Source organism: Dermacentor silvarum, chromosome 9 (genome assembly GCF_013339745.2).
Source record: "Dermacentor silvarum isolate Dsil-2018 chromosome 9, BIME_Dsil_1.4, whole genome shotgun sequence".
Classification (NCBI taxonomy): Eukaryota; Metazoa; Arthropoda; class Arachnida; order Ixodida; family Ixodidae; genus Dermacentor; species Dermacentor silvarum.
In genome coordinates this window covers 28,107,264-28,161,800 of record NC_051162.1, presented here as the reverse complement: position 1 = coordinate 28,161,800, position 54,537 = coordinate 28,107,264, and the positions used below count along the sequence as shown (strand labels likewise).

The 54,537-nt window shown below is 47.4% G+C and overlaps 1 protein-coding gene across 1 annotated transcript; it reads left to right on the top strand.

The window, feature by feature from the left end:
• The first annotated feature begins 5,219 nt into the window (after positions 1-5,219).
• LOC119465186 (acetylcholinesterase) lies at positions 5,220-28,938 on the top strand. Its single transcript, XM_037725984.2, has 3 exons — positions 5,220-5,646; positions 11,306-12,528; positions 28,715-28,938. Exons 1-3 carry the CDS (start codon positions 5,368-5,370, stop codon positions 28,854-28,856), a joined length of 1,644 nt encoding a protein of 547 aa, XP_037581912.1. The 5' UTR covers positions 5,220-5,367; the 3' UTR covers positions 28,857-28,938.
• Positions 28,939-54,537: the final 25,599 nt, after the last annotated feature.

The following is a 54,537-nucleotide window of genomic DNA, read 5'->3' as shown; positions in this document are numbered from 1 at the left end:
GGCGCCCTTGTTGGGCGTTCGAATGATAGATAAAGCGCGGAGCTGTGTTTGAGTTCTGGCAACGATCGCACCCCAGCAGCTGAGCATGGCGTATGGCTGAGAAATAAGAAAATTTGCGCCCGCATTTGTCTGCAGCTCATTGTTTCCTTGTGCTTAATTTGCGGTTCACGTTGCAGTTGTTAATCGTGGTTATTATGAATGATATTGTCCCGTATGTGTACTGTGATCGAGCCGGATTGACTTCGAAGGAGGCAACGCATGGAACGGCCGATGGGCAGCTTTGTTTAACTTCAGACCATGTGCTGCTGAAAGCTGAAAGCAACAGGAGAAAAAATAAGGGTGAGCGAGGCAGTTTATGCATGGAAGCACATTACGCTGTTGCGGTTTTCGTGAAGTTGCCGCCGCGCTATCAATAAAACGTGTCCGATGTATCCAGCATGACTGGCTCCAATTGCTCATGCTGCGGGCATTAGCACCCGAAGCATACTATTCGAGGCCGCATAAGATTGCGCGAGACATTATTTTTTTTTTTTGCATTGGAGCTTGTGGGAGATCCGGCGCCACAATATGTTATCGGTTAAGCTGTTTAAAGATAAATGCACAAGGCACCGCTCCGCGCCTGTGTCCGATGATCATTCCAGTATCGCGTAAGAAATCTTTCACTAGAGAAGAAGCAGTTGTATGCATGTGGCAGAATGCATATGGTTGAGTGCGTAGCACCGGCAGTTTTAAGGAAACAACGTTTTTTCAGTCATGTACTTATTTTAGAAGCCGTGGTGGTTAGTCGGTTTGTTCAAATTGTAGCACATATCGTCAGTGAACCAGCACTGGTGCCTGCATTTCCAGTGCTGCTTCACTTCACATATACGCTACGCAATCTTTTATTCTTCCGAAAATTCAGTTCTCAGTAGTTCATTACCAGCATTAGTGTTTCTCGTCTTACCTTTTTCAATTTGCTATGTCGTAGCATCTCCTGCACGTTCCATAAACTGTGCTTTCAAGTTCACGCAACGGCTACATTTTTTTTAGTTGTGCTATGTCTTTTCAGTTGCTTTGCTGCACTGAACTTAGCGTGAGAACGCCCTATGTACATATCATTTTTGGCATTGTGCTGCAGGATGTGGGCCTTGGAAAGACCAGCTGATGGAAAAAAAATCAACGTCTGTGTTGCATGATAAGACATGTGAATGACGTGAAAGCATCGATAGATATGGTGCCTGCCTGTTGGAAATGCACCATCTCGCTTCCCTGAAATAACCTAGGTGCTGCGGAAGTACTTGACTTATCTGCCCGGTAGTTAGTCTGTGCTTATTTTTCATACTGATCATTAATAATATTGATGTTATGTCTGGTCACATTGACAAAATGGTGAAATGCATGCCGTGTTATTTAAAACCGCAAACATGAAACAGCTATGCCTTCATGAAATCAAACTCATATTTCATTCCTCTTTAACAGTCATATATAATTGTTTTGAAGAGCATAGTCATGATTATGATGTGCGAAGTCATGAGTTGCCCATAATGTGTTACAGTTGAGACGTGAGCTTTTTTACTGCCCACAATTTGTAATGCAGCACTTTGGTATTTAGTGGAATGTTGAAGCTACTTTTACATGAGCAAGTGTACATCCAAGAAATATAGCATAATTTTAAAGGTTGATCTCAGCTTTGCTGAATATATGGTAGTAATGCGCTCTATACTGTATTTTTCAGCAACGCCATTGTGACAGTCTGCATCACCATTTGGCTTGTTGTGGGATCCCACAAGACACGCTCTGTTCCTCGGTCAATTACGGAACTTCTGCAAGCCCCATGGAAGCCCACTGTGATCCGCATCGAATGGAACAAATTCATTGTTCCGGCCTTCATAATTAATCTTAAGCTGAAGTTAGAAACGAAGCTGAAACAGCGTATATTCTGGAAGGATTTACCACTGCATACCGTCGTGTGGCCACACCCAGAGATTGACACTTGGATTGAGAAGAAATAATTCAGTGATACAGACTGCTTTATTAAATATGGCTTAAGCAAAGAAACCTGGATGAAAAATACAGACTTAAGCTGCAAAGTGCCTATGAAGGCAGATTTATGCAAAATGCCTTTATTCGTGATGTTTGAGCTGTTAGGATGTCAGAAAGGAGATAGAGGTTTTAGCCAAAATAGTGCGACAACGACTGCAGTGCAGCAGGACACATTACTGGAGCTCCACTCTTCTCCGCTTGCACACCAACGCAAGCGCAGCACCCTTGAAAAGGCAGTTGCTCTGCGTGGTTGCGTTGGCAGCCTGGTTCCTGCATAAGAGAAGTGATTGGTTATAAACGTATACAATGATTTTAACGCACATAAAAACTAGCTTAGGTACAGTATTCATTTTCATCAGTTTACTTTTCGAAGTAAATACATTCGTTAAAGATTTTCATTCTGTTCAGGAAGCCGATTTTTTTTACATTGATAAGCTCGGACTGTTTTCATTCAAATTTGCAAAGATACAGTTTTAAGCTGGTCTGGCGTTTGCACAGCCAGACCGACATACAGCAATCTAACACTTACATAATGCACTCAATAATAGCTGGAATGTGCGCAACAAATATATGTGACATATATCTGCTACCATTTGCTAGCGTTTTCTGTATTAGGAGCTGGGTCAACTGCTACAGCTTTTTTTATCACAATAAAGATAATTTGATGTACAAAAACTATCCTCTCTTGTACTGTTATTCAATGTTTTGTATTGGAATAAAACAGTACATTCCTTCTGTATACGTGCAGGTATAATTATGAAAACCATTTCATGGTTGCTCACTTCCTCGTTGGGCTTGGATGTTCATAAGCATAAGCTAATTAAACTGAATATGTTGAAGCAAGGCACACGTAATTATTGCTAACGACTGTAAATAGCAGCTACTGCCACAACACGTCCCACGCAAAATTACAGTATACTTTTTGTTTTCCCTAGAGCAACTAACTGCATGAAATTATAGAGAAATAGAAACGTAAACGCACCTGGTCGTTTTTAGAGAAGCTCGCCTTGCTGTGGTGCGCTTTGCCGTCCTTGGAATAGCGTAGTAAGTGATGCACCCGAGTACAAACCGCTCAGGCGAAGCGAATTTCGGCGCTCGCGCAGCCAGACCCGCATCCAGCAATCGAGCACACAGGCAATACACGCACTGACGGCAGGAATCTTCGCAGTTGTTTTCTTTTCATAGGTTCGAAGTCCGCCGCAGTTATGTATCGTGCCGCGTTTCAAATGGTGCTGCTTTGTATGATCACCCGCGGGAAACACGGCACTGTCGCTGATAGTAGTTTCGGAGCACTCGCACGAAGAATACACGTATGCAGGTCATCAACTGGCTCATGCACGGAAGAAGACGACAGGTCACTGCACTATAGCTGGCAGTCTTCTTGACAGGACGGCCGGTCTGTCTCGGTGCCACAGTAGAATTACTCCGTTGCCGAAGCGCTCCAGAGGATTGCACCGGTCCGTAAAACGATGCCCTTGAAGATGCGCAGCATCGTTAACGAAAGAAAAGCTGCGGAGGCAACTGGCGTCTATCTGAAAAAGCCGACGAGGCGAGTGACAGATCACAACGCAGCCATGTTTGCGCACTAACTTCACTCAAGGAGCGATTCAAGGTAGCTGCGGGGCTACCTTGAGATTCTTGAGTAAAACGCTCGAGCTTTCCTTCACTCAAGACGCGTTTCGAGTGGAGGGCGATTTGTGAAATGGAAAGCCGCCCTCAAGGAGCATTTCGAGTGGAGGGTCGAGTCGAGGTGCGTTTGTGAATACGGGGGTTAGCTTCAAACCCATGCTTGACTTGATTTAAAGGACGCCTGGCGTGAACATGCCCTGGACACTCATTGCGCTTGCTTCGGCGAGTTCACAACAGGCGTCACTTAAGTCAAGCACGGACTTGAAGCGAAGTTGCATTTCTGAATACGGGGGTCAGTGGACTATCGATAAGCAGCACGAATTATCTTAAACGCTCATGCACGAGTTTAGGGCAATCCCATTAAAAAAAAAATATGGGGTTTTACATGCCAAAACCACGATTTGGTTATGAAGCACGCCGTAGTGGGGGACTGCGGAAATTTGGACCAACTGGGGTTCTTTAACGTGCACCTAAATCTTACACGGGTGTTTTCGCATTTCGCCCCCATCGAAATGCGGCCGCCGTGGCCAGGATTCGATCCCGCTACGTCGTGCTCAGCAGCCCAACGCCACAGCCACTGAGCAACAACGGCGGGTTGCAAACCCGCGTTCACTCCGTATGTTAGAACTTCTTCCCTGCCGACTGATGCGGCGGTATCCAATGTGAACAAAAGCGGTGACCAATTGCCTCGCTAGCCAGTTGCTGATTCACCAAACATCTCACTGATGGATACATTGACTTCATTAACAACAGCATCTGATCTTCGTTACCAGTGACACCAACATGAAAGTATACGCGGAAACGTCACTTTATTTCTTGTTTTGTCAATTTATTTAACGAAAGCCTGTGACTTACAGCAGATCTTGTGTACAAATACGCTGCGATATAGCTGCTGAATTCCCACTTCAAATTAAGGAATATGATTGCACTCTGCGTGATTACACTCCTCACTTTGTGAAGGGTGGCAGAAATAGCGGCACTCTCTGTAATAGTCTAAGAGGCCCGACAGTCCAAACGGCCAGACCATGCGGCAACGAGGGAAGGGATCGAATATGCAGCGATACATCTATGACAATTCATGCTGAACAGTCTAGGTTTGGTTCAACAATAGCGCACACAGCAACCAAAATTCATGCCGACTGTCTTTGCTTTTACTCTCCTGGGGTCTGGTAAATTTCATAACCAACATCGTATGAATGCTTTTTTTAGGATATATCACAAAAGAGGCTATGAGAGGCACATAACACGATGGAAGTGATTGCTTCTGGCCGCGTTTACACGTGTCATCTGTCCGCTTCTAGTCTTACAAAATAATTATACGCGTCAATGCAACTACACGACGGGATTTGGAGTACAGTGACAGTGGTGTTCATTGATTTCATCAAGACTGTTATTTACGTTAAAGACGGGCACGTATATCCGTGACCTTACGAGTGCGCAACGCCGCATGCATCCCGACTATCCTCAAACAAGTGTAAGTACTGCCCGTGCTGATGTATTTTTTTTGTTCTTCAGATTAGGCGTGAATGGAACAGCTTTAGACCTAGCGTTTGTAGGCAAGCGAACATGGTGATCGCGTTAAGTTTTGTTGGCATATAGGAGAACGTAATGTGCCACTCAGACCGATTGATTTGGCGAATAGTGAATACAGGATGATTTGTTTGATTCTCGAGTGAACGTTATTTTCTTGTTTCCGCTACTGTCCACCTCACGCAGATGGAGCTAACAGGCATGGCGGCGAAATCAGCGGTCGGCCTGCTTCTAGTCATCGCACTGACCGTTGTGGCTGATGAGGTGCACGTGGAAAGGGATACCACCGAGGGACGTGTCCGTGGCAAAGTGGTGCACGTTCTGGACAACAAGGCCGTCGAAGAGTACCGCGGCATTCCGTTTGCAGAGCCACCCGTGGGAAAGCTTCGATTCAGGCCTCCTCAGCCAAAGGCGCCTTGGCAAGACACCCTGGACGCTACCTCCGGATCTACGGCTTGCACACAGGTGAGGAACGTGCCATGGGTGCTTGCCGACGTGTGAAATACGGGCGCGCCAGTGCTTCATTGGCAATCAGCAGAAATTTATTTGTTACATTTTTACATACTGCAGGGTTAAACGGGCTACGGCAGTAGTGGTAGGCCTGGAAAATGCAGAAAGCGACCAAACAGGCACAATTACAAATATATGTGGTTTCGCGGGACATATTTCCCGTTGTCACATTGACACATGGCTATTATCAATGAAAATCAGTTAGGAGGCGTGCTTGCTCGTTCTGGTTTATAATAAACGCCTTGGTTGCACATGAAAAATGGAAGGACAATCCGCAGGCTACAAAGAACGATGTTCAATGCCACTTTGTACGATACCTTAAACCTATAACTTTAGGTTGGACTAGCACTGCTGCACGCAGCTAAATGCACCGATAAGGAATACGCTAATGCTATCACTATCTTACTCATTTTGGCTTGGTTGAACTATCTTTAGGCGTAAGTAAATGCAGATATCAGAGACAGTATCGCTCCGCAGTGAGCATAAACGGGTGATGATTCGCCTAAAGGAAGTACGACTGCAGTGGTGTAGGCTCTGGTTTTGAAATGGCTTTGCTTATGAAGATGGGCATGCGCAGTGATGCTAACGTTATCATATATCTCTAGAATGACCGCTCAGGACCTCCTAGTTTGCGATACAAGATATTTAAAAACAGGGTATCTACCAACCGGGAAAACAGAGAATTCTCAGGGATTTTGAATGTTCTGGAAATACTCGGAAAGCTCAGGGAATTTGCGCCTCTATCAGAGAAAATTAGTAGGGATGAGCGAATATACGGTATTGTCGAATATTCGATCGAATAGTTCTATATTCGTTGTTCTCTTCGATTTGAATTCAGGTATTCGATATTTTCGAATTATTCGGCGCTCCCGAATAGGCAGCCAAAAGCCACGGACGGCCGGTACTCATTTCGGAGGCTATGCTTTGCGTCATGGCTGCCATACATCAACCATAAATCTCGAAGGCTATACGTTTTTTGCATTAAAGAGCCTGAAATGTGCGACGCAGAAGAGCAGAAACGGCGCTAGCGACCGAAACGAAGCGGCGGAGTCCGCATCGCCGTTGGCAGCAGCGGAAATCGTACGTGAATGACAGCAACGACGGAACGCTTCGTGCCTATTTGTGCCTTTATTGGGTTTACCGCCACGCATAACAACGCGTTGGCCGCGGAATTTCATAGTCGCCACCCATCATCGCGTCGATAGCTGCTGCGGTTTCTTTCGCAGCGGTTGCGGCAAAATGTAGTTTCGTTTTGCCTCAATACGCACGTCGGGCGCCGCGTGCCTAAAAAGCTGCGTGGTGGCATGATCGCATAGATAGCGACCGCGATTTCGTCTGCAGTTGTTGCAGGGAACGATAGTTTCGTTCTGACGCGGTGCGTGGGTCGGCCGGGTACGGCCACGGTAGCGGCAAAAACGCGTGCGTCATGCGGCGAGCGGCAAGTTGCCGCGCGTCAGTGCCTTGCCGCGAAGTCCACCGTGGCAATCGCGTCTCGCCGCGCGGCAGCGCGATATGATCTCGCGCGCTCTCGGACCGCGGAATCACCGTGAGCGACAAGGGTGCCATCGGACAGCGTCCAGAAATCCCTCCATAGAACCGCGAGATTCGACGATCGTCGATTGATAACCCGGCGCGGAGCGGCGGAGGTCCGGTTGCCATTGGCTCCGTGATGTCACCCTCGTCGCTCTCGGCACCCTCGGCAAGCCGTAAAGGTACGTCCACACTAGCGACAAAAACGCGCGCGACACGCCGCGCGCGGCAATGCGGTGCTGTCGAGCGCGGCAAGATTCACGAAAAGCGGCAGCAACGCGCGGCAAACGCGCGAATGGGTGTGAGACCCATTTTTTCGCGGCAGCCGTAAAACGAGCACCAATAAGAAGCTAGCCGCGCTGTTGTGGCGCCACCTGTTGCACAAGCAAAGAATCATAATCTATGGTATGGCCTCAGAGATTGAACAGTGACACGCACGCCGTAAAACCTCAGAGGCCATTTCAAGCAAAGGAGGCTGTTTTTGTTAAGCCTTCCCACACCGCCACCCAGACGTCGACGAAGAATTCGCCTCGCAATGGAGGCGTTCTTGGAAACCGCTCGCGGATATGCGTGCCTTTGTGACAAATCGAACGTCGATTTTAAGGACAAGGAGCTTCGCGCCAACCGCTGGCACATGCGGGAAAGCAGAGTGTGCGCCTGGCTCTCAGTGTCCCTGTACCGCCATACAGAGCGCACCCAAAACTTTCTCGTCCGCTGTCTGGCACGTCGACGTCGCACAAGTAAAGAACAAATAAGTATTATAGTGTTCACAGTCGCCAGTACCTCCTCGTCCGTATCCGACATGGCTGAGCGTGGCCGGCAGTGGCGCAAAGAAACAGACACTTCCAATGGAACACGAAATCGGCAGAACTGAGAGCGCGTTGTCACGAGAAGTATCGAATGGAACGAAACAACGCGGCACTCCACGCGCCGTGGCCGCGCGCCGCAAAACGCGAGTGTGGACTTGCCGCGTGCGGCGTGTCGCGCGCGTTTTATTGCGATAGCAATTATATGGACACTCAAAAGCAGATTTCTGCTGTCGGCGTCGGCGTCGTCGTCGCCGTCGCCGTGAGGTTCCGTATGACGTCAATGGAGATGAAATCGTCGCCGCGCGCCGAACGCTGTATGTGCGAGTGAAAGGGCGCGAGGGACGCACGCTTTCACGGGCAGTGAACGCACGGCGGAGAACAAACGCGCGTTCTGCGCTGTGCTCCCTGATGATGATGATGATAAGTGGTTCTTGAGGGAAAGGGAAAGGTTGGCGCTATCTTCTGCAGCCCTTGAGGGAGCACGGCTGGCGCTGAGCCGTGCTCCCTCAAGGGCTGCAGAAGATAGCGCCAACCTTTCCCTTTCCCTCAAGAACCACTTACCACCGCACGGCTCAGCGCCAAACTCTCCGACGTGCGTTCGCTCCTCGTGAAAGCGCGCTTCCCTCGCGCCCTTTCACTCGCACATACAGCGTCCGGAGCGCGGCGACGATTTATTTGCCGTTGACGTCATACGGAACCTCACGACGACAGCGACGGCAGAAATCTGCTTCGGAGTGTCCATATAATTGCTATCGCAATAAAAATAACCGGGATGTGCGCGCGGTACTGCAAGGCGTGTCGCAAATGATGGCGCGCGCCGCGGTCATGCTGCGAAGGAAGTCGCAAGGCCTCGATCGCCGCTGCGAGAGGCAATCAGTCACGAGATGACGACAATTGCAGCTTCCGCACTGCTTTTGTGCAAAATATCGAAAGGATTTGCTCATTCATTACACTAACAAAATCGTGCTGACGTAGTAAGCATTTGCTTATTGTTTTCTGTATACCCTGATAATTCGGAAATTTTTTTTTCAATCCTGTGAAATGCGAATTAACTAGGTTTCACCGTAATATGTGATACATACATCCGAAGTATTCAATTCGAAATTATTCGACCAACTCACTATTCGCTTCGAATTTGCTTCGAACCTCAAGTCCACTATTCGCCCATCCCTAAAAATTACCTGTAATTTTATTGAAAGGGAACGAAAGTTGCGGTACTGGAGGGAGGGAGTGGAGGTGACGTTCAGCTGCGGCACCAAATGCGTATATATATAAAAATGTTGTGAGGCGAGAAGGTGGTAAAGACTTAGGACGCTGCTCGACGAGTGTCCCGTTTTGGTCTCGTCGAAAACCTCCAAGCCGCCTCCAGAGGCACCGGCAACAGTCACCAACGCCGTGCGCGTTCGGTGCGAACGCGGGCAAAACGCCGACAGCATCGACAACAGTTCGGCGCGTTGCTGGTGCGGCTGCATGTCCAAGTTTATACAGCTGATGAGACTACTATCCTTACTCCGTATAGCTCTCTACTAATTTGCTATCCCAATTGATGCTTCGCCTTTCGGGTGAAACTGCGACATTTTTTTAACATACTTACTAAAGAGTGACAGCATCAGGCAACATGGTGTCAGCCCGTCTTGATGTAAAAGAAAGTTCCGTTTCACTCAGGGAATTTAGCAAAATCACTCAGGGAAAACCTGGAAAACTCAGGGAATCTGAAAATGTCAACTTGGTAGACACCCTGAAAAGGCTAGCTTATTAAATTTATGAACATTTTTCACGCAGTAAATTAAGTCTGTTATAACATGTCACGCCCTAGCAACAAAACTACGGCGCGCGAAACGAGGTCAAGAGCTGGAACGAGGCAAGAGGTGGGTTCCCGATCAAGACTTGCGGATTTGCTTTCTACTTCAAGTTCTGCCCCTGTATTGTATTACTGGAACTGTCATTAGAAATAGAATACAGCATGTCCAACGTTGCATTCACGTTTGACTTTTCACATGTTCACCGAATCTCGAATTGTCATTGGGATAAAAGTTTCGCAATAGTAACTTTGCTGCGGCAATTTTACATTATCACCAGTGAAAAACACTGACATTCGTTTAGCGCCTTCCGAGCAGTAATATACCGCGATAGCGCCGCCCCCCCCTCCACCTCGGGGCGGGGATAACATTGAAAAAGTTCGGGGGATCGAGGGTGCTTGCTCGGGCCGGCTGCAAAGTTCAAGATGGCTGCCGGAAGCTTTTTTTTCTGAACAATCAAGAAAGAAAGAAAGGATGGTCATTGGCTACGCACAGAGCTATAAAAGCCTTTGTCGAATCATTAATTTAATCGCCCTCAAATGCTAAATGGGGCGTTGTCGTGTCGCAACCGCAGCTCGTTCCCGGCAGACCGGTAGGCACAAGCTCTGTACGCGTAGTGTTCAGGCGTCTTTTGGCTTTCATTGGTGGTCTGGTGCATAGAGACGCCCAAACGGTGCTTCCTCCTTCCTATGTAGCGGCTGGAGGAGAGAGTTCCCTAGCTGCAGACTTCTGGCTATGCGCACCGCCTCTTCGAGAGCAGCCTGCCCACCCTGCACTGCACTTGCGCTCAAAGAGCTCGAACAGTGCGTCGACCACTTCCCTGAACCGGAAACACCGGAACATTGCACTTGAAGAAGTTTTCTTCCACTAAGGACTCAAAGTTGCTGTCCCATTCATAGTGCCAACACTTGTATTTTGCAGGTCAGATTTAAATCTAGAAGGTATAATAGATCTTCCATAGGGAATTAGAATGTGAATAAAATTCAGTACTGAATGCCTTAATATAGTAATTGTATCGCTAGCGGGAAATCCTTCAAAAAAGGTTATATAATTACGACATACGAGGAGATCAAGTTTGTGACGTCATTCAAGCTACATTCTATAGGTTTTACATGAAAACTAGTACGTACCGCAACTGATCTGCAAGGACATTGGCAAGGAACAGAAGAAGCAGGGAAACGCAGTCGTCAGAAATAATGAATTTTAGCAAGTTACGTACTTAATGTTTATTCAGGATTAATTGTGCTAGTTTGAGTACTTCAGTGAAAGTAGGTGTAATATGTAAGTCGTGAGGAACGAATCATTTTCATTCTTAGGTTTAATGTAAATTCAACTAGATTTCTAACCTTATTGGCTTGCCTTCAATGCGCGATTAGAAATGTCGCTAACTTCATTGGTTTCATGATGCAGAGAATCCTCATGAACTTGACTCACGAGAGTCTTGCCTAATTTCCCAATGATTTTATTGTCTTCCAGGTAGAGATGCCAATGGTCCCGATGGGCAACGTTACGTTCACAGAAGACTGCCTCTACCTCAACGTTTGGGTTCCCGAGAGAGCCATGAACCCGGGCTCGAAACGACCCGTGCTAGTATGGATCCATGGAGGAGGCTTCACGTTCGGCAGTGCCAATCAGTGGGAGTATAATGGCGCAGTGCTCGCCGCGACCACGAACGTCCTCGTCGTCTCCATGAACTACCGCCTCGGCATCCTGGGCTTCCTTAGCGCCAACTCACCCGAAGCGCCGGGCAACGTTGGTCTCCTGGACCAAGTCGCAGTCCTGAAGTGGGTGCAGCGGAACATCGAGTCCTTCGGAGGCGACCCGGATCTCGTGACTCTGTTCGGAGAAAGCGCGGGTGCAATGAGCGCGCACGCACACGTCATGTCTCCGATGAGCGAGGGCCTCTTCAAGAGGGCCGTTTTGATGAGCGGCACCATGTACAACATCGACATGTGGGACATGGTCCACGAGAGTATGGTGAAGGGGAACAAGGTGGCCAACATTGTGGGCTGCTCCAAAGGCGGCAACATCGACCTCTCGTCCAACGCCGAGGACATCATTGACTGCTTCCGGAAGAAGTCCGCCGACGAGCTCGTCAAGGCGGCCGTTGAGAGCGTTGCCCCCAAAATGGTTCCTTTCCTCCCGATCTACCACGACGCCTTCCTGCCAAGGATGCCGCTGGTGGCCATGAACCGCGGTTTCTTCGCGCCGGTCGACATTCTGGCTGGCGTCACTTCGGACGAGGGGGCTTTACTTGTTCTGTTTCCGCCGCAACCAAATCTCCTGCCCGAAGACCTCGACGCGAGTGGTCCCGAGAACCTCGAGGATTCTCTTCGCGCAGTTGTGTCCACGTGGGTAAAGGAGAGCATACCGGATATAGAGGACAAATACACCGACGATGCGCCAGAAGGCGACAAAAACGCCCTCAGGCGCCAACACCTGGACTACGTGTCCGACCGGCTGTTCAACTGCCCGCTGCGGTTCACGGCGGAGAAGCACAGTGAGAGGGGCAACAGGGTGTTCGCCTACATTTTCGGGCACAAGTACGACGCTTTCAACTTGCCGGCCTGGATGGGAGTGCCTCACGCCACTGAGCTGCAGTTCGCGTTCGGCGTACCCTACGCCGCACAGTCAGACTCTCCGAATGGTCGCATGAGCGAAGCCTTCATGCGGATGTTGGCAAGCTTCGGCGAAAGCGGGTTCGTACCTTTCTCTGTCTTCATTTTAATTGCATATCAACCAGTATTTCTGCTTTGGTTAGGATAACCTTAGGCGAGAGCTAAGCCAGTTGGTTTGTACGTTATTAACAAAAAAAAACAGCGGTCAACATTGTACGCAAAGAAAGTCATAGGATAAACGATGGCACTTTAAGTATTCAACGCAAGCTATATGCCCACTATAGGCGTCTGCAAGCAATTTCGCGTCACCTCGGTCGTGCGCAGGCTAACCCTATTTGATAGCTACAAATTTACTAATTTATCCACGCCACCTATAGTTCTTTGCCATCCTCGACTGCATGCCGTTTCCTTCCCTCGGTACCCGTTCTATAACTAATAGACCACCGATTATCTTCAGTGCGCAATACATGCGCCTCCCAGTTCCGTTTCCTTCTGTTAGTATCATCGAATACAGGCTGCCTCCGTTAGTTCTCTATTCCACACCGCTGTCTTCCTCTCTCCTAAAGGTAAGCCTAAAATGTTTCCTTCCATCGCTCATTGCGCAGTGCTTAGCGTCTTCTCAAGCTTCTTCGTTAAGCTCCAAGTTTTTTACCTATTTTTACCACGGATAGAATGGAACGATTAGGCACTTTTCAAGATAGCGGTATAATAGGGGTAAGCTGCTGGCCATTACTTTATTGCCTACAGTGTGCGCTTCAACACATTTTCGTTTTTCTGTGATTTCCTTCTCATGATCAGGATACCCTGTGAGTAGGAGGTGGCGTTGATAAACGTGCTTTTGCACAAAGTCTAGAGGCTGTCTGTCAGACAGGAATTCCCGTTATTTTATGAAGCCATTCAACATTAACTTTGTGTTCGGTATAGTATACGTTGAACCTTAATTTTACACTTTGGTACTAACACCAGCAATTAAGACCCTTTGTATCGGGTCGTGTTCTCGCTACAAACAGCCGTGCAGGGCTGTTTGTTGCCTGAAGACCCACCCCGTTCCTTCCACTGTGGTTCTAGCGTGTGTCATATATTCAGCAGCGATTATCCATATATATATATATATATATATATATATATATATATACGCAACGTCGTTGTATGGGAGCTTTTAACCTTTTCATGCAATATTATTCTTAGGGTACTTGACGCATTTTCTTTCAGGGGTTCACTTTGTGTCTACCGTTTTCCCGCCAACCAGGGTCACTGATAGTCCGGGGTCGAATGCGTAAACAGCGCCTCCTCTATTTTTTTCAATGCCAGTCCAATCGCTCGCTCCGCAATGGGAGCCGTTGGTGCGCCTTCGTTGAGTGAGTTGCCGCGATGTGACGCTACCCAGAGTAGGGTACGACTGCTTGCGTCACGCGTGCGTCTGAACCACTGAGTGCGCGCCGCTGCCGTCGCGGAGGGGATGCGGTAGACGCTTCCCGCGTCTGTCAGGAATTTAGAGCACTGCACACGCCCGGCCCGGGCCCGTTTTTACATGGGGCTGCCCGCCCAAGCCCGACCAAAAGTTTTGTGGCGAAACCCGGGCATCTACGTTACCCGCCCGGCCCGGCCCGCTACCCTTTTGCCTTAGGCTCGAACCCGGCCCGAGCCCGGCTCGAAACAGACCCGAACCCGACCCGAGACCGAAAAAGAACACCGAGCGGCATTTATAAAATAAAATAAGGGAGAGAATGAAAGGAATTTATTCTTAAGGCATAAATACATGTCATATGCAATTATGAACACCATTTGAGCGGTCTGAACGCAAATACAAGTGCGCGAAGTAGTGCGAATCACCCTGCCGAGCTATATTGCCAGCAGTTTCGAACGGCGGGACCTTGATGCGGTCCAATCTACTCCTATCGCAGTGCAGCCACAGTATTTTTCCACGTCGGGCGCCTCACTGCAAAGCATGCGCCGCCCCAGCCGCTCGTCCCACTTAACCGTATTCTAGTACACTCTAGCCGAAGCGCAGCCACGACCGGTCGTGACCGCAGCGCATGGATGGAGTAACTGGAGAAAGAAAGCTTCTGGATCCTCCATGGTGCAGCGTAATGCGCTGCTGCTAGGCGGCCGGTTGAGAACATGCGTGCAGCCATGGATGGACGCAGTGCCATATTTCAACCGCGTGACGAATTATTTACCAGTCATCGTTTGACCAATTCGCCTTTGAAGAATCAGCTAGTCGCGAAAGCGCTTGCACCGCTCTGAAAGCATTAATTACATTGATTTAGGTAAGGAATACAACGGCATCCTTTGGTTTAAGGCGACTTCGGTCTTTCTGGACTTTTACATTCTGTTAAAACAGCGCAAAATACGACGGAGGAAGAAAAGCGAAGTACACAGGAGTAGCACTGCTAGCTTCCAGCTGCGCCGGGGCAACATGTTTTTCAGAGTCGAGACGCGTGAGGATAAGTCGCTGCACGTTACATGCACATCACCAGGAAGTCCGAGCCCGGCCCGGGTCCGCGTCAGAATACCCGAGCCTCACCCAGGCCCGGGTCAAAAAGCACATGCCGTGCCCGAGCCTGGCCCGAGCCCGTGAAAAACTGCCCTACCCGGCCCGGCCCGGGCCGGGCTTTCGGGTAAGCCCGAGCCCCTGCAGTGTTCTAGACCACGGCCGGGCTCGAATGGCGCGCGCGCTCGCTTCTTACGGCCTTCGCATCGGGGCTAGTTCTTTCCTATCGCCCCTGCTTGGTGGGGGACTCTGCGACCTCACCCTGCACAGCTGTTCCCGGCCCATCTGTGCAATGCGCGCAACGCTGGAAGATCGGGTCAGGCGCGCTTCTTACCTCACCGTGCATTCACGAACAAGTCGCCTAATTGTAGAGGACGCATAAATGGTTCATCGAGGCTTCTTATAAATGCATGCAGTGTAACCGTATTAATACATCAAGCTTCCTTAAATTCAGTGGGGAATATGGAGATGCATGCGCCGGTAGAACAGCTCGCCGCCTTGAAACGCATCTGCATTTTGAGGAATGGAAATAAATATTTATTGCTCATATGCACTTATACCCCTGTCACACAGCACATGTAATGTCATTTGCAGTAAATGACATTAATACCAAATGTCATTGCGGTCTTGCATTCCCAGTCTACACGGGTAAATAAAATGGCATTCACAATTAATGGCGATGTTTATTGACAGGCTGCCATGATAACGAGACCTTATAAATCGTACTTCCTTTTTACATATTTTCATTATATTGTTACCAATACAATGATAAACATTGGATGGTTATTTGAAAATATAATACGCTTCGTTTTAACTTATCGATTGTGTAATTTTTTGCCAAGCCCCTGTTGTCGAGATTACACAAGTTGCGCGTGAATGAGTTCGGGAAACTCATTCAGTTGGCGAATGCCATTAGCTGTGAATTTCATGCCCGTGTAGAAGCAACAAAAATAGCATTAACACTTAATCTCATTCGCTGCAAATCCCAGTCTAAAAAAACAACAATTGACTCCAACTAGCTTTTCCAATAGGAATCAACTGGGAGCAAAGAACCAATTAGAAAATCCTTACTTCCAACTGATTAAGATTAGGTCAGAGCAGAAACCAATTGGAGTTGCCAATTGAAATGAACTGGACCCAATTGGAACCGATTGTAAAATCCCTAGTTCCAACTGATTGTGATTGAGTCAAAGTGAAACGAATTGAGTCCGATTGGACTTGTCAATTGGAATCAACAGGGCCCATTGGGAAATCTTTACCTCCAATTGGTTACGATTGAGTCAGGGATGCAACCAATTGATTCCAATTGGACTTGCCAGTTTGAACCAGCTAGGCCCACCATTCCCAAATGAGTCTAATTGTACTACCAATTGGAATAAACTAGTTAGAACGTAACCAACTGGGAAATCATACTTTCAGTTTATAAACCCATTCGAGGAAACTAGAATGAGTTATAACTATATATGCATGCAGTACTAAGGCTATAGCAAGCCTGTTTCTGACAGCTGGAATCCTACTTAGCTTAGCTTTGTGGGGTATATATGTGTATTGGTATTCCCCATTGATGCAACTGGTCATTCCAACCAATTGGTTTCAAACCAATTGGCACCCATTGGGTATAATTGGTCACTCCAACAAAAACCAATTGGTCACGTTCCAGTTGGTTCAGTTGGTCCAGTTATGTACTAATTTACGATTGCAAATTTTCCAATTGCTACCAATTGGAAATTTCCCACTTGGAGTCAATTGCTTTTTTGACAGGGATGACGTCACACGTGCCGTGTAACAAGGGTATTACAATGGTTGCCATACTTTCAGGCGAAAACTCTTGTGGACAGAGTAGCTCACAAATGTGTCTTATTCACAATTACAATCTAAAGTGCTTCCTTGGCGGCTTGTGTACATCTGCCGAAGGCTTGTCGTTTTCGTCAGTCAGTTGGTTTGAGTGAGACACTTCGGGGCAATTAGATTTGCGGATCGTCTCGCATTGCTGTGGTCAACACCTTCAGGGCAGCTCAAGATGGGACCGCGTTGTAAATAGGGCTGGACTGCTCTTCCGGCGTGGCAGGTGTTCGCAGGCTTTCTCGAAAAGAAAAAACACTATCTTGTCCAAAAACGCTCGAAGTTCAGGCTAGAAACTCATTGCTTGGAAACTGGTGAAAAAAAAAAAAACACCCGGTATTTTCCCGGAACGGGACTTGCAATACGGATCACTGCAATACACCACAACACAGCAGTTATATATCGATGCGCAATGAACGGAGCAAGTCTTGGCTGTGGCCGCGCGTACCAAAGGCTGTACAACCGTCTTCAGGAGCCCACAAATTACTGCATACTGAACAACACTGCAGAGCACCGAATAAAATGCGCGGGAAAACGATCGTGCGAGCGTGAAGGCAAGCGCGTGCACGCGGAGCAGGGGAGGAATTGATGATGATGATGATGATTTATTGGCGTCCCCTTTGAAACGGGGCGGCGACAAATAGTCACCTAGCCTACTTGATTTATTCAGGTATACTATACAGGTTCTTTATCTAGCATTTTTGCATACCTCTCATTATTTTTCTTTTTCAAAAATTTACCTTGTACCGCTGCCTATGATTTTAAGAGATCAGGTCGTATCCATCTTTTCCCTGCTTTTTTTCCACCAGTACTCTAATCGTCTCTTGCTGATCTCTACGGCTGATCTGTTTATGTTTCCTTCCACTTTAAACCCAAGCGCTTCCGGGAGTTGCACGTTACCTACGGTTCTCGCTGGATGGATCTGGTCGCATTCCATCAGGATGTGCTGAGTGGTCTCTGGATCTTTACAGCAGCATACACACGTCTGATCTAGTTCCGAATATTTGTTCCGATATGTTTTTGTCCTTAGGCAACCGGCTCGAGCCTCAAATAGCAAGGGACTGCCTTTTGTGTTATCGTACAAATTTTCCCTTCTAATTTCTTTCTTCTCATTCTTGTAAATCTCCATTGTCTTTTTTGTTTCCATTCTTTGCATCCAATTCACGGTCTCTATTTCTCTCACTTTCTTTCTGATGACCCCTCGTTGTCTTTTTACAGTTTCAATTATCCTGTACTTGGTTGCCAACTTCCTTGACCTCTTCCTCCATTCTGTGTCCACGCTTTTCATGTAGAGATACTCGTGCACTTTAGCCGCCCATTTATTTTCATCCATGTTCATGAGCCTTTCTTCAAAACTAATTTTGCTTTGTGCTTCTCTGACTTCAAAAGAGGCCCAACCCATGTCACCATGCACTGCCTCATTTGTCGTATTACCGCCTGCTCCCAAAGCCAACCGGCCTACTGATCTTTGGTTAACTTCCAAACCCGCCAATATATCTGATTTTAAGCATATAATGGCATTTGCGAATGTTAGCGCGGGCACCATTACTCCTTTCCAGATTCCACGCACCACCTCATACTTATTGTGGCCCCATAGTGCTCTGTGTTTCATTATTGCTGCATTCCGCTTCCCCTTTATTTTCAGATTATCTTGGTGGTTGCTTGAGTAATTCTTTCCTTCGTTTATGTGTACGCCGAGGTACTTATATTGCTTCACTATGGGTATTACTTGCTGTTGAATTGACACCACGAAGTTACTCGTGTGTTCATTAAAGATCATAATCCCTGATTTCTCTGTGCTAAACTTAAGGCCTAGATTTGTCGCTGCGTTCCCACATATATTCGCAAGTGTCTGTAAATCTTTTTTATTGTCCGCTAGTAGCACAATTTAGTCTGCCTACATCAGTCCAGGGAACTTCTGTTGCACCATTTGTCCATTACGCATGTAGGATAAATCAAAACCTAATTCGCTGTTTTCCAGTCGTCTTTCTATGCCCTTGACGTAAAGCGTGAACAACAATGGTGACGGAGGGCATCCTTGCTTCAATCCTTGGTGAACTCCCACCATTTCAATTCCTTTTCGGCCTTCCCATACCACTTGTACTTAGTTGTCTCGATATATCTCCCTCAGCAGCTCCACGAAATCGTCATCTATGCCTTCGTATTGAAGAATATCCCACAACAATTCCCTGTCTACGTTGTCATAAGCTCCTTTAATATCTAGAAATGCTATCCATAAAGGTCTTTTCTGAGCTACTGAAATCTCTATGCACTGAGTTAGTACAAACATATTGTGACGTCACAGTAAGGTCGGACCTTTATTGAGCCCGAGAGACGACACGGCGAAGAAGGGCGGCGTCCACAACCAGCCTGAACAGCCTTCGACAGTCCACACTGATGATGATGCGCCCGCACGCGCGATGAAGATGAGGGGCACACGCATGATGATGATAATGTACAGATGATGAAGAAGTGCACAATAAATGCCCACACTAATTTCCCTCGCGTGAAAGCGGCCATCCTGGCCGCTGCCTAAAGGTACGGGGAACGCTGCGTGAAGGGCTTGATACGAGAAACGTGGACCACTTCGGTAGAGCGGCAACGGTGGTCAGTTGAGGAAACAACAGGGGTCACGCGATAATTAACTGGCGAAGTAATTTCCAGGACCGTGTAGGGGCCAATAAACTGACACTGAAACTTCTCGCACAACCCAGGAGTGCGAACTGGTGTCCAGAGCAGCACTTCATCGCCGGGCTGGTAGAATACTACGCGATGATATGCGTCATAATGATCCTTGCGGTCCCGCTGCCAGGCTGCAGTGTTGACGCGGGCATGCTGGCGACAATGGACGAGGCGGGAAACATATTCTTCGCAGGAAGATCGAGATGGACTGACAGGGGCAGAGAAGAAAGAAACATCGAGAAAGGAACTGGGTGAACGGCCATAAACAAGGTAGAATGGCGAGTAACCGGTTGTGCGTTGAACGGCGGTGTTATACGCGAAAGTGACGAATGGCAAAATTGTGTCCCAGTTTCTGTGATCGGGTTGAATATAGGCGGCTATCATGTCAGAGAGCGTACGATGAAACCGCTCAGTCAGGCCGTTCGTCTGAGGATGATAACTTGATGTAGTCTTGTGAGTGGTGCCAGAGGCTTTGAGCACTTCGCCTACTAGTTGGGAAGGAAATGTCTTTCCGCGTTCGCTCAGAAGGACACGAGGGGCGCCATGGCGCAGAATGATGGATTGAAGAATGAAGACAGCGACTTCGGAAGCCGATGTTGAACTTACACAGGCTGTTTCGGCATAGCGCGTCAGGTGGTCGACGGCGGTCACTATCCATCGACTACCGGCGGGAGTCATGGGAAGTGGCCCATATAGATCGATGCCAACAACCTCAAATGGTTCCGCAGGACATGAGACTGGTAGTAGTTGTCCGGCAGGAGCTGATGTTGGACGTTTGAGACGCTGACAAATGGCGCAGGAAGTGACGTATCTCGCCACACTGGTAGACAGGCCAGGCCAGTAGAAGCGACTTCTTATGCGGTCGTAAGTTTTCTGGATGCCAAGGTGGCCAGTAGTCAAATCGTCATGAAAGGTCTGAAGGACACGTGCACGAAGGCAACGAGGTAGCACGGGCAACCAGCGTCGTCCATCAGGATGGTGGATACGGCGGTACAGCACGGAGTTTTAAAGCTTAAATTGTGTCAGCTGTCGACGAAGCCGGGCGTTAGGCGGGCGCGAAGCTCCACGAAGGTGGTCTATAATACGGCGACAGTACGAGTCAGCGAGTTGTTGAGACGAAAATGATGCATGGTCGTGCGAAGTGAGATGATCAAGAGTGGCGAAGGACAAAACCGCCGTAGAAGAGGCGTCAGTGTGTGCGTCACTGGAGGCGGTGGCGGAACCATTGATGAGTGCGGCTGGAGGAAGCGGGCAGCGAGAAAGAGCGTCTGCGTCTTGGTGCTTCTTACCAGACTTGTAGATGATGTCAAAATCATATTCTTGGAGACGAAGAATCCAGCGACCAAGACGTCCTGACAAGTTCTTGAGTGTGGAAAGCCAGCATAAGGCGTGGTGATCCATCACGATGGTAAAATGGCGACCGTGGAGATAAGGGCGAAATTTCTGGACGGACCAAACGACAGCGAGGCACTCCTGCTCGGTGATGGTACAGTTCTTCTCGGCAGGTGTGAGCACGCGGCTGGCATACGCAACGACTCTCTCACGCGAAGAGTTGTCTCGCTGGAGGAGCACAGCACCGATTCCATGGCCGCTGGCATCCGTGTGCAAGAGTGTGGGAGCAGTCTCATCAAAATGACACAGGACAGGTTCAGATGTGAGGGCGCCCTTTAGCTGGTCAAAGATTCACATTCAGGTGACCACACGAAGGGAGCACCACAACGAAGTAAGTGGTGTAAAGGTGCAGCTAGAGAGGCGAAATCGCGAATAAATCGGCGAAAATAGGAAGCGATGCCGAGGAAACTGCGTAGGTCCTTGGTCTTTTCTGGACGAGCAAAGTGAAGCACCGCCGAAATCTTGTCAGGATCAGGTCGAATACTTTCCTTGCTTACAATATGACCTAAGACCTTGATCATCTTGCTTGGAAAATGACACTTTTTGGTGTTGAGCTGAAGACCAGCACTGGCTATGCACGTGAGAACCTCGTCGAGACGTTGCAGGTGCTGTGCAAATGTCGACGAGAAAATAACGATATCATCCAGATAGCACAAGCAGGTCTTCCACTTCAGGCCACGCAGAACGGTGTCGATCATGCGCTCAAAAGTTGCGGGAGCATTGCAGAGGCCGAAGGGCATGACGTTGAACTCGTAAAGACCATCTGGGGTTGCAAACGCTGTTTTTTCTTTGTCGGCTTCGTGCATCGGTATTTGCCAGTAACCTGAACGCAGATCAAGACTGGAGAAGTACTCAGCACCTTGCAGGGAATCGAGGGCATCGTCAATGCGAGGCATGGGGTACACATCCTTGCGTGTGATCTTGTTGAGCGCTCGATAATCTACACAGAAACGCACGGAGCCATCTTTTTTTCGGACCAAAACAATGGGAGACGACCAAGGGCTAGCAGAGGGGCGAATTATCTCACGTTGCAGCATGTCGGCGACGTTTTGCTCAATAATTTTGCGCTCAGCTAGAGACACGCGATACGACCGGCGACGCACGATGGATCTGCCGTCTGTCTGAATCCGATGCGCTGTGACGGTCGTCTGTCCCAATGTCGAAGAATGGGCGTCAAATGAACCTTCATGCTACTTCAACAAGGCAAGGAGCTGTTGCGTCTGCGAAGGGGTCAAGTCCGAGCTGATTACAGCAGCAAGAGCGGGGGTAGAGGCAGAATGTCCAGCAGGAGGGATTTCAGAGGGAGCCCCCTTGAGGGGAACGACAGAGAGAGGCTCGGAATCAGCAACGCAAGCCAAAGTGGTGCCTTTAGGAAGTAGAATTTTCTCAGGTGTTGTGTTCCTTGCTTCGAGGAGCGCAGAACCATTATCGAACCTAACTAGGCCTGAAACAATGGCTATCCCTTTTGTGAGCCAACGCGCACAAGGTAACACTAACACATCGCCATGGTCGATGGCGTCGGACGTGATGGTCAGAATTTGCTGACAGCGTGGAGGGAGCTCGGTATCTTTTGCAGCGAGTAGACGAAGTGGCTGGTGCGGTTCATCGCCGAGCGAATAGTCGGTGTCGGTCATATGTACGACACCTTGCCCACAACATATAGCAGCAGAAGCAGAGGCAAGGAAATCCCATCCTAAAATGAGCTGGTGGGAGCAGGGCGACAGCACAGCAAATTGTATGTAGTGGACGATGCCATCGATGGATACACGCAGTGTACAAAACGCGGAAGGGCGGATTGTTTTCCCTTGAGCTGCAACAAGCGTGTCCATCATAAGGCGTCGTAACTTTCCTGAGACGCCTACACAAATCAGAATGCATAACAGATAAAGTCGCACCGGTGTCCACCAAAGCTTCAACGTGCCCACCTTCAACAAACACGGACATCATATTACAAGGGCGCGCTGGAGGAATTGTAGTCCTGTCGGTGAATGCAGTTTTTCCTCCGAAAACTGCATTACTTAGTTTTCCGGGTGGGGGTCAGAGGTGAAAGAGGCAGGCCGAAGCGGTGACGAGGAGCGGCGGAAGGGCGATGGTGATCGACGTCTGGTGGTACGGTAACCATTCGGCGTCTCGGTCGTTGCGGGCAGAGATGGGGAACGACGCGGAGGGGAAGCGTAACGACGGCTTTGGTAAGAGGCCCCGGCACCAGAATACGCATCGCGTTCACACAGGTCGTACCCGAGACGCTCATCTTGTTGGCGCTTGCGGCAAAAACGTGATATATGGCCGCGATAACCACAGTAATAACAGGTAGGACGAGACGGTCGCCAAGGCGGGTGGTAAGGGGCGCTCGGTGCGCTGTGAGATAGTGCGGTCAGATGGGGCGATGACGGCTCAATTGGTATTGAGGGCACATTGGCCGGAGGAGCGACACCAACCTGCGTGTATGTGGGTAGACGCAACGTTGGACGTAGACTAGTCGGAAGCGCGGCAGCAACCTGCGCGTATGTTGGTACGGTGCGAGGGGCCGGAGGGTCCACATTCGCACAGCAGGTCATTGACGCAAGTTCCTCTCTGATGACGTCGCGCAATGCTGCACCAGAAGGCTGAGCAGGAATCATCAACGAAGATGACAAGCCAAGAGATTGAAAGTCTTCGCGTATGAGCGCCCGGATCACCAAGCGCAAGTCGGGGTCTGCCGCAGAACGGTGTTCGCTGAAGTCCGGCTGCAAGCGTACAGACTCGAGCTCGTCGAGGCGCTGGCACGTCAAGACGATGTCAGCGACGGTAGCCGGGTTCTTGACGGCGAGCGCGTTGAAGGCCACAGTCCCAATACCTTTAAGAACGTGGCGTATCCTGTCTGACTCAGCCATGGCAACATTGACACGGCGACAGAGTGCAAGCACATCCTCGATGTACGATGTGTAGGACTCGCCGGAGTGTTGTTTGCGAGCATCCAGAGTTTTCTGCGCAAGGGCGGAGCGAACCGCCGGCGTGCCGAAAACTTGCCGTAGTTGCTGCTTGAAGTTCGTCCAATCGGTGAAATCAACCTCATGGTTGAAAAGCCAGGTCTTCGCCACACCGGTCAGGTAGAACGAGACATGGCGGAGCTTGTGGGGATCATCCCACCGATTAGCAGAGCTTACGCGCTCGTAATCATCCAGCCAGTCCTCAGCATCTTCACCACGAAGACCAGCGAACAGATGGGGTCGCGCTGGTGGCCGCTGATGATCACAGAAGGTGCGGCTTGTGGAGGCGGGATGGTTAGGGTAGAAGCGCCAGGCTGCTCGTCCTGCGACATGCTGACGGACAGTGGACACAAGCGGCGACCCGAACGAAGCTCCAGGGAGTAGGCCAGAGGCGTAGAGGACGGGCAACCAAGAAGCACCTCCACCACTTGTGACGTCACAGTAAGGTCGGACCTTTATTGAGCCCGAGAGACGACACGGCGAAGAAGGGCGGCGTCCACAACCAGCCTGAACAGCCTTCGACAGTCCACACTGATGATGATGCGCCCGCACGCGCGATGAAGATGAGGGGCACACGCATGATGATGATAATGTACCGATGATGAAGAAGTGCACAATAAATGCCCACAATATTGTCTTCTAAGCGTCTGCCTGGCCTGAACCCATTCTGTAGTCAGGGAAGGGAAGTCAGGGAAGGGAAGGGTCAGGGTCGCAGCGCCCCTACCGCCGACGGGTGGCGAAACGTGCTGAGAAACTCTCCCATTGTTTTCCCGACGGGTGAGAAGAACGTGTGAAGCGAGCGCGCGCGCCAGTCGAACCCGGCCGTGTCTAGACCACGACCTAGACAGAATTACTTCCTCCGACTTCCGCCGTGAGGCGCCACCCAGAGGGTACTCTCCCCCATGACTAGAGTGTACTAGAAAACGGTTGAGTGGGGCGAGCGGCTGGGGCGGCGCATGCTTTGCAGTGAGGCGCCCGATGTGGAAAAATACTGTGGCGGCGCTGCGATCGAAGTGGATTGGGCGGCATCAAAGTCGCGCCGTTGGAAACTGCTGGTGATACAGCTCGGCAGGGTCATTTGTACTACTTCGTACACTGGTATTTGCTTTCAGACCGCTCAAATGGTGTTCATAATTGCATATCACGTGTATTTATGCCTTAAGAATAAATTCCTTGGCTTTTCTTCTTTATTTTATTTTTTAATGCCACTCAGTGATAAGAGTGCATTGCCGCTGCATTGTCTGCTTTCATTCTACTATGTTGTTGTACGGTTCCCTTTAGAGAGCAAATATTTTTCTCGTTCTTCAAGCAGCATGTCTATCTCGTGTGTATTGTTGCGCATATAGGCTTCCATCAGTAGGTCTTGCGAAACGCAGACGGAGAAACATATGTAACCTTCCTGCTTGCCGCTTCAAATAAGTAAAGCATATCTGCCCCATCCGGCGCCTTGTACTCAAACTTACGGGGAGCATTGTTATAGATAAAAAAAGAGTAAACTGCAGCGGAACATTCCATTCAAGTTTCCGCCTTCCTCGCGTAACAGAATGCGGAGTAATTGGTACGGGGTCATTTATTGCGGTCGGACCTCGAGCACCGAAAACATTTTTGGTTAGTCATTCTATATGCCAATATTTGGCCGTAAGCCGTACGTGGAATTCCTTTTTTCCAGTCAATACTTCAAAAAAAAATTGGTTAGTCATTCTATATGCCAATATTTGGCCGTAAGCCGTACGTGGAATTCCTTTTTTCCAGTCAATACTTCAAAAAAAAAAAAAACAAGGAAAGAAAGAAAGCTGTCGCGGTAGCCTAATTGGTGGCTATATAGTGGATACGGCGTTCGGCTGCTGAACTGGAGCTCGCGGGTTGAATCCAGGTCGCGGAATTCGACGGGAGCGAAGTGGAAAAACACTCGTGTACTTCTATTTAGGTGCACGTTAAAGAAGCCCAGGTGGCGAAAACTAAACTTCATAATCATATCGTGGTTTTGCCACGTATAACCGAAGAATTTGTTTAAATTAAAAATATATATAAAAGCATGTGGCTGTGTTTTTCGGCTTTTTTCTAGGGGTGTAAGCAAAATAAATTATTCTCGAGTCTGATTTTCGAGAAAAACATGTCACGCTTACCCTATATTTCATACATAAATGTAATGCCGTTCCCAAATGTATGACCACTCCACTCCGACAGCTTGTATATTATAAACGGCTGCTTTCAGTTATCCGGTGCATTAGCATAACGACCATAATGAAACAAAGGAACTACATGCCGCACATACACGTAGAGATATGTGCAGATCTGTTGCGATTGTTGAATAAGTTACGTGTGGTACCACAGGGGGCACCCAGTTTTAATGGGTTGCAAACACCAACGTTGGCAAACACGGTGAGAATGTCAAAAAAAGTTTTCCTTGCCTGAAGCAAGTTAGCAGATTTACAGGCTGCCCCCAAATGGGGCGTTTATATTGAGTGACAGCTAGGAACTTGTTAAGCAGGACGTATTAGCACCCGTGCGTTAATTCTCTCAGGAACTGCACCTCTGCGCAACAGCCACGACGCTCCGGTAGCACAATCATTCGGAATAACAGCCCTCACTTGCATCAGTCACCCACCTTTGAGACTTAAATAGTGCTGTTATGGGTTACATTCCAACTGAAACGACTCTTCGGCGTCGTACAGTAGATCAATAACACTTGCATATATATATATATATATATATATATATATACCAGATGGTTTTGCCTGCTATGAATATTGTTTCTGTGACTGAGAGATTTATGTGCAGTATTCACTAATAAGTGTGTTTGTTACTGCAAACACATGCCCTTCTTCCGGTCGGGAGTTCTCACTTTATCAATTAGTGCCTGTAGAATATTTCTTATATTTTGCCTTACATATATATCATGAATATATATGTCTATGTACCCTTTGATTTAATTAATTAGAAATACATTAGTCATCATTCGCGCCACGCAGTTAGCAAACCTGGTTTATTTCACTCTAATTTTGTTTTCTTCGATCATTGTCTCTTTTCAATACCACCAACAAGAAGCGCGCGTAAAATGACACGATGTCAATAATATAATTTTTACACGTAGCCTTCACGTTGCAGAGATAGCAGTTACTTTTAGAAGACAGTAGTAAAAACAGCAGTTCACTTGGCTAAAACTACATTTGGAACCGGCGGTCAAGAGTCATGGGCACACCAAAGCAACTGAAACATTTAACAAAATGTACTGCAAAGATGTGCGAGAAAAACAGGGCGTCCGCCAGGCTCCACGTAGCGAACGCGCACTCGCTAGCAGACGACGCGCTTGACAACAACAGCAAAATTGAAGACGTCGCGTTGTATAATCCATGCCTCAAATATATATGTTTCGCAAAATGGTGTAAACATAAATTTGCAGTCGAAATAAAGCACTAGTTTAAAAGCGTACTATGCGCAATCGGCCTCGGCGCCCGCAGCGAAAGTACGTTGAATATGCCGCGGAGCGCGTCACCGCCCCAATCCAGTTCGCTCGCAGTGCCTTCACATGATTTTTCCACACGCGGCGTCTCAGGGGGAGAGCGCCGTTCGGCCTACTCGACCATTGTCTAGTACACTCTGCCCACGACCGTAAAGTAGGCGCGAACGCTAGCCGACGGGGGAGAGTAGGAAATGGCGATCGCAGAGGGTGGAGAACCGTTGGATCGGCCGCATCTGGCTGGCATTGAAAAAAAAAATAGAAGAGGCGCTGATGCTATCAGTCTGCTGTGCTAACGACACAGGTTTCAAAACCAACCATTGCACCAACTTGTGTGATTGAGCATGTGCCAATGTGTACATACGTGCCGCTCTTCAACGAGCCTCTCACGACGACATGGCTCACTGTAGATGTGGGACTGGGTAGGCACCGCTGTTCGGGAAAACTCTTTGAGGCCGACTTTCGAAAATGGGTCTTCAATGAACCGCTTTGACACCAACTTAGGCGACTGATTGCGTGCCCGTAGGCGTGTGCCGCTCTTTAATGGACGTATTTGACCTAAACTTCGGAAACCTGACGCTCTAGCATGCTGCCCCACAAATGCACTGGGTTATGTGATGCTCTTCAACGAACGTCCCTCACGCCGACGCTTCATCGAGCTGCTCCATGAATGCACTAGAATTGTGCTGCTTTATGATGAGTCTCTTGCCAACTTTGGTCACTGAGTATGTGCCACTGGCTTTGCGGCCAGCGAGAGAACAATTCGCAGCGTTCGCACGCACCGGTGCGCCTTGAATTTCGGGGGCCATGGTCAGGCTTCGTGGTGGTGCCGTTAGATGGCGCCGAGTGTTCTTAGGGAAGCGCGAAAGACCGGTGTCCCGCTGCATTACACGGCTCGTACAGAACTCGTTTCGACGGTGGCGATACGTTTTGTCGCTACATCGATTCAATGCTAAACGTGTAACCGTCGACAGCAATCGTGAGATGGGTTCTGCCGATTTTTTTCTTTCATTCTATAGCTGCACATGCCCTGTGGCTCACACCCAGTGGCCCAAGCTGGCGTAACATTTTTTAATTGATGAGCGGCACAGGTTCATTCAAAACCGGCACTTAACCAGTGACCCAACTTAGTCCAATGTTTTGAACCCACTTACCTCAGCGCAGCAGCCCATACGCAATGAATTATCCAGTGACCAAAGTTGGCGGGAAAGCGGTTACAGACAGACAGCTGGCCAGCCAAACCGGCGTGAAGTATCCTAAAAATGATCGTTACATTAAAATGTTAGACGAAGCAGGATCTATGCTGGACAGCAGTTCACACTTTGTTTTGTGAGGACGTTATGCTGCTTGTGTTTGCACGTGTAATCGCCTTGTTTGTATGTCTGTTGGTTGCTCCCGTGAACCGTGAGACTCATTTTCTTCCAACAGGGTTCCCGAGCTGCCCAACAAGCAGAAGTGGCCGAAGTACACCAAGCGATCGCCAACTATGGTTCTCATGGATAACAACAACTTCAGTGAGACGAAGGGATTCCGTGCGAAGCAGTGCGAGCGCTGGAAGTCACTGTTTTAAGATGAAATTATTTTTAGCTCTCTTCTGGTATATACTGCTTCTGGAGCTGTACAGTGTTGCAGATTAAATTATTTTCTGTGTATTTTTATTTCGCAGATTACTACAGCTTGCGGCCCTTTATACTCAAAACCGCACGACTTCAAGTGTACCAGAGAGCTGGAAGGATACCAAAATTATAGCAATTCATCGGAAGGAAGACGTTACAGAATTGAAGAATTAGATACTCACTAAGTTATTTTAAGGTGGCGGTCCCACTCCGGTGGCACGCGCCCCCCGTTTTCAGTACTTTTGGAGCAACCGTGGCGGCTCTTCTAGTTAAGATATAAAGTGTTGGTATATACCATAAAAAAGCTCAATCCTTGTAGATTCAAACTATATATAATAAAAAAATTGATTATTGGGATTTAGAAATAAACGTTCAAGAACAAGCATGAGATACATGGGTTTGGCGAACTGTGTCTCCGTTGTGTCCATATTTAGAAAAAACTACCGCACTTACTGCATTGCGGCTTGCTCTGTAGCTTTAGGACATATTTATATAGTTCCTAGACGTAGGAAAATAATTTTGAATATTTACTTTTTGGATAACTTGCTTTTGAAAATTGCCAAATATCGCAATCTTCTGTTGTAAACAGCCCGGCAACTACATGCTCAAGGAAGGTAAATTTTGGATAAAGTAGAGTTCAAGGAATTTGCATTGAGGGCGCAAAATTTGATTCGTGTAACTTTATTAGTTTTTCTAATAATGCAGCCGAAATTAAGCAATATTTAGAATTCTGGTTTAATTTTTGCCCATTTTTGCGGGAAGGTACTAAAGCTGCGAAGCTGAGGCTTAAAACTAATACAAGTACATTAATGACATTTTGTGTCCTAAAGGTAACTTCCCTGAACTCTACTTTATCCAAAATTTATCTTCCTTGAGCATGTAGTTGCCGGGCTGTTTACAACAGAAGATTGCGATATTTGGCAATTTTCAAAAGAAAATTATTCAAAAAGTAAATATTCAAAATTATTTTGCTACGTCTAGGAACTAGATAAATATGTCCTAAAGCTACAGAGGAAGCCGCAATGCAGTAAGTGCGGTAGTCTTTTCTAAATATGGTCGCAACTGAGACACAGTTCGCAAAACTCATGTATCTCATGCTTGTTCTTGAACGTTTATTTCTAAACCACAATAATCAATTACTTTCTATTATATATAGTTGGAATCTACAAGGATGGAGCTTTTTTATGGTATATACCACCACTTTATATCTTAAATAGACGAGCCGCCACGGTTGCTCCAAAAGTACTGAAAACGGGGGGCGCGTGCCGCCGGAGTGGGACCGCCACCTTAAGTATTGTTTAAAATATTTACGAAGATAACTTCCAATAGAATCAAAGCAACACGAGTTCAATCAACCAAGGGAACAGGCTAGTTTCAGGAAGGGATAATATACAATGGATTATGTCCATATCATCATTCAGGTAATTGAGAAATCTGCGGAGTACACAATCTACCTCGTTGTATGGCTTTCATAGCCTATGAAAAGGCCATTGATTCAGTAGAGTCATGGCGGCTATTGAACACCAGTCATGGAGGCTATTGTAAAGTCTATTTTATTGCCTATTCTAACGCTGCAAGGTAGGCTGCGTGGTAACGAGCTCAGAGTCCTTGGTCGCACCACTTTCCACTCCTCGTCTTTGCTCACTCGTTCAAACGCTGATATATTCATCGCCTGTTCAAACGCACTACCGTTATGATGCTGCCGTACCACGCAGAAAAGCTATGGCTTTGCAGTTTTGAAAGAGGTCCGCACGTGCATATGACGCAAGGCCTACATTGCAGCCCGTTTTCAAATACTGGGACAGCTTTTGCAGGCTTTTAACTCACCTAGACATCAAACAATATTTAAAAAAAAGTATGCTCATCTTTCCTTGAAACAAGCTCGATCAATTTAGTGGGGACATCGGGCGCAGGAATAACTTGTAGACAATATAATGAGCTGAATGTGTCTCAATATAATCAGCCGAATGCGTCTAATTATTTACTGAATTATTGAATTAGCTTTACTTATCCAACTTTGAAATACCTCAAGTAAATAAAACTTATGATTAATAAATAAAGAATTATTATTTAATTAAGTGATTAAGAATAATTGTACTGTTGGTATGCATTACTAATATTGCCTAAATAACTAATTAGGTAAATATTCATTTTGTTGTTAGTTACTTTTGCTATATTCAATATATTGTTGATATTGTGACTTTAGAAATTAAGTAGCCAATCTTTTTACATAATATTCATGTATTGTTTGAGGGACATTTGCATACGAAGGAGTAGGTTTTCATTGACACATTTGTTTCATGTGTGACACGTAATTGTAAGAATTGCATGTGCATTCCACAGTTCTCTGTGCATTTCCAAGAAGCTCTCTAACGGATCCTGGCTCAGCCAAGATGCCGTCGAAGCAGGGACGTGTTAGCATTGACGTGCTAGTGATTAAAAATGGCCGCATATCTGCTTGCTTCGTTGCAAATCACGTCGAAAGACGATAGTCTTCTGCCGCCTCTGATACGTAACACCCTCTCTTTCCCTCCCCTTCCACCCCTCACGCTCTTCTCCCCTTCACTCCACCAATAATGGATGCAATGGAGGTTTTGATGAATACATTTGAAATTTCCCGCGTTCGCCCTGTTCTCGCGCCATCTGTTCGGACCTTTTATTACTGCTGGCTTAAAGCCGGCTACAGAGCCGCGGTTTCAGTCGGCTTGTTTTTAACGCGTAGCGTCTCTTCGACACCATTTCTAACGCGTTGATTTTTCATTTACTAACCAAAAACCAGTCCAATGTGTATTCCTAATTAAATGAATGCCGCGGACCACGGTAATGTACATATATTTTGCCTCAAATAGGCTTGAGGTTTTCTTTGCGCAGTATAATGTAGACGTGTATGACCCCGTGCCACCAGTGCTAGTAGCTTGGTTGGTTTTGGCCGGGCGGTTGAATCGGTTTTTGCCGGGCGGTTGAATCGAGTGACAGAGAGACAGAAAGGCTACGTTTTCGAGTTTAGGTAGCCCAAGAAAGACTATCGTCTTTAAAAGCAGATTAGTAAGCGTGATGCATGCAAAGCGCCGTAGCGCATGGGAAGCGGTGCAGATGCAATAGCCTATGCTTTGGTGGCACAATCTCGTGGCTTTCGGCATCAAGTTCGGCAGCCGCGAGTCCTCCCTGAACGCACCACCCCATATTCTTGTGCACTACCGCATGGTCGCGTCGTTGTAGTGCGAAAAGAAAATCAGCCGACTCCCTGCCGGCGAGTCTGTTCCCGCCGACGCTCTGCCGACACGTCCGACATCGATCCATCTGGAGAACTGTTGGGGTCAGTGCAGTGTGTCAGGGGCGCTGACAGGACGGCAAACACTCGCCAACAGTCGGCAGGCCAAAATCGCGTCGGCGTATTGTGTCAGATGAGCCTTGAAAGAGATGGGAAGAGAGCGGTGTGTGTCATTCAGAAAAAGAGGATATCCGATATTCGAGTTGTCATTCGGAGAAAAAAATGAATTATTGACCCATTCCACTCTGTGAAGGTGGATGACCAGCGAAGGTGTTTAGCGCACAACACAGAGGTGTCACAGACTTTTTAACAAAGGTACGGACATATTTATTGTCCTTATCGGTGGTCATCGTGGCGATACGTACGCACACATTCGCGTATAACGTCTGTTATTAAATCTGCCCGTCACGTAAGACAATAAATGGCTCATATCCCCTTGACGTGGATATGACCCGCGTTTACGGGTCATATCCCCGTAAACGCGGCCTCCCCTTTAACACGACAGAACAGAAATTACATTCAACGATTGAATGATGAGCGCCGACGAGCCAGCTGGGGAATGAGACAACGATGCTCGAGCCATTGCTGATGATGATAGTATTTTCCGCGTGGATGCCACAAAACCCCAGCTAGCCATAGACAGCTTCGCTGTAAAAATGGAGCTGGGCAGGTCATGTAATCCGTGCTGCGATGACTGGTGTACCTTAAGAGCCCGGTGTAAGAAGATTTAGGTGTCCAGATTATGTTCGGCAAGGTGCGGACGCACCCAGTAGCTCTGCTGCGCGCAGATAGATGGCGCCGCCGTCAGCGGTCCCAGCTTAGCGGCGCCGGCGGCTTGACATTCCTCTGGCTCCCCTAAATTTTCGTTCATAGTGGAGTGCGTAAAGCTGAAAGCGCGCAGGAAATTCGTAATTTCAGATTGACGTTATGAGTGTATGGGGCTTAATGCTTCGCTAACATGAAAGTATCTACGCAGGGCGTGAATGAAGTGAACACGGCCCACTACAGTTCCGCTCGCGCGCACAGTTTGTTTCTTCCGGTCTAGCCATTCATCGAAGCATATGAAATAAAAGCATTAGCCCGCGTGCTACCCCTCGATCAAATGAAAACAGTGACTTCGCCGGAAAATGTTGTTTCTCATGCTTATCGCTGCTTCCATCCACACTCAGAAAACCGTTCAAGCATCCTTGCTGCACGAATTTAATGTGGCCGCGATACAAATTAATAAATGAAACTGCGCAAGCTTGCATTATACAACGCAATAGAGCAATGTAGCGGTTAATGGCTAAAACTTCTGATGAGAATGCACATAGCTATGTAAAAACACTTTCAAATCGTAATTTATTGGGCGGGACGAAAGCAGGCGTCTTATTTTGGATTACAGCATCACTAATACAGTTTACTGGTGAAAACCTGAGCAAATGCCTTTTTTATTATAATTCGACTTAACATAGACCGTGTATATTACTCATTTGGCTTTCGTTCATTGAGGACTGAGTGACTCTTGCACGATCTAAAGAAAGAGAGGTGACTTTCGTTTTTATTTAATTGTATATATGAGAATGTGCCGATGAATGAAATCGTAACTAGGCTGCTCTCACAAGCAGCAATCGAAGTGGGAGGTAAGGCACCAAGGCAACCAGCAGGTAAGCTCTCCCAAGTAACAAAGGACCTAATAAAGAAATGGCAAAACATGAAAGTGTCAAACTGGATAGATCAGATCGAATTCGTGAAAGTAAGGGATATACGAAATTACAACGTGGAAAAGATTGAGGAAGCACTAAAATATGGACGCTGCACGAAATCAGTGAGAAGAAAACTTGGCATAGGACAAGACAAAATGTATGCACTGAAAGATAAGCAGGGTAATGTCATCAGCCATTTCGATGACATAGTAAAAGCAGGGGAAGAATTCCATACTGACTGGTACATTGCCCAGAGGAGCCAAGATACTTTCATTCGAAGTAGTGATAAACAGGATACAGAGGCTCCTTCTTGAACCAGCGATGAAGCTAGAATAGCCTTTAAAGACATGACCAGGGGAAAAGCGGCTGGAGAAGATGGAATAACAGTCGATTTAATCAAAGATGGCGGAGATATCATGCTTGAAAAGCTTGCGGCCCTTTATACGCAATGCCTCACGACTTCAAGTGTACCAGAAATTTGGAAGCACGCCAACATTATACTCAATCATAAGAAGGGAGACGTTAAAGAATTGAAGAATTATAGACTCATTAGCTTGCTTTCAGTGTTGTATAAAATATTCACCAAGATAATTTCCAATAGAATCAGGGCAACACTTGACTTCAGCCACCCAAGAGAACAGGCTGGATTAAGGAAGGGATATTCTACGAATGATCATACTCATGTAATAATTAAGGTAATAGAGAAATCTGCGCAGTACAATCAACCTCTCTATATGGCTTTAATAGATTATGAAAACGCGTTTGATTCAGTAGAGATACCAGCAGTCATACAGGCATTGCGTAATCAAGGAGTACAGGAGGTATACGTGAATATCTTGGCAAATATGTACAAGGATTGCACAGCAATATGGTTCTTCACAAGAAAAGTACAAAGATACCTATCAAGAAAGGGGTCAGGCAAGGAGACACAATCTCTCCAATGCTATTCACTGCATGCTTAGATGAAGTATTCAAGTTCTTAGACTGGGAAGGTTTAGGAGTGAAGATCAACGGTGAATACCTTCGTAACCTTCGGTTTGCAGATGACATTGTCTTATTCAGCAATAACGGGGATGAAGTACAGCAAATGATTGAAGACCTTAACCGAGGAAGTGTAAGAGTGGGGTTGAATATTAATATGCAGAAGACAAACACAATGTTCAATAGCCTGGCAAGGAAACAAAAATTCAGGATCGCCAGTCCGCCTCTAGAGTCTGTAAAGGAGTACGTTTATCTAGGTCAATTACCCACAGGGGACCCTGATCACGAGAAAGATATTTACAGAAGAATAAAATTGGGTTGGAGTGCATAGGACAGGCATTGCCAAATCCTGACTGGGAGCTTACCACTGTCGTTGAAAATAAAAGTGTACGATCATTGCATTCTACCGGTGCTAACATATGGGGCAGAAACGGTTCTCGAGTGGCTATGCCAGCCTCACAGCCTTTAATACGACTCCTGAGCCACTAATACTACCGCAAGGGTCTACTGTCGCCAAGCTCCCCTACGCGGCGCCGGTATGTGTCGTCAGTGTTTCGCCTGCCTCATCTTCCGCGCATTGTACGCCCGCACAAGGACACACTAGTGCTATTAAGGCCACCTTGAGTGCAGATCTCAATCCGGCCCAGACAAATGCACTCCTCACCATTTTAATGAAGCATGAAGCTTGTTTTGACGTTTCTTCTTGAGGCTGGGTCAGACCACTGTAACTACTCATCGAATTGAAACAGACGGCTCTCGCATCATTCGCCGTCACCCGTACCGTGTGTCACCTTCAGAGCGAACAGTTATAGAAGAACAAGTGAACGGCATGCTGACACGCAACATTATAAGGCCTTCAGCAAGCCCTTGTTCTTCTCCTGTTGTGCTTGTTTAAAAAAAGGATGGTTCTGTGCGCTTTTGCATCGATCATAAAGCGCTGAACAAAATTACCCGTAAGGATGTTTATCCAATGCCTCGTATTGACGATGCGTTGGATACCTTACAAGGTGCCGAGTATTTCTCGAGCCTTGACTTGCGCTCCGGATATTGGCAGATTCCCATGCATGAGCCAGATAAAGAAAAGACTGCGTTTGCTACACCTGATGGCCTTTTCCAATTTAACGTGATGCCTTTTGGACTGTGCAATGCATCAGCTACGTTTGTACGTATGATAGATACAGTTCTCCGTGGGTTAAAATGGACGACCTGCCTTTGTTACTTGGACGACATTGTCATCTTTTTGTCGAGTTTCTCCGAGCACCTACAACGTCTAGACCAAGTTATCGCGTGTCTAGCAAAAGCTGGTCTCCAACTCAATACTGAAAAGTGTCGCTTTGCAAGCCGAAGCATTAAAGTATTGGGCTACGTCGTCAGTAAGCATGGCATCCAGCCTGATCCCGATAAAATCGCTGCAGTACTGCAATTTCCGCCACTAACCGCACTTAAAGAACTCCGCAGCTTTCTAGGACTGGCGTCCTACTTCCGCAGCTTTGTCCGTGACTTCGCCACCATCGCCGCTCCTCTACACAAACTTCTGACTTCGAACGCGCCCTTTGTGTGGTCGGACGACTGTGAAGCCACCTTCCAGACCCTCAAACGAGTTCTCACGTCAGGGCCCGTGCTCCGTCATTTCAATGCAACGGCCCCAACTATTCTACACACTGATGCCAGTGGGCATGGAATTGGCGCTCTCCTGCTGCAGCGGGATCAGAAGTCCGAAGAGCAATTCGTGGCTTATGCAAGTCGTGCTCTTTCTTCGGTTGAGCGCAACAACACAATTACAGAACAGGAATGTCTCGCCATCGTGTGGCCAATAAAAAATTTCGACCCTATCTCTACGGCCGCCATTTCACAGTTGTGACCGACCATCATGCTCTCTGTTGGTTGTCGTCCCTGAAAAATTTGTCTGGACGCCTCGGCCGTTGGGTACTGCGCTTACAGGAATATGACTTCACTGTCACGTATAGGTCCGGCAAGCAACATCAAGATGGCGACGCTTTGTCGCGCTGCCCGCTGTCCCCAAACGCCCATGCTTCACCTTCGGTCTGCACGTCACCATCTAGCCACACGTCTCAGCACACGCCCTGTAGCCCGGGACAGTCAGTTGCCTCAGTTTACTTTCTCCCGTCTACTGACCTCGTCTCATTCCAACGTACTGACCATACTGCTGTACGCTGATCGACCGACTTACTGGCTTGGCACGACCCCCCAAAAGTCGCTTAAGACGACAATTTTGGCGTTTTAAGCTTCAAGGTGGAGCGTTATTTCTATCAATCTACCATCCTTCCAGTAACCGAAGGGTACCAGTCATACCTCGCTCACTTCGACTCCAACTATTAGAAGCATTTCACGACGACGCGACGGCTGGCCACTTGGGCTTTCATAAGACCTACGACCGCATCAAAACGCGTTGTTTCTGGCCGGGCCTTTCCACCTCTGTCGCCAAATACGTTGGATCGTGCGCGTCATGCCAACAAAGAAAACGCTCGACATCCCTTCCAGCCGGTCCTCTGCAGCCTCTACCATGCCCGTCCACCCCCTTCGAAATTGTGGGCATAGACTTGTACGGACCCCTCCCACTCACGCCCGCTGGTCACCGCTGGATCGTTACCGCAGTGGATCATCTAACGCGGTACGCTGAGACAGCTGCTCTTCGCTCTGGTACTGCCTCCGAAGTCGCCGAGTTTTTCGTGCACAGTATCGTTTTGCGCCACGGCGCACCTCGTGTCCTCCTGAGTGACCGTGACAAGACGTTCCTATCGCATGTCCTACGTGAAGTCCTCCAGGCCTCTGACACCACCCATAAGACCACATCATCGTACCATCCGCAAACAAATGGCCTTACCGAGCGTTTTCATCGAACTTTGTCCGACATGATGTCAATGTATGTTCGAACCGATCACACCAACTGGGACACCATCCTACCTTTCGTGACGTTTGCGTACAATACTGCCGTCCAACGTACAACCAATTACAGTCCCTTCTTCCTTGTGTACGGTCGTGCGCCGTCTTTCGTCTTGGACACTACACTCCTTTCAGCACCTGCTGCTCCATCCGCGTCTCTTCCTGAAGAATTTGCTGCTCGCATCGCCCGCTGCCATGAAATTGCCCGCGTCAACACCGCTACCATTCAGGACAAAAGAAAAATTCGCTATGATGTGACGTGTCACGTTGCTTCGTTCCGCCCAGGCGACGAAGTTCTTTTGTGGACATCTGTTCGCGCACCGGGGCTCTGTGAAAGATTTCTCCACAGATATCTCGGCCCCTACACCGTTTTGCAACGAACTTCGGCCGTGAACTACCGCGTCACTCCTGTCAGCTGAGCTACTGACCGCTGCCGCCGCACTACGGAAATCGTTCACGTATCTCGCCTGAAACCCTACATGCGCCGTACCTACCCTTTCTAGCCTGCGGTCTTGCTGACCGCTTTCCTGAAGGGGGGGAGTTGGTGTGAGCGCATTTTGCACATATCGTCGTCGTCATCTGTACAAATGACTCATCATCTTGTGTGAGCGCTATTTGTGCATATCGTCGTCGTCATCTGTACATACGGCTCATCATCATCTTTTGTCTCGTGCGGTGCTTCGTCTCTGACTCAGGCGACTGCTCGGAAATAAAGGCATCGCATCGGTCGACGCCTCACAATATATATATATATATATATATATATATATATATCGAATAACTATTACAAGAAGTAAAAAAAAGCCTGAATATGCATCTGTCACACATTTTTATATTTAGCAGACATTGACCTATTTCTCAATCACGCATGGTGAACCATGGAGGCCCGAAAAATTATTTGAATTAGCATTTATTTCTTGACACTCTAAAATGTATATGCGATGCAGGGACAAATGGCAATGAGTGTCCAGGAGCGCACAGCGCACATAAAAATGCACATTTGTTGCAGCCAATTTCACTAATTTAAAAAAGAATTTTACTTGGTGTGAGTTTACACCAGAAATGTATCGCTAGTTCAGTATTATCGTAGAAGTTATGCAGAACGAAGTAGAATCAACATAAATTACTACCAATGGTAAAAAAAGAAAGGCCGCAGATATTGCCAGTGAAGCTGTTTTTCTTTTTTTAGAACAGTTGCACTAAATGTTTCAGCTTCCTGTACTTATATCGCGTGCTTTAAAAAGCTGCCTCTATTTGACTGTTCCGTTTGAAACCTTGTCCCAATGTAATGCTTTGGAGCACTTTTTGTTGTAAATTTTTAAAAAGCCAGTAATTCATCAACATCCAAATTCAACAGAAAATTTCATGATGTCCTCCCTCCCACCGAATTTTCGCTATATTTGATATCGTTTGAATTCAGAGTTCTCCCAGGGCAACGGTAGAAATTCGGGTTTCTAAGGAAAATACATTCATAAAGCTCCGTATCGCTTGCTTGTGTAATATACTGCGATATGATAATTACTCTTCTGTCTTAGAAGTTTACTTACGCTTACTTACAGTTCATCGAGGACATCGCTGAAACCAACTAGGAACGCCTTACGATGCATGAAAATCGGGGGAGAAAACGAGGGCTCAGTAATTATTTGGAACGTTTATAACTACTCCCAGAACGTAAAAATTTTGTCGCACATCGCACTTAATTACCATGACCCCTCTCCCCATTCTAACGAAATATAAATCTGTTGTAACCAACAACTATTTCGGCACAATGGGAAACATAGCCTATAGCTGCCATATCAGACGCCCTAATACTTTACGAAGATTTTTTTTTACAAATTACGGAGACTGTGTTTGATCGAACCGCTTGAACTTCGCATAGAGAGTTTTCATAGCGTACCACAGATTTTGGCTACATTTGGTGTGTGTGGTGTTTATAGTTCTGTCAGGGCAATGGGCTCAATTCTTCCCCCCCTCGTTAGACAGGCTCATAACACTCTGGAGTGCTTGCATACGTAATTTATTATGAAAGCCCCAATTACCACCTCCTTTTGAACGTTACCTGTATACACATCAAACATTACCTGGTCCTCAGAGTCACAAAACATAAAGAAGCTGCTTTGTTTAGTTCAGTGAGGACACCAGGCCAACCCAATATATGACGCATGAAAAAGTAAAAAGAAAAAAAAAACAGGGTTGAATAGTTAACCCTAACGCTTCTAAAAAATTTGCGCAGCTCAGAGTCACAAAACATAAAGAAGCTGCTTCCTTTAGTTCAGTGAGGACACCAGGCGAACCCAATATATGACGCATGAAAAAGTAAAAAAGAAAGAAAAAAAAACAGGGTTGAATAATTAATCCTAACGCTTCTAAAAAATTAGCGCAGCTTGCACTAAGTTGGGCAAGGATGGATAAACAGCGGAGCTGGTGATCCCCTAGCTGCTTCCAGTTTCACTAGGTTCGGCTAAGTTTTGCTGGACTTGGCTACGTTTTACTAGGCTCGGTTAAGTTTCGCTAAGTTTAGGCTGGGAGGCGCGATACTCCGGATTAGGACGCAATCGCCGTATTCGTTCTCGGCTGGCGGCACGATGATGTCCCAGCTGAGCGGCTTCTTGTTTGGGAGTCCTGTAGTTATTCGGCCGTCCCATGTTACATTTACTCAGAGTCGTATGTGTTGCCGTCGCGGCGACACGATCTTTATAATCAGTGTGACGTCATGGCCAAGCTTCACAAAGTGTTGTCATGACTAAGCAAAGCAAGAATTGCGGCGCGAAGCAATGACATCACTGGGTGAAGCTGGGTAAGTGATTTCTAGGTGACCGTAGTGACGAAGCAGGTCTGTTGGAACGCGGTGTCGGCATTGCATCGCGCTGTAAAGTGGTGTCGGCATTGCAACGCGGTGCCAATTTGCAAGCTGCGCTATGCAACGCGCAGTGACGTCATCGCTGGCGTGGCGGCGGAGGAGCGTTGCCGGAGCTAGGAGAAGCGAGGCGCAGCTGTGGAAGGTGGTTGCTAGGCAACGCGCATTGACGTCTTCGCTAGGAGATTTTTTTGCAAACGCTACGAGGGGAAACGAAAAGCTTAAACAGCTCCACTGTTAATAAGCCAGAATCGTTAAACCTTTTTGACACATTGTACTTAAAATGCTGCCTTTTCTGTGAAAGTCTAAAATATCTGAAACGCAGAGTTGCTTGACGCATTGAGAAACCCAGCAACAGTGTGATACCTTCGAGTACTTGCTCACAGTTTTTTGTTAAGCTGGATTTGGTCAACATGCAATTACCATCGCACATAAACGGCATATTGTTCACCCTGTATTCGCAAAATTTGACCTCAGTTGTAGTTGTAACTACGACAGCGCAGCCCCTTCTGTTGGAAAATGCGACTTTAACCCACTTATTTGGAACATTACCTACATGTTGCCCATACCATGCTCCTAACTTTCCCCAGATATAAACAAGATGCCTTGTTTAGCTCACCGAGGACACCGGAGAAACAACCTATACGTATCCCGTGTGGTGCAGGAGAACACATTGGAAAACGAGGGCTTTATTAATTATTGGCAACACTTGCATTTAAAGCAGGAAAGTGAAAGTCTCGCAACGCACTGCACTTAAAATTCTCCTTCTTCTTTCTGGGGTTTTACGTGTCCAAACCAGTTCTCATTATGAGCCACGCCGTAGTTGAGGGCTGCGGAATAATTTTGACCACCTGGGGTTCTTTAACGTGCACTACAACGCAAGCACACGGGCGTTTTTGCATTTCTCCTCCATCGAAATGCGGCCGCCGCGGCCGGGATTCGATCCCGCGATCTCGTGCTCAGCAGCGCAATGCCTTAGCTGACTGAGCCACCCCGGCGGGTTTAAAATTCTCCCTATTTTCATGGAACTTCAAGTCCGTATTTCGTGCAGTTGCTTTAGGAGTCTTGGAAAGAAGCGGCATGACACCATGGTACACTTCAATATATAACTATGTACAAATGCTGTAATGAACTTACACAGAATAAACAGATATCGCCACTCAGAACATTGCTTCCTACTTTGAACAAATATTAACACCATGCCCCACGTAATTTGCCGAGCATACTGGGGGGAAACAACTGAATGCCGTGTATAAAGCATACAAATTCTGAGAAAGCTAGTATTCAGTAACTGTTTTTCGAGCACATAAGCAACCTGCACAGTTCAAATTTTCGGTACACGTCAACAAAAGGGGGCCTTCTTTCCTTAGAAATATGAAATATCTGCTGTTTTGCACCTGCCAAGAAACAAGTAAAAGTGTAGCTCTTATTTAGAAACGGCCTGAAAATAAAATCGTTAAAATCAGAAGTCACACAGGCCTTTAAAAAATTCAGTTCAGTGTTCTAATGGCATTGAAATGGCTCTGCGCGATCGCAAAGGTCAAATTCACGATGATATATATGATAAGTCGTGACTACACAATGAAATTTGGCAGTTGGACCTATAAGTGGTTCGATTACATTTTTGATGGTGATAATACACTTAGACTGCACCGATACGTAAACTCAATACGTATCAACAGAGATTCGATAGTTCTAGCATTTGATGATCCAACGATTTCATGCAGTAAGGCACACCAATCGTTGGGCGCGGTTGTTTATAATACTTTATCCGCACCTCTCCCCTAGTCCACAGCATAAATACAGCAAGCCAATTGTTGTTGTTTTTTTCAGATATGGTTAGGCGGTCCCCCCCCCCCCCCCAAAAAAAAAAAAAAAAAAACTGGGCATGATGCAAGTAGCGCAAGCGGAAATTTGCTACACCGGGAACTGTCCAGCGCCAGGATTTCTGCTCAATGTGAGCGTGCATGACGAATCCCGCGCGTCGCCCGCTACAGCGCGTCACGCGGAGGCACAAAAGATAATCCTCAATGCCCAAGCAGGGATACGTACCAAAGAAAAGCATGACTTAGTCACTCTATTAAAAAAGCAAATTTTGCGTCAGCTGTAGTTTTGTCGGACTTTCCAACGTGTAGCCGAAAGTGCCCCCTTTCGCAAGTGTGTGTGCGTGGGGGGGGGGGGGCAAATGACATACTTTGCTCCCCCCCACTTTTGACAGTGGGAGGGAGGAGGCAAGTGCCCTACCGGTGCCCCCGGTAGATAAGCCTATGGGGGATCGCCGATATTCTAGTTGACATTAGGCGGAAGAAATGGAGCTGGGCAGGCCGTGTAATGCGTAGGATGGATGACCGGTGGACCATTAGAGTACAGAATGGATACCAAGAGAAGGGAAGAGCAGTCGAGAGAGAGAGATAAAATGATTTAATGAAAGGCAGGGAGGTTAACCAGGACTGGACTGCTGAAAACTAGGTGAGGTGATGAAGTTAGGAAATTTGCAGGCGCAAGTTGGAATCAGCTGCCGCAAGACAGGGGTAATTGCTTGGAGATCGTCCTGCAGTGGACATAAAGAGTCTGATGATGAGAATTGGCAAATGTAAGCGTATTTTGGAAGTGCTGGGTAAATGCACCTTCGCTCCCAAGTTTTCGCCGTCACTGCTAGCACCTCCCAGACAGCCACAGCTCCCACAGCAAGAAGCAGCCGCCGCCTGCAGGGACTACCACCCGCATTCGTTTCCTTGTCGTCGAGACTAGAAACAACAATGTCAACGACCACTACAAACCAGGCGAGCCAAACCCACGATGCCCAGTATTCTCTCCCGCATGTTTTTCATGCGCCACAGACGCCCAGACCGTTCCACGGAGACACTTTTGAAGATGTTGAAGACTGGCTGGACCACTTCGATCGGGTTACCAGCATCAACGAGTGGGATGATGTTCGCAAGCTGCGGAGAGTTTACTTCGCACTAGAAGACTCTGCGAAGACATTTTATGAGAACCATGAGGGTTCCTTTGCGACATGGCACGAGTTTAGCCGACAGCTCCGCGATGCGTACCGCAACGCCGAAAGAAAGGAGAGAGCTGAACAAGCCATCTCTTCTAGGAATCAGCGGCCCAACGAGAGAGTCTCGATGTTTGTCGAGGACATGCTTCGTCTTTTCAGACGCGCAGACCATGCAATGCCCGAGGAAAAGAAGGTACGACATTTAATGCGTGGAGTCAAGGAACAGCTTTTCGCCGGACTCGTACGCAATCCACCAACAACTGTGGCCGAGTTCGTGAGTGAGGCAACCACTATGGAGCGTACTCTCCAGCAGCGGTCGTCACAGTACGAACGCCACGACATCACGGCTACTGCGTGCTCTCTTGGGTTAGACAGCGAGAAGCAGGCCCTAGCAGACTTCATACGAAGCGTTGTGCGTGATGAACTGCGGCAACTCCAAGCAGTGTCACCAGTGGGACCCTAACCACCCATGACAGCACTTTCGGACGTCATCCGGAGTGAAATCAGGCAGGCGGTGCAACCACTCGCACCACCTAGACCTGAGGTCCCTTTGCTAACCTATGCATCGGCATTGAGGGCTCCTGCACCACCATCTACAGATCCCATCATGCGTACAGTGGACCAGGCTACACATCTGCTCCCGGACACCTCTTCGCATCCGCTGTCCGGCTCAAGGTACCCGAGCGTACCTACGTATCGACCACCAGGTCACTCAAGACAGAGCGCTACTAAGGCAAGTTTATGGCGCTCGTCGGATAACCGTCCGCTATGCTACCACTGTGGCGAAGCGGGTCACGTGTACCGCGACTGCCAGTACCGCCAGCTAGGTCTCCGCGTCTTTCATCCCGGCGCGCGGTGCCCACGTTACGGTGAGCGTCCCCGCGAAATCGAACCGTATCTGACGGGCCAGCGAATTTCATCGACTGTTCAGCGCCGCCAATCGCGATCACCATCCCCTCGCCGGTCCGTGTCACCTAGCTGGCCCTCGTCGTCTTACGCTCCCCTAAGGAACCGCTCACCGAGTCCCCACAGGGGAAACTAGAAACTGCGACTTCTGGGGGTGAAGTCGCTTTCCAACGAACATTCCAAGAACCTCCCTCGACGCAAGGACCCGACGACGATCGTTCCGATTTTTCTTTATTTTCCGACAGTACTAAGATTATTTCTGCCGACATCGCCGTAGTTGTTGATAACCATGCTGTCACTGCCCTCGTGGACACCGGTGCCGATTATTCAGTTATGAGCGGCGCACTGGCATCTAAATTGAGGAAAGTCACCAGGTCATGGCAAGGGCCCCAGTTACGCACGGCAGGTGGCCATCTGGTGATGCCAACTGGAATGTGCACGGCACGTATTCGAATCCGTGCGTCGACGTTCACGGGGTCTTTCCTCGTATTACCTGTGTGCTCGCGCCCAATAATCCTTGGAATGGACTTTCTTTGTGAATACGGCGCAACCATTGACTTACGTGAGTTGCTGGTGTCGTTCGAGGACCCTTTTCCTTCTGAAGCTGACAACATCACCCAAGTACCGAAGACCGTGCTACGTGTGTCCGATGAATGCGTGACTCTGCCCCCTCGCAGCAGCCTCTTTGTCGGCGTGGAATGTGAGCAGGACGTTCCCCACGCTGTAATTGCGGAGGCAAATTTGTCTTTCCTGCTTGAAAAACAAATATGCGTTGCCAGAGGAGTTATTCAGCCTCGAAACAGACAGGCTCACCTGCTGGTCACGAACTTCAGTGAGGAATATCGTCATCTTGCCAGACGCCCCGCGATTGCATACTTTGCGGAAATTGCCGACGTCAACGGTCCGCCAGTATTAGTTGCTCTTTCGCCGTGTGACCATTCTGCCAAGGCGTTTGCGAGCACTCTAGATGTGAACCCGAGCCTATCATCGGAACAACGAGAAAGGCTTCTGGACGTACTCGATTCTTTTCGAGATTGTTTCGCTACAACGACGAAGGTTAACCAGACGCCGCTTGTCCAGCATCGTATCATTACCGAACCTACCGAAAGGCCCGTTCGACAACATGCCTATCGGGTATCGCAAAAGGAACAAGACGCCATACGTCACCAAGTTCAGCAGATGTTTAAAGATGACGTTATCCAGCCATCGACCAGTCCCTGGGCTTCGCCAGTTGTGTTAGTAAAGAAGAAAGATGGTACGTTGCGCATTTGCGTGGATTATCGAAAATTAAATAAGATCACGAAGAAAGACGTTTACCCCCTGCCCCGAATAGATGACTCCTTGGATCGTATACGCAACGCTCGCTACTTTTCTTCCATGAATTTACGCAGTGGCTACTGGCAAATCTCCGTTGACGCGCGTGATCGTGAAAAGACCGCTTTTACTACTCCTGACGGCCTCTACGAGTTCATGGCGCTTCCTTTTGGGTTATGCTCTGCGCCAGCTACTTTTCAAAGAATGATGGACACGGTTCTCTCTGGGCTGAAATGGCAATAGTGTCTCGTTTACCTCGACGAGGTGGTGGTCTTTTCGGACACGCTTGTGCAGCACGTCCAGCCCCTCCAGACAGTTCTTCAGGCAATTCGAGCAGCTGGACTTTCTCTAAAACCCGAAAAATGTCATTTTGGATACGACGAACTGAAGTTTTTAGGTCACGTTGTGAGCCATGCCGGCATCCACCCAGACCCAGAGAAAACGAGCGCCGTGGCCGCATTTCCCGTGCCAAAAAATAAGCGTGATCTACGCCGATTTATGGGGCTCTGTGCGTACTACCGACGCTTTGTCAAAAATTTCTCTAAAATCGCTGAACCCTTCAACCACCTGACGAAGGAAGGCATGCCGTTTGTTTGGGGTCAGGATCAGTGCCTCGCATTCGATACCCTCCGAAACCTTCTCCAGGCCCCACCTGTACTCGGTCACTTTGACGACCATTTAAATTATTTAACGCAAGTACTTATTTATTTACTTATATTTATACAAAATACCCCTAAAGGCCCTCGCAACCGAGGGTATTACACAGGGGGGCACAAATACGACAAAAGGAACATATGTGACGCTATAATAACAAGTTAGAATTTCGTTATACAGTCATAACACTATGCAACACTATACAGATTAATAACAGCTACACCACCTAAAAACAAATTTATTGAAGAAAAAAAAACGAGAATCATCATAGAAGTATAAGGAATAAAAACAAAACCCAATGTACATCTAGAAAACAGTTTACAAAGTGATTACACTGTAGTACTAGTAGACAGTAGATTTACAAATTTATCGTGATCTGTGGTGGTAGCAACACGTGGAGGCAAAGCGTTCCAGTCAGTTATAGTGCCTGGAATGAATGAATGTGCGTAGTTAAATGAACGACATGACACGCGCTTGACTTTGAAAGGATGGTCGCGTCTATCAAAAATAGCAGATGGCAAACAAAAAAACTCGTTGTGAAGAGTTGAGTGATGATACAATTTATGAAAAAGTGATAAACGTGCAATTTTATGGCGGAGAGATTGTTCTTGAAAGCCAGCACGTTTCTTCAATGCTGTGATGCTGGTATGACGTGAATAATCAGAATAGATGAAACGAACTCCGCGGTTCTGCAGTGATTCAATGCTATTTATTAGATATGCTTGATGGGGGTCCCAAATTGCCGAAGCATATTCGATGTTGGGTCGGATTAGAGTGGTATAAGCACGTGATCGGAAGTGGAAAGGGGCATGCTTTAGGTTATGTTTTAAAAGACCTAATGACCGATTAACGGATGCAACAGTAAGGTTAATAATACAGTAAGTAAGGTTAACAGTTAGGTTAAGCTTACGTAAGTAAGGTTAAGCTTGGCAATAATAGGCCGGTTTTTGTTTTCAGAAAAACGGCCTATGCGGTGGGCCCGGGCTAGAGAAGACACAGTAAGCCCAAGTTTGCGAGAACAAACCTCGCTAACAAGACGTTCTCAGACCTCCCAAGTTTCGGCCTTATCAGAGTCTGGAATGCCAAAAAAGAGGACGTTGGACCTGCGGGAACGGTTTTCCAGATCATCAATCTTTTTTTAATGTTTGATACACCGTAAGAACGACTCGTGGAGGCCTCCGATGTACGCGTTGACTGGTTATTGAGTTCCAGTTCTTCCACACGTTTAACTAAAGCCTGCATTTCATTTTTCAAGCCTGCATTTGTCTGGCTTTTGAGCTCAAGTCCCTCTACACGCTTTGCCACAGACCGTAATTCATTTTGCAAGCTTATATGAATTGTGAGGATCTTATTAACACTTTCTAGCATGTTCGTGTGGTTCGCCTCAAACCTTTGAATAGCATCATATACAAGTTCAAGTTTCTCCTCCTGAGCCTTGGTCATAGGACCGGGGTTTGATTCATTGTCCCCACCTAAAACTAAAATACGCCAAAGGTACACAACCGCTGCGCCAAAACGCTTCAGGATGTGGGGGCTACAGTATTCTATATTCGAGGCTACAGTATTCAGTATTCGGGACTACTGTATTCTGGAGATCGGACCACAAGCCAGGGCCAACAGAAGCGCTAACCTTCAACAAAGATTTATTAGCAGCTCAACGACTGGAAAATTACGGTACCGAATGAAATTTAGTCATATTCGAGAGTACAGTAAAAGTCAGGTTTCCAGAGTTTTGACCGTTACTTTCGTGATATAACTAAAGTTTGTCCGGTATCGTAAGTTTCGAGTTCTCTAAGAAATCAAAACGCAGGCGAACCCTAGCTTTTTGTATGGCGTAACCACTTTATTTCGTCAACAGATAGGATTTATTTTAGTGAGCTTCCAGGGTACGTGAGGCGGCCCTCCTATCCGGTCCTCTGGTGCCGCATGCTATGGTAGTGAGTTCCTGTCTTTCAGCGACTTCCAATGCCCAGATGACGGCCCGCTGTTCAACTGCCGGGTCCCAGCCGGACGCCGAATCCTCCCACTCTTGCTCGTTCGAGAGTTCCCCTTCTCTTTTCTGTTTAGGTTGTTGCATTCGAATGAAATGTGCTTTAAATATGCTTTTGTGGCCCCGCATAGCTTACATTATGGGGTGTAGACCTCTGAGTAAGCCTTAGAGTATATATATGGGTTTGGGAACGTGTTCGTTTTTAGCTTCCGCCATGCCACTGGTTGAGCTTTATTGGCGGTGGTGGGAGCGTCCTTCTGTTGTTTCTATAATATAATATAATTTCGTGGTAGGTGGTCAAGGTCTCTGGCCGACCTCAAGACCGGCTTGCCTGGTTGACGAAACTTCGGGATTAAAGTGTGGACCTCCTCGTTCCGAGGATGCGAGGTGTGGGCCGGAGCCCATAGAATTCTAACGGGTCTGCCGTTGAAACGTTGCGGTTTTAGGAGTTGTTTGCCGGGTTTGTGGACCTTCCCTTTTGCAAAGTTTCGAACGGCTGTCGTTGAGTCGCTAAAAATCGCGTTGGCTTCCGTGCTTATAATGGATAGGGCAATGGCCGCTCCCTCCACCTCTTGTGCATTTTCGATTCATACTGAGGTGACTTAGATCGGTTTTAGGTCCATGCCCACGATGTCCATCGAAAAGGCGTCGTGATCAAGGAGCACTGCAACGCCCTTACAGACTGCCTCCTTATTGTTTGAATATTTGCTGCGGATGGCTTTGGCTCTGGCCTTCCTCCTTTCTGCTAGGTGTTCGAGATGCATATGTATCGGGATTCGATCTATTCTCAGATACTTGTGTATGTCTCTCGGCATTTGCACGGCTTCTGTCCCTATGCATTCTTGCCTGATATCCAAGGTTCTCAGAATGTTCCTTCCCTTATGTGTTTGTGTTAGTCTGTCTTACTGTGCGGTTCTATGCGCCTCGAGTAGCTCGAGATAGCTTTCGGTATATAATTCTTTTCCTCACTTATTGCATTGCTTTGAGTGCACCCAATGTAGCAGTGACTTATTCATTTCATTAAACACGCTTTATTGTGCCCCAGAAATGCACTTGGAGTAGACTCTCCTTAAAAATGTGGCCTTTCAAGCCACACGGAAATGTTTTCCCGGGCACACGAACTGTAAACTATGTTCGCAAAGCAAACACAGACACACACTTCCTGTAATGGCGTGGGTGTCATCCATTTAAGTCGCAACCACTAGAACTTCGTCCGTCCGATACCGGTGTCATGGTGGGCTTCCTTTAAGAGGCGACAAGTTCTACGAATACAGCGCGGCATGAACGCTTCACGATATACTCTTTCTTTCCACACAGTAAATCGGACACCTCTATAACGAAGTGATTAGGGCTTCCTAAATACTTCGTTATAAAGTCACTTCGTTGTGAAGGTCATGCACCGCAAAGATTGCAATAAAATCGGGACATAAATATTCCATCCTTATACAGGTCATTTCGTTATAGTGGCATTCGTTGCAGACTACTTTAAAACACCAACCGCATCCTTCTTGTTTGAGCTTCGTTGACTACTTATGGATCCTCCTGGTTAACTTGTCTCCTTGCATAGGGGTCAGAAGTCGACCTCACTGTATGGTTTTCGTGCTAGTTTATAAATTGACTGGAACACTTGGCGGGTGGCTGCTGAAAACACACGATGTGACTCCTTGATGTCAAGCGACTTCATCAACAGGGTTAAAAAACGACAACGCTCATTGAACAGCTCTAAAGCATTGAAGGCTTACTTTAAGCTATTCAACCACTCCGGGCCGGCATTACAACTCCCTGCCAGTGTCACGGGCTGGCTTGCTGCACCTTCCCAGACAACGCTCAACCTCCCCTCGCACTTCGTAAAAATGACCCGACATCCCACGTCCTATGAAAGACGTACCGCAGACATCCCGCAAGATTCCGCAAGATTCAATGAAACCCCAAGAATTCGGATGTTATCGGGATTTGTTGGCAGAGTTGGCAGGCATAACGTTTGAAACGCGCATGAAGCGACCTAATAGGCTGTGCGTTTCGTTGTTTTTACTTCCACGATTAAACCAAAAACGTTCATGAGTCAATTATTATTGTACAAATTATAAATATCGCATTTCCTCCCTGTCAGTAATGTAACACGCGAATTTCGCCGGATTATACCAACTATTTCCCTGTGCTCACCTTACTGGAGAAGGAGGTGTAGATTATAATGAAGAGAAGGGAGGAGAGGTCGGCCTGGAGAGCGTGTCTCTAGCCTGCTACTCCTCACTGGGGTAAGGGGAAGTGGGTGAGGTGGGTGGCAGGTGATTATGATATCGTACTATGAGCTACTATTTACACACGTTGTCGAATACGCGGTTGTGCACTTTTCACACACTACACGCAGGAGTAGTGTTGTCCACACAAAACGTCGTCGCGCCAACACATATCGCACACTGCACACTGCACAGGACCTTGAGACGACCGTCTAAGCCCGTCTCACACATAAAGTTCAAAAGTGATCTTACGGTGTGCTGGGCATTATCAACTCTTCTCCACGTGCCTAAAACTTTTGCTTCGGAAAAGGGGCGGGAGTCCAAACAGTCAACAGTACGTTTTAGTGTCCTTCGCTCGGCCGCATTTTGAGAGCACACGGAAAGTATGTGGTCTATTGTCTCAGGAGTGTGACAGACGCTGCAATCAGGGTCCCGTTCTCTTCCAATATTGTGAAGGTAGTTGCGAGTGTACTCCACACCAAGCCGTAATCGATGGATTAGTGTTTCTTGGCCTCTCCGCATCCAAAGTGGAAGTCGGAATCGCAAACCGGCGTCAAGTCTATGGAGGCGCTCTTGCCGATATTCGTGGTTGTCCCATTGTCGCGCCTCAGACGTTTTGATGGAGTCGTGTAGCAAGGCGTGGATGTCATAACGGCAAAAGGGAAGTTTTAAAATCTTCCCGTCAGTGTGCGCCATTTTCGCTTCCGTGTCAACCTGCTCATTTCCAGCTATTCCACAGTGGCTGGGAATACACTGCAGCGCAATGGTATGTCCATTGCCTTGGTGGTGTGGTTGTGGTCGTGGTATGATGTTCATCTTCTTTGAAAAGAAAGAATGAACATCTTACCACCCCGTGCTACCGCCATAGGTGCCTCGAAAGTATACTAAAACAACGCACGCGATCATGTTAGGCACTCAATGGTAATTTAATAAATAATGATTAGAATGGCTGGTGTCCAAAACTGGCCGCCTATGACTTATTTGCGGCTCTCAAAATCACTTCCGCCGCAGTCAACAGGCAAAAGCATGGCCTTTAAGACCTATGTTTGTTACAAAAGAATGCGTCATCGTAGCCGCGCGGATTTGGACACCACCTATATCTGGCCATGGCATGTTCCAGGCTTCCGCAATCGCTTTTGGCGCATTTAACCAGAAAAAGCATGATTGTTGAGATTTGTTTTAACTATTGGAGGAAGCCGTCGCCGAGCGGTGGATACACATTCGATGCACAACATATTGCGATATGACATTAAGACGTCATTGCACCTCCAGCAATAATAGCATCTGTCCCTCACGGTGCTTCCAGAGCATGCCATAAGCAGAATTACAGAAGTGACAGAAGCATAGCCTCCGAGCTTTGTTTTTGTCCCTTATGCAGCAGTCGCTGGCTGTAAATTATGACACCTCCATTAACAAAAGCATTTGTAATAAAAACTAGTTCCTAGTTTTACTACTAACAGAAATGCTTATATTTTTACCTCTAGTTTTTGCTAAATACTATGTCCTCACCATCATTTTTTGCCGTCGAAGCCAATCCAAACCTAGCCAGGCTGAGGAACAAATAGCGCGGCTTTTAGTGAGTGAGTGAAACAACTTTTATTTATACCAGCAGATTGAGGCCTGGGCCTAGGCCACGCCAGGGGCGGTAGAGAGACCCTGTCTCCCGGCCGCCTCTCGAGCTCGCTGGATGGCCCATCGTTGATCTTGCAGATCTGAGCTGATCAGCGCGGCTTTCAACCGCGCCCCAAGCTGTTCTGGGGAGACTACCATTATATCCTGTACATGTGCGCAATCCCATGGAATGTGTTCTAGGGTGACGTGTTCTGTCCTACATAATTTGCACAAGTCATCTGGGTATAGTTCGGGGTAGATGGGATGCAGGTGCACCGGGTTGGGGAAGGTTCTAGTTTGAAGTCGCCTCCAGTCAACCGCCTGAGATCTGTCTAATTTGGAGCTAGGAGGTGGGAATATGCACCTCGACTTTTGGCAGAAGCGGGTGATGTCGCAGAATCTGAACATTCTGTCCTTCTCCTTCCAGGTCTCCCCTCCCGTTCCTTCGGGGGAAGCTTCTTCGCTAGCGCGGTAAATGAGACCTCGCGCGACGCGGTGGGCTTCCTCGTTGAGGTTGGGAGCGAGGGACTCACAGGAGGTGTGGGCTGGGAACCAAATGATGTATCTGTCTTCGAATTCCTCTGATGATATGAACTGTGCTTTCCCCTGGAGTATGTTAGCGGCCTCGGGCGATATTCTTATCGCAAAAAGTATCGCGCAAACTTTTCGATCAGGAAAGGTGACTATAAACGTTATTTTTATACTTTTGCACCTGCTTATTTCCTTTTTCACGCATGCATAGTTTCTCAAGAGTCAGTGTGCTCGAGTTCGCTATTCTGCTTCTTTATTTTGGGTCTGTATGCTTTATTAGTCGGAGAGTGGGAAGCCGATGCGGATATAGAGTGATGGTGACCACGAGAAGCGCGAAGCAATGTCATCTAAAATAATAACAGTACTTGATTTTGCACTGTCTTTTATAGGCTACGTTTCTATTGGATGTTCACTTTTTTGCTTTGTTTTGCTACCATCGTCTTGTACGTGTACGGGTGAGCAGATATCTCCGCTGAAAGGCGAAGATATCTATTGCATAAGCTTTAACAAGGCTCGATCGAAGTTAGCCACGGCCCTAAGGCGGTCTTTCTGCACTAGGTTCTCCTATGCTTACTCAGTTACCAGTTTTATGTCTAGCTGACACACATAATTTTGATGTCATTAGTTACACAGTGTACTTATGGCACTAAAGAACCATATAACTTCATACATTTCAAAGAAAGCTTGCTGACCTCTGAAAATGTTAATTCATGAATGGTTTAACCGCAGCGTCAGAAAATTACCAGTGCTTGTATTCTGTGTGATCTCTTTGCTATACGCAGGGGGTGAGGTATCGAAATCAGCAGTCAGTTTTATATATTTTTTGTTCCTTCTCTTTAATTGTGCACCACTTTTTTCCCTTCTTCTAGAGGTATCACATGGTTGTTCAAGGCGTGGACACCGCAAAGAAAAAAAAAACATCACGTATGTTGCAAAGTATTCTCGTGCCAGCAGGGGCAGTGGAGTTCCGTTGCTTCCGGGCAAAAGGAAGAAATAAATTTGTGGACACCAACTTCTGCAAACTGATGTACGGCAAATGTAATTTATGTATGAATACGACATGTTCGTCTTAAAACAATAACCGATTGTACTCTTGAATGCAGACACTCGGGCTGTGAGCTGTGCAGTAGTGTGAAGCCTTCACATTGATTGTTACCCGTTGACTTGTTGTTTACCAGGTGTCTTTGTTATTACTTGTGACCTTCACTCATACCTGTGGGTGAAGCAGCAGAACGCAACAATGACTAAGCAACCGTAGTAGAGTAAACAAATGAAGGTGACAACAATTTAAAATTTGTGTGGAAGTCATTAGAAAAACAGGAAACTGCATGAGATGCCTTTTCTTTTCTGCAGATTAACACGATTTTTTCATCGCGAGATTTTTTCATCTTACGAATCATCATTATTATTTGGCTTGTAGATATATACGCGTTTTAAAAGGACGAATAGGTCTACTAGAAATGTGTCATGATGGGACATTCAAAATTTTCACCAGTCAATGACACTGAGTTGTCGAAGTATTTTTTGTTATGTACTGCACAATATTGCAATGCATAGACGACGCCCTGGATTGCCTTCACGGCGCCAAGTATTTTTCTTCAATCGACCTTCGGTCAGGACATAGCAGTCGATGACATGGACCGTGAGAAGACCGCTTTTGTTACCCCTGACGGCCTTTATCAGTTTAAAGTCA

Bases quoted from the DNA above. Each gene is read 5' to 3' on its own strand.
- LOC119465186 (XM_037725984.2), top strand. From the start codon at position 5,368: ATGGAGCTAACAGGCATGGCGGCGAAATCAGCGGTCGGCCTGCTTCTA. The intron at 5,647-11,305 runs GTGAGGAACGTG...ATTGTCTTCCAG, and splicing joins GATCTACGGCTTGCACACAG to GTAGAGATGCCAATGGTCCC. The intron at 12,529-28,714 runs GTTCGTACCTTT...TTCTTCCAACAG, and splicing joins GCAAGCTTCGGCGAAAGCGG to GGTTCCCGAGCTGCCCAACA.